At 38.3% G+C, this 72,089-nt stretch overlaps 3 protein-coding genes, 1 long non-coding RNA gene and 1 other non-coding gene across 5 annotated transcripts in view; 2 read left to right on the top strand and 3 right to left on the bottom strand.

Moving 5' to 3' along the window:
* Positions 1-4,992: 4,992 nt before the first annotated feature.
* Positions 4,993-5,595, bottom strand: LOC147475268 (uncharacterized). Its single transcript, XR_015209533.1, has 2 exons — positions 5,406-5,595; positions 4,993-5,187 (listed from the first exon to the last, which is right to left on the bottom strand). It is a non-coding gene; the product is annotated as an uncharacterized LOC147475268 (long non-coding RNA).
* Positions 5,596-26,645: 21,050 nt separating this feature from the next.
* LOC147475269 (GDSL esterase/lipase At4g26790-like) lies at positions 26,646-28,338 on the top strand. Its single transcript, XM_086582489.1, has 3 exons — positions 26,646-27,117; positions 27,225-27,711; positions 28,114-28,338. The coding sequence occupies exons 1-3, from the start codon at positions 26,749-26,751 to the stop codon at positions 28,305-28,307; spliced, it is 1,050 nt and encodes a 349-aa protein (XP_086438615.1). The 5' UTR covers positions 26,646-26,748; the 3' UTR covers positions 28,308-28,338.
* Positions 28,339-30,682: 2,344 nt separating this feature from the next.
* On the top strand, positions 30,683-32,438 carry LOC147475270 (uncharacterized). Its single transcript, XM_086582490.1, has 2 exons — positions 30,683-31,516; positions 31,599-32,438. Exons 1-2 carry the CDS (start codon positions 31,496-31,498, stop codon positions 32,142-32,144), a joined length of 567 nt encoding a protein of 188 aa, XP_086438616.1. The 5' UTR covers positions 30,683-31,495; the 3' UTR covers positions 32,145-32,438.
* Positions 32,439-39,720: 7,282 nt separating this feature from the next.
* Positions 39,721-39,824, bottom strand: LOC147475271 (small nucleolar RNA R71). Its single transcript, XR_015209941.1, has one exon. It is a non-coding gene; the product is annotated as a small nucleolar RNA R71 (small nucleolar RNA).
* A 31,412-nt stretch (positions 39,825-71,236) lies between these two features.
* The window catches only part of LOC147475272 (uncharacterized), a 2,330-nt gene continuing 1,477 nt past the window's right edge, over positions 71,237-72,089 (bottom strand). The window contains exon 1 of the mRNA XM_086582687.1: positions 71,237-72,089. This exon is cut by the window's right edge and continues 1,477 nt beyond it. Within this exon, the coding sequence (XP_086438813.1) occupies positions 71,370-72,089 (720 nt within the window). The 3' untranslated portion in view covers positions 71,237-71,369.

Raw genomic sequence — 72,089 nt, forward strand, 5'->3', positions numbered from 1 at the left:
TTTGTGCAGGTAAGGGTTTTTGCCTTTTCGGTTTGTGAAAGGTTTTCGTCCCTTCATTCTTCAATCAAAGGAAAGGCGCGAGCTAGAAAGAAAGAAATTTTTCCATCCTTTGCTATCGTGCGTGCTTTTAATAAAAATTGATCTTTCTTCTTCTTTTATTTTGCAATGTCAATGACCAGTGATAGTTTGAGTGGGGAAGTTTATGTTGATCGGATTGAGAGAGAACTTTGAGTGATGAAGATGTTAGGGTTCGTAGTGGAGGTGAGGCTTCATCGCCTTTGCCATTGGTACTAATCGCAAGTCCTCATCCTACGAGGAGGAACCAGGCGAGTATATTCAAATAATTTTAGATCTTCCGAACTCCCTGATTAAATCAAGAATCAAAAATTCCGTAAAATTTCTTCCATTAACCAACGCAGATTTCCCCACAGCCCTCGACATGATAATTTCAGAAAATTTCATTCCCCTCAAATCACTGAAAATTTCACTCCTCTCTCTCTCCACCACCACGCCACCAAACTTAAGTAATATATCATTTTGGAAATCATTTTATTTTGGAGCATTTGTACATCTTTATAGAGCTTTAGTCTGGGCTATTAAATCGTTGAGTACTCCCCGAGTAATCAGTGAGTACTCCCTACTCGCTGCTTAGCCGACCCGACTAACAATTTAATCCCCGATCACAATCGGGCTCAAAAACTCCCCAAGTACTCGGCCGATTAGGCTAATGGCTCGATTAGCCGAGTAATTGTGTTCACTATTTCAATGTTAAACATTGAACTCAACATTTTGCTGATTCGACCAACCCTCGATTCTATAAAGTTCTACACTTTAATCATATTTATTTTAGTTGATTGAGTGTTTTAATTGTTTATTGATTGATTGGGTTCTTAATTGGCTTCATTATGTTGGTATTTCAAAGTTAAATATATTTAATAATTATTTGTAAAGAAATGTAGTGTTATGAAAAATCATCCAATTAATCCCCGACCGATTACACCTACTCACTACTCGCTCTTCAAGCGAGTAGCGATTTAACTGTACAGGCTTTAGCAGAGGTAGGGTGGTTGATTGGTACCTCAGAGAGTTATAAAAACTTTTTATTTCAGGTTTCATATGGCTCAGACAAATCGAAGTGGAAATGGTCTGAACTTTCAAGAAAGAAATCAACGTATCGTGCGTATCATGCGTCGTTCTAGGCAGTCTAGGTACGAGGCGCAGGTTCTTCTTGAATCAATATATCAGATAGAGGCAGCAAGAGCGGCCCGAGCTGAAGCAGGAGGCACTGTGACTCCTCCCCCAAATGCAGCAGTGATCAACTTAGTAGATGAAGAATTAGCTGCTTTGGGCCATGGTAAGGATCAAAATGGTCAGTCCCTTTTCAGTTGTCATTTTGGTTTATGGATTATGAATAGGATAAATGAACTATACAGACTTAGTTGGTAACTTGGTAAACACATGTATTGTTGGCGTCATTTTCTATGTCGTACTACTATCAGGTATTAAGGTTATCAACTGATCGATTAAGTAAATATGTCTTTTATTTATAACGAAGGCAAAAGGTGATGAACAATGTTCAAGTCCCATCAACTAATGCTAAGAGGAATCGATCAACGCGATCAAGCAATCAATCCAATGCTAGGAAACTGCGAAAAATCACTGGAGAGGGTATGGAAGAGGCAATTCATGGCATGGAAACTGTTGCAGTTTCTGAAAAGGGTCGTAATATGAAGAAACAAATTACTGGTTCTAGTGTTGAACATACAGAAGAAGCAAAGATCATTGCTGAATTAGAAAATGTGCCTGACCTAGATAGCATTACTTTCATTAAAGCTTTAGAGCTCCTTTGATGATGACAAAAAGCAAGGGTGTTCATGGTGTTAAAATTTTGAGAGGCGTAGGGAATGGTTGCTATATCATCTAGCCAAAAAATGATTTGGAATGTGGGAACTAAAGTGGTGATCCATTTTGTGTTTGTTGCTGAAACTGCATATCTTTTCAGGGGTCATTCGGTGCTTTAGTTAGTTTTTTGCCTATAAATTTAGAATGTGGATACTGGATGCTAATGTGATTATCCATTGTATATGGTGCTGAAAATGTATATTTTGTTCGGTTCATTAGTTGCTTTGGTTGTTTATGAGTCCCATTTAGATGACTGCCGGACCCCAATTTGTGTTGGGCAGACTCCCACAAAAAAACAATTATTACAAGTGTGCCATTGGTTTCAAAAAATCTAAAAAAAAAACCATTATTACAAGTATGCCATTGGTCCCCAAAAAATTGAATTCGAAACCCCAAACTTAAACGACCCGGATAGGTCGTTTGGGACTTAGTACAAACGACTTGACCACACCGTCTAAGTCCCAAACGACCTAAGAGCCCAAAAAACAGAACTTTATATTTTTTCAAAGTTCAAATCCCAAATGACATGGCCACATCGTTTTGGACTAAGTCCAAATGGTGTGGCCATATCGTTGGAGACTTAGTCCAAACGGTGTGGCCATATCGTTGGGGATTTTTAGGATAGAACTAAAACGCAGGATAGAACTAAAACGCATGGCCCAGCACAAAAAAAACGTCCGAAGTCGATTGTGATTGGTTGGTAGAAATAAAATAACAAGTTAAACTCTCTCTCTATCTCCTCTCTCCTGTTTTCTCTCTCTACACCAGCCAATCACAGCCGACTTCGGATGGTTTTTTTGTGCTGGTCCATGTGGTGTAGTCGCCCCCTTTTTCTAAGTCCAAATCCCAAACAACATGGCCACATCGTTTTGGACTCAGTCCAGACGGTATGGCCATGTCGTTTGGGATTTGAACTTTGAAAAAAATTTAAAGTTCTGTTTTTTGGGTTCTTGACCGGTGTGGCCGGGTCGTTTGGGCTAAGTCCCAAACGGTGTGGCCAAGTCGTTTGTACTAAGTCCCAAACGACCTATCCGGGTCGTTTAAGTTTGGGGTTTTCGGACCAACTTTTTGGGACCAATGGCATACTTGTAATAATTGTTTTTTTTTTGAGATTTTTGAGACCAATGGCACACTTGTAATAATAGTTTTTTTGGGAGTCCGCCCAACACAAATTGGGGTCCGTAAGTAAATAACAAATACTTTAGATTTTAGAATGTGGGGACAAGAGTGATGATCCATTTTGTCCATGTCACGAAAATGTCAATTTTGTTAAGGATAATTTCATGAGGATTTGATTACTCATTAGGTGCTTTGGTTTTATGACTATGTAATTATTGGGTCATGACTTAATGAAGTTAGAATTTATTTTGGATTTGGTACTTCTTGTTGTTATGTTCTCTCTCAAAAACCTCAAAGAAACCATCTAAAAGTTTTCTCTAACTTTCTCACAAAGGAAAGAAAATGTCATATCTAACTCTCTCTCAAAACGAAAAGTCATTTTTTCACTTTTCTCTCTCTCTCTCTCTCTTCTTAAATTAGATGCCATTACATGAGATTTCATTGCTTCTCTTTTTCGATTCCACTCTTTTCTTGAATTTCCTAAGAATCATATGAAACTAAAAATTTGAACCAACTAACAAAATCCATATTCAACCAAATACTATATTTTGGAATTATTTATAGTTATTTATAAGTTCGAAGTTACACACTTATCCTAAAAGCTAGGTGCCTAAGTATCATCCAAAATAGATAATCATATTTATCCATCACTATCCAAAATGCTATTGTGTTAGCTATTGTATTGGACTCCACCCTACTAGAAAATTTTCCTAACTTCGTACCATTCATTGATGCGTGCAACATTCATTCCTCCAAGGCTCCAAGGGAGCCGCAAAATCTCAAAACTCACAAAACATTATACGTAGTAAAGTATGTGATTAAAATTCACTAAAAAAATTAGTATAGACAAATGTATATATATCATTCTCGTTTGACATACATGATAGTATGTCATCCTAATAGTCATCCAAGAAAGTATGTCATAAGTAACACCTTTCAAGGTACTATGTTTCATAACGTTATATGTGATTATAAAGAACATACATAGTATCTACATACCCAACGCCGTGTACTAATGTATTATGTAAAAATAATTAATGGAGCGATAATTAAGAGGATAATTAATTGTTAGATCTTAATTGTCTGCGTAGTTTATATGGGCCTATAAATAAGAGTAATACTTTCACACACTCAACTATGATCAATCACTGTTGATAGTCCAATTGTGATATGAACAAAGAATGTTCATAGCTCATAATATGATTAACTCTTAATATCACTGTTCATAGTCCAATTGTGGTAACTCTTAATATGATTAACTCAAAACCAAAACTGAAAACTCTAATACAGACTACCCTTTTTATATAGGCGAAATACCACGACCACAAAACTTGAAAATTTTCAAAAATGGAAAGTTTTGGGATAACCACATATTAAGAAACTACTAATCAAAATATAACTAACACAGCTGGCCAAATAAAAAACGGACTCTCCTATCAAAAGATATAGCAAAAACAAAACTTTCCTAAAACGGCAAAAACGTGATTTATGAGAATTTCTAAACGATGGATTTAAGGCCGAGAGGGTGGTGCCCACGCAAAACAATGAGGTTATGCTTATTTTGGCGTTTCTTGATCAAATATGGCCGCGTCCATGTCTTTCCGACTTTGTTGCCCGCTTTTCCAGTTCATTGACATATGCCAAGTTCATTGACATATGCATTGGCAACTCATCTTGCATCACATATCGCGAAGTTCAATGACATATGCATTGGCTAATGCATCATCAATGGTTGTTCACATGAACAATGAGTGTTCATAGGTCATGTTAAGATATGAACAATGAGTGTTCATAGCTCATATTAGGGTTTTGATAGCGATGATTGTTCATACCCCAAATAGGTATGAACAACCACAGCATAATCACTTTCATATATCAAGTAGAGGGTCAGAAAAATACCAAAATGCACAAAGTCCCAAACACCCTTCTAACATATCATAGATTATGTATTAACCTACAAACCAAGCAACCTAGCAACCAAAAATACTTACATTATTTCACAAATTACGTCTTATTTTTCTCTGGACAATTTCTCGAGTCTTATTTTCCACAGTTTCTACACATTCTTCCTGGATTGTTTAGGGCTATTTCTCTGGGGGATTTCCATCTCTCTGCTTTCTTCTTCCTCCCTTTTGTTTGAGAAATGTTGGGATTCAAAATCAATATCTGAAATAAAGATTTGGAAGTCAAAATATATATTATATATATATATTTAGGCTGTGAAATCTGGGCCACTCATACCAGGGGGTGCGTGTGTATTGCATGGCAGAAGTACTGATCCAAAGGCTTTGCTCATATTTTTATCAAATTAAACATTATAATAAATCAAATAACATTAAACACTAAACCTATATCAAATTAAACATTAATATCACAATCATAACCTGTGAGGTATCAAAGAAAGACTCTTCAACTTCATTATCTTCGTCTCCTTCGTTCGAAGCTATATTCAACGTTGAGATATGCTTAGCCATTTCATCCATCTTTTCTATAAAATATGAATAAGCCTCAACACTACTCCCCGCATCGTAAGCCACTTGAGAAGCAACCTTGATACAATGAGCCACTCTCAAAAGTTCATGGTTTTCATGGCCGGCCACTAATCCAAAGATGAAACTCCGCTCTATCGTGTGTGCCTTTTGCATCCACCGCTCAAAAGAAAATGCCTTGGAATCTCTTCGATTTCGTAACGCTGAAAAATCTTTAACATGTGACCACAAAGTAACCCCATAAACTGAAAATACTTACATTCACAGTCTCCCTCTAAGGTTCCTCTATTGAAACTCACTTTCCAAACGGACTTCTTCTGCGGGTCTCTGAATTTCACCAAGTAGCTTCCGGTTCCATTGTTGACAATCTCGTCCCCATCAATTTTGTACTCCATCTTTGCCTTCTCTAATTGCTCCTTAAATATATTGAATGCATTAATCGTATAGACCTTCGCAGCATGCATAAGGAGGAAAGCATCTTTAGCCACAATTAAGTGAACTATGCTCGGTCGCGTAATCGGCATCTCTTTCATTCCTAGCAATCAAAGCCAAAGATCTCTCATTACCATGTACAAACTCCATCAAATATAGTGCTCGAATTTACTTAATTGGTCGTAACGAGAATTCATCGATTCACTCCTCCCGGTCATTATGCATACCAAAGAAAAAATGTGTCACCAGAGATAACAAGGAACCCATTTCTCCCACATTATATACATTTCGACAACCAAGGATTTGCGGACACAACTCATTCTTCTCTATTATTGTACACCATCTTCTTTCAAAACCAAAGAATCTTATACGAGGAGAGACCCTAGCAAAAGGCCGAAAGCAATGGTGGGAGAATAGACCCAATTTTGTTTATAGGTTAGAGAATCAACACTCTACTTATTTCAGATTTATTTCTTAAAATTTTAGGAAATGTATGTTGGAGTGGTCTACCCAGGGCCCCTCACAAAATGTATCTTGTTTTTCTTTGCTATCTAATACAATTACCCTTTAGCAAAAAAATACGAGGGAGAGAAATAGTTATTATTCGTGTCGCTTACTAGTGTCTCAATTTTAGTAAAGGATAGCTTCTCTTGAAATTTCTGCATAATATGCCAAAGACAGTAACGATGACGAGTATCAGGGAACACTTTTGCAATGGCTGCAGTCATCGCTCTATCCTGGTAAGTGATGATTGCAGTTGGCGCACGACCACCCATGGCTGCAAGCCAGGCCTTAAACAACCATATGAATGTATCTTCTGTCTCATCAAGTAACAGCGCGCAACCAAATAACTGAATCGACTGCATGCTGATTGACTCCAGTAAAAGGGGCAAAAGGCATAGAGTATGCATTCGTACGTTATGTGGTATCAAAAGAGACAACATCCCCGAAATACTCATACTGCACTCGAGACCTCCCATCAACCCAGAAAAAGTTTACTGCAGTCCCATTTTGATCTAGATCAATAGCGTAGTAAAACTGGGGATTCTCGGCACTCTTCTGCATAAAATATTTAAACGGGCAGTTGCATCACCTTCTTTAGGCATCTTTCTAGTCAAACCATAATGATGGTTCCAGCAATCCTTATTTGTAATGCTAACCCAACTTCTTCCCCACTAAAAACAGCTGCAACTTTACCGACAGGTAAACCGTGTTCACCAAAAATCCTAGCTCATACGTAGTAAAGTATGTCATTAAAAACGCTTCACTAAAAATTAGTATAAACAAATAATTGTCTATATCATTATGTTGATGATAGTATGTCATCCGAATAGTCCATAGCCAAGAAAGTATGTCATAAGTAACACCTTACGAAGGTACTATGTAAAAATAACGATGTATGTGATTATAAATAACATACATAGTATAGTATGTCATGGAAAATATCATAGCATACCGTCATACATAACAAAGTACATACCCAACGCGGTACGAATGTATTATGTAAAAATAATTGTAAATATGCTTTTAATTAACATACATAGTATAGTATGTTATGCAAAATTTCATAGAGTACAGAGTACGTGGTCTACTACCCGGTACATAAGAATTAAGGATAGTTTTATAAACAGAAAGTATATCATACTTTATGCCAAATATATGCAACTAGAAATGGCATTGTGGAAGCATGCGACATATGCAGTGAGATGTCAACGATTGGAGTTTTACCTTGGCGAAAGTATGTCACTTAAAGTAAGTGACATACCGACCATCGCTTTGTAAGAAGTGACATAACATATAAGTATGACAGTTATAGTGTCATATCTACTTACCGCAGAGCTTATATCTGACATTATATGGACGAACTGAATAAGCTATGCACAACACTATATAACAAAGAAAGTTTATATACGACAATGTATAAGTCTGTCCAACAAGAGTATGAACATTAGATTGTTCATAGTCCGACAAGAGTATGAACATTCATTGTTCATAGTCCAACAAGAGTATGAACATTCACTTGTTCATAATTCAATGGTATGAACACTGAATGTTCATAGTCCAACAAAGTATGAACATTCAGTGTTCATAGTCCACTAGAGTATGAACACGAATGTTCATGGGTCAATTTGAGATACCCCCTGTTTGAGCCACTAGGAGTATGAACACTTAAAGTCCACTATGTAATATGGAGGACAATAGAGTAGCATTGAAGATAAGATAAGAGAGTGAAGATAAGATAAGGGTATAAAATATATTTCGACCAGTTATAAAATTTTGGCAGAGAACAACAAATTCTAAGAACATTCAACTAGTATACCGCATGGCGGTGGGGAGTGAGCTGGAGGGGAGAGAGAGAGAGTGAAGGTGAAGGAGAAAGGGTATTGGGGGCTAAGAAAAATGAGAGAGAAGTTGAGACGAGAGACGAAAACCAACCAACTTTGTTTTGTCCGCATAACCCCCTTCTGCCAAGATCGTTAAACCCACCACTCGACAAGCATGAAAAATGTCATAACTAAATCAAAATGAAAGAGAGATGAACTTACTCTAAGCCTCGATGGTTGGCAATGAAATTTCTAGTGGAGGAGTTGTCAACAATGGGAATTGGTGGCACTTCGTTATATTTTTCTTTTCGGTTTGGGTGCTTGATCCTCCTCCTCGTGTTTGTGGAGGCATGTTTAAAATGACGGTTTAGAACATTGATAGTTAGGGTTTAATGATAATTGTAATCTCCATGAAGTCATTGCTACATATGATATCCCAAACTTTATAAAAAATGTTATAAGAGAATGTTTGAAAAACAAAAGTTTGTGCAAAACGTGATTAAGAAACATTTGTCAGAGATTAAGATGTGTATTGGACTCTGGGTTGCTCGTTCCATTGCCAATTCACTAAATTAATGCAAGTTCAAACAAGTGCCAAAATTAGCTATAAAAATAGGATTCAGAGTACACTGCAGAGCATAATAAACATACTCTGACTTATGTTTACAAGAGAAAAAAAAAATCTCTTTGCATTTACTGTATGACAGGAATATCCTTGCTAGTTCGCCAGTCCTGAATTCTTATTACGAATTAAGATTGCTTGTTCTAGAACCCATCAGTCCCTCGTTCACTTTGTGCTATAAAGGCAGCTGGTGTTCTTTTGTCACAACACAAGTGATAAAGCTCACCTGAAGCTCGATACGCCTTGGGTTCCTACCTTAAACCGACAAAGCACTTACCATATTCTTGCATTTTAATGCTATTTACAGAGCACTTAACAAAAACTAGTTAATACCATTTCTGACATATTCTAATACATTCTGCAATTTATGACAGTATATACACATACACAAAATAGATATTAAAGCCAAAAAACCCCGTCAGTACAAGGATAGTTACGAAAGGTCTAAATCCATAACATTTTTTGGAACCCTTTTATACCACTTCACGATCCTTGGTTCCATTATAGTTGCCCAATCCCAAGCTTCTGTCCATGCAAATGACTCCCACCCTGGAGCAAGTGGCGGAATAGGACTATCATCTTCAAAACACGAAGTTTCACAAAATGTGTGCCTCCTCCAATGTGGCCTATTGCCGCTATCCGGACACGAAGTTGGATCGGGGAGCAGATCCACAAAGGAAAGTATGACATACATTCTTTCTCTCCAATGACGACAAGGACACACTGAAAAGTATTAGCGGCTAAAAATCCCATTGAAGGAAGTTCAAACCATTCTTTGGGGTTCATCGTATATGGAACTGTACATCGTAGATTTGTCTTGATCGCTTCTTTTCGTTCTTCTCCACCCATCATTGAAGTATAATCTGCCTCATGGGAAATCAACTCTCAAACATAAGAGCCCTCACAAGTAATCCCCGCATCACCTCCATTAAACCCTAAGCATCGTGGCAATCGCTAAAATCCACAATGTCCATTCGGTTCAACATCTTGCCAATCCACAATGAAGTCTCGTATCAATGGATTTAAGTCACGTAGCCCATCATCCCATTTAGACCCAATTTCAGGTAAATCTACAAACACTTGAATATGAGTTCTTCTTGGTTTTCTTTTGCATGGTACCAACTTCTTGGCTTTACTATTCTTGCTTTCTTGAGTTACAATTTGTTCCTCAACCGTTTGTGCATACTTTCGAAAGTCAAGGCTCTCTTTGTGTCCCTTTTATCTTTACAAGTCTTCACACCAATTTTTATTCCAGGTGGCCTACCCCTCACATTGGTGTTGACCCGAGGCTCTCGCCTGAAAGTTGCCTTTGGATCACCTAGTTCTACACACTTTTTCAGCATCAAAACCTTTTGTTCATCTAAGAGCGACTGAAACTTCTTCTGAATCTGTGCAAGCTTGGGCTGAATATCAAAGGACCCATTAGGAAGATCAATCGGAGTGCTACTAAGCTGTCTCCACCTAGGGTGTATCAAAGATAAGGGGATGCTTCCCCTACCAATTAGAACAATTTCACATAACTCATGCGCACAAGGAAGCCCATACATACTCTTGTAAACACAACGACAACGAATTTCATCTGTCCCAACTCTAATAGACCTTATTAGCTCTTTTGCTATCAAATCCAATGCATCTCTAGAAATGTACCCTCTAAGTTGCACATATGTGTTTTGTTTGTAACGATGATCCCAGAGATTCAAGCTCCTATTAAAAGAACTTTCAATTTCTGTCACTTGGTTTGTCAGGAGATTATTAATCAAATTAAAGTTTCGCAGAAGTTACCATTATTGCTAGAACGCAAATGCCTCTTCAAAGAGGAATGCATACTTTCAATTCGGTTACTGCTCGAAGTACCAAAATGCATATGGAGATCTATCCAAGCCGAGACAAACCTTTCTTTGTACTTCGAAAGCCACTGGTCTTCTATGTATTCCACAACACCATAATGATCTCCGTACTCAAGTTTAAAACAACGTAGGTGTTCCAAGTACTCAACTTCAAGATTTGTTATCATCACTTTCGAACATAAACATAAATTGTTCATACTCAACAAATTTCTCAAATGTTTTTTTGGCCTTTGTCTCGATGTTCCTCCTGATGTGAACTCGACACAAGAAGTGTGCGACAGGAAACACTATAGCTATCGTGATTCATAAGTGCCAACTCACAATCAATCAATAATTATCTTTACGTAAGTAGCTTTGTAGTCCGAATATCACGCAACCTCTTCAAAACCCATAGGTAAAACCTTCTTTCTCACTCTCCAATGCCCAAAAGCAATACAGAATGTCTTCATCGTGGATGTGAACCCAACAACTTCAAACAATGGCATCTTGAACACATTAGCCTCTGTATGCGTGCAATCCATGACAATGACCTCGGGAAAACACTTTGCCAAATGAATTGATTGGGGATGTGCAAACAACAAATCTCTACATTCACCCGCTTCGGATTATCCCTATGAAACTCATTGTACCCAAATTCTTCTAAATTTCTTAGAAATTCTTGCATTTGGTTTCTTCCACTCAACCGAACCAACCCATTCTTGTGACGATAATTGTATAAAGTGCTTTTGTTTGACAAATTATTGTCATCTCTCTATTTCAAGAGGGGTAAAATTTCACGCGGTTTAACACCACTCAAAGACAAATCCTGAACAATCAATTTTTCTTCAGCTTTTAACCTTCCGACGAATGCACGACCTATAAGATGCTCCCCAATAGTATGATTATGAGTTCCACACATAACACTCAGTATCCATCCACCTTCGTTTCGTAATTCCCCTTTCAACACAAATGGACAGCCACATTTCTTCGAACTGGATTGCCTATATTCTTTGGTTTTTTTGTTCAATATTTTCGGCTTTACGGATGGTCTAAATTTTCCACTCCTTTCGCAACTCAAGAAAACTCTAGGTCTTCGCCCAAGTCCCAAATTATCAGACCTTGATATCACAACCACAACTCCAACAAATATACCAACCGTCGAACACCATCGGATCAACGAGTGACGATCTTCGAAGACCTGCGTAAACCCTTGATCTTAGATACTATTGACGAAAATTGTTTTTTGCTAAGTTATTGATAAAATAAATAAAAAAATACAAGCTTTCAAATTACATTATTACCTCAATTGTTGTAAATGATTCGGTCATATCGGGATAGCTAATTTCAACATTGTTGTAAAGTTCATCATCGGAATAATAATTTGATTGCAGTAGTGTTAAAGCTGACTCCATGTCACTTTTAACACTAATCAAAGTTATCATTTTGATTTTGGCGGGAGAATTTATCTTGAACGTTGCTTCCAAACATGAGTCCATTCTTAAAGTGAAAATTTGGTGGGAATAACAACAATTTTGTGGGTGACTCAAGACTAACCTACGAGAACAACAAAGGGGAGGGGGGAGAAATTTCAGAGAGCATGAGTGGTAGGAGTGTTAGTGGAGTAGTAAGTACGGTGAAGAGCTCGTTTGAATTACAATGGGGTGTGGAGAGAGTTTTTAAGGTTATAATGGTCATATTAATAAAAAAAATGGGGTGTGGAGAGATATTTAAGGTTATAATTGTCATATTAACAAAAAATGGGGTGTGGAGAGAGCACCAGTTTTTTTTGGAATAAACGTGCCGTGTGTAGAGAGACAATCGGGGTGTGACGAGTTTTACTCATGTTAAGAGTAACATAGGGTACGTGACCTACTACCCGGTATTGCATTGTAAAAGCATGGATATATGTTATAAAAAATGTCATATAGGATGTAGTATAGCATACTTTATGGTATATCATACTCATGTTCTATAAACAGAAAGTATATCATACTTTATGGGTGGTCCAATTGTTTAATTCAATAAGAGTTTTACGTTTGGTAGTATGTCATAAGCGCTACAATCACTGATATGACTATACTCATAAATGTCATACTCGAATGTTATTTCACTTTTTATTTGATATGTCAATAAGAGTTTTATATGTTGGGTCTAATCACAGATAGATATGACACTATATATGTCATACTCGAATATTATGTTACTAATATATGATATTATAATATATGCTACTAAGAGTTTTATATGATATATATGACACTATATATGTCATACTCAATTTTTATGTCACTATTTATAATATATGCTAATAAGAGTTTTATACTTTTGGTAATATTATTAGCGCAAGAATCGCTGATAGATATGACACTATATATGTCATACTCGAATGTTATGTGAGTTTTTATAATATATTCGTTCGGTAGTATATCATAAGAATCACAGATAGATATAGCACTATATTTGTTGTCATACTAGAATGTTATGTGTTATTAACATATGACATATTCCTCTGCAAGCGCTCCAACCTTCTGTTATGTTCATAGTCCAATTGTGGTATGAACAAAGAATGTTCATAGCTCATGACTATGAACAATCATTGTCATAGTCAATTGTGGTATGAACACTCATTGTTCTTAGCTCAACACTCATTGTTCATAGCATTGAGTGTTCATAGCTACCGAACTATGAACAATCATTGTTCATAGTCGAATTGTGGTATGAACAAAGAATATTCATAGCTCATGACTATGAACATTGATTGTTCGTAGTACGTACAGTATACAGAAACATACCGGAAAGTAGAATTGTTCATAGTTCGGTAGCTATGAATAATGAGATGTTCATAGTCCCTTTCTCCCCACGCATTACAATCAAGAATTGGTTTCTTAATCTCATTACTATAATTAGTACTAATCAGGCAAGTCCTCATCATACGAGGAGGAACCAGCAGGTATATTCACAATAATAATTTTAGATCTTCCGACCTCCTAGGAGTTATGTCATATAATTTTAGATACTCACTGATAGATATGACACTATATATGTCATACTCGAATGTTATGTTACTTTTTATAATATATGTCAATTAGAGTTTTATACGTTCAGTACCAACAATCACAGATAGATATGACACTATATATGTCTTACTCGAATGTTATCTCACTTTTTATATGACTGATAATGTTATCTCATATATGACACTATATATGTCATATTAGCACTCGAATCACTGATAGATATGACTCTATATATATCATACTCGAATGTTATGTACTTTTTGTTACTTTTTGGTTGGATTAACTTGTTGACCCGGAATAGTAGTTTATGTGATTTTTTTGTTGCATTGACTTGTTCACCCGGTTTGTTCCGGTTCTACCCTCGCAAATGTGTGGCTAGAAAACGCGCGCACCATTAGTTTCAGTACATCTCGCGCACGGTAGATTTAGCCAATTTAAAATTAAATTCCACAATTGAACTCTAGTACGAACTACCAAGGTCCAATATGGCTAGCTATAAGCCTATAACAAGCATTTTCCAACATATATATATATATATTTTGGTCAAGATAGTCTTTATTATATTTACTGACGGACTAAACGAACGTTCAGTACAGAATCCTTGTACATCAGATAATAGGATGTTAGATACAAAGTGTGGACATTGGTTCCACCAACAAGAGGCATAAGCAGTTAGTAAATGTTGAATTTCCACAGGTTCAAGAGGTTGGTGAGGTAATGGGTCACCCATCCATACTTCATCACTTCATCAGTAGCTTGGTTGGAGGCATATCTAGCAAATGCATCAGCCGCCCGATTCCCTTCTCTATAATTCCATGTCATCTTAACTTCAGGAATTGCATTCATCAAATGCTTAATATCATCTAATAACACCACAACCTCCATTGGTAATTTGGTATGTCTTCCAGCTCATTCAATACGGCAGAACAAAGATAGGAGGAGTCTACTTCCACAATTAAACGTTCAAATTTTAGACTCTTGGCCGCCCTGAGACCCAATCTCAATGCGTAAAAAACTCCATAAATATGGCACTTGCGCGCTTAAAAGGAACAGATAAACCACATACAAAACCACCATAATCATTTCTAACAAAAACACCAACACCACTTGGTCCAGGACATCCTAAAGCAGAGCCATCTGTATTCAACTTATACCAACCGATTGGTGGCAGAGACCAACCAACCCAGATAGGTACCTTATCTTGTGCACTGTTGTTTATATTATTCTCATTTGCATTCAAAGAGAGGGTAAAGAGATTCTTAGCTTTAAAGAGAAAATTGACATGATTGATAGAAGTAGATTCAAACCTGGCAGTGTTACGACCCAGCAAAATACACCAAAGTGATATTGTCACACCCCGAATTTCGACAGAATTCGGAAAAACATTATTTGTTCCCGACTCTTCGATCTCCGAGGTGTGACGCATTCTCCACGTCCAAAAACCCATAAACAATTTAAATGTGCGGATAATTAAAAACTAATAAAAATTTTAACTTAAACAAAAGTCATCTTCATTGCAAAAATTCACAAATAAGATTAGGTTACAAATCTCTTTTCAATAACTCTTTAATTAAATTACAAATGAAAATACAAAAACATTGTCTGGACAGAAAATCTATATCACCTCAAAGGAAAACAAAACGTATCCTGAAATGCAATGCTAATGCAAACCACAAGCAGTAACCAACCTTCTTCAACACTAAACCTGTCAAGATTTATCAACTATGTTCATTTAATGAACACACCCGATAAGCAAACATGCAAATCGGGTCAGCATTATAAAAATGCTGGTGTGAGTAGCTCTAAAATACAACATATAATTATACATATATATACACAATCCATACGGTAGTTAGTTCCTCCATCGAGGCGCCTTAACTTTCAACGACTAATACAACATCCTTAAGTACAATAATTAAGGCAGGTAGTTCTTCTACTGAGGCACCTTAATTTCTCACTAACCACACAACAAACTATACACATCATAAATAAGGCATGTAGTTCCTCCATCGAGACGCCTTAGGTTCTAACTAAACAAATAACCAACCAAACATATTATATCCGTACCGCATTTCATGCTCAATAACAGAGTGGGTTGTCTCTGCCCAAGTAATTAGTTTGACCCACCCTTCTACAAAACCATATACAAACATCTATCTAAAGATACCTCATTAACCAACATATTACCATAATTAGATTATTTCAGGCTTTTTTTGAGTGTCTCTAAAATCACGTCGTATCTATGTCTTACCTAGTTTTCCTGGCTACCACAATCGCTTCCCAACGCCGAACATGTACATCCACATGCCTCCCCTTACATAATGAACCACTCGTGGCGAAACTACCCCCCCGAAATGATGTCGCACACCAGGTAACCCTCACACGAAAGCCATTATGTAAGTACTGCCATTATTCGGCATAAAAATATCGCGCGTCTCGTTCTATTTTGCGAACGGAATAATCAAGCCACCATTCGGCTACGCCAGAAGGGTCATTTAGCTTTACTGAAACGCCAGAAGGACCAATCACATTACTTACGCCAGAAGGGCCATTCAAATTCACTGAAACGCCAGAAGGGCCAATCACATTACTTACGCCAGAAGGGCCATTCAGATTCACTGAAACGCCAGAAGGGCCAATCACATGAGTTGTGGTAGCTAGGTTCTAGGATTTTTGTTACGTAATTTATTCAAGTGTCATACATTAATGACTCATAATAATTCCACTATATCCCGTGCAGGTCAAATACCTTATTGCACTAAGCCACAATATTTAGAAATATCTCAATTATATCTCATAACCACTTTCATTCTTTCACGTGTCAATATATTATTGCACTACGCCACACTCCCGTGGGAAATATCCACAAATACTCTACTACCTCCTAGTAACATCTCACAGATAAAATAATAGAGCGTTTATACATTTATTTCTCCAAAACTATTGCATTTAATATATATATCCCAACATATTATATAATGTCACAGTGGCTTCAAACGTATCGCATATATTTTTATAGCGTTTTAGGAATATTATATCTCCTAAAGTTTCTATCTCGTCACTTGTCAAAATATACATAATATCAACGTCAAATCTTTCCTAGCTAGGTACTGACAACCAAATTTATACAAGCTTCGACAACCTTTTAACATTTGATTTGTCCATACAATTAATATATAAAAATGTAACACAATTAAACAGTCAACAGTCCACAATCAAAGTCCATGAATCTAAGTCCGTATATAATTTAATTATCATATAAACGTATATATCTAAGTCTTCTAAAAATTCCCCGCTTGTTATGTGCCAATATATTATAGGTTTTACACACTACTCACGTCAAATCTTAATTAGATAAAGACAAACAAAATTATACAATTTCTGACCATATTTTATTACTACATTTGTCCATATTCTTAAATATGTGAAAAACTGGAAAAGTCAACATTCCACAGTCAACGGTCAAAGTCAACAGTCAATGGTCAACGGTCAAAGTCAACAGTCAATGGTCAACGATCAAAGTCAACACATCATTGTCAAAGTCAAACTGTCGTTTCCATGTTCAACAGGTTCAGGGTTATAGCCATGGTTCATGGCTAAGGTCAATGTGCATGGCTCATGGGCTCGTGACTAAGGTAATGGTTCGGACCCAACTGGCCAAGCCCAAACCTTAGAACCCGCCCCCAAAAGTTTAAATATTGAAAGACCCAATTTGGATCTCTATTTTAAATCCTATGGACTGGCCCCAAACAATATTAGAAACTGGCCCAAAATAGTTAAGTGGTTCGGTCCAAAAATTGAACTGAAACCGGCCCAAAAACTTTAAATTAAACTGGCCCAAACTAAACAAATAGAACTGGCCCAAAACAAAACATATAGAAAAATGGCCCAACCACTTAAAACAAAATCGGGCCCAACAACTTAAAATTTGATTTCGGCAAAAGAAAAACCAATAGGCTTTGGCCCAGGCCCAAGCCCAATTCGTCATCTCCCTCATCAGTTCTCTTCCACCACCAGCACCAAATCGACCACCACTTTAACAAAAGCTAAAACCCTAACTCTTAAATCCACCATCTTCTCCAAAACTAGATCTGGAAATATTACCGCCGCCATTAACAGCTTGTTTCCAAGCTTTTCCCAAGCTTTAATAGCACCCCTTAACAGCCCTCACACCCTACACTAGCTACCCCCTCAACTAGCTACCCCCTCAACAACAACCCATTCAAGCCGACAAATTTAACAACAATCAAAACGACAGTCGACGCCATTAGTGTCGGATGCAACGCTCGACAGCCCCATCCAACAGCATTTCCATCATACCTCAACAACCAACCATACCACAACAAGTAAAGAAAGTTCAAACAAGCCAATAGGATTTCGTTCAACTGTTCTGGGCGACGCCATTAACGCCCATAAAGCTTGGACAGTTCAATGTGGATTTCCTAGCCTCAACAGAGTTTCGACAGTTTACCCAATTTTAACAAAGTTTCGACAGTTTAACTAATTTTAACAATGACAGGACGAATGATAATAATAGAATAATGAACCGAAAACAGGAGCAGAAACTTTTAACAGTATACACCGGTACACGGAAAACTATAAATTCGGTGAAATAGCAAAATAGCTACTCACCTGTATTAAAACCCGACGAATCCCTCATCGTCCGAATCGTCGCGCTCCAACGCTCTAAAAATCCAGCTTCTATCTCTACCTCCATTTTTATTATTTTTTTATTCTCCCAAAACCCTATTCTCTAGAACAATGTGATTATATACTTGGGTTTGAAACCCAAGCCCAACACAGACTCGGGCCCAGAAACCAGGCCCACGTATCCCAAATCCAATCCAGCGAATTTTAAATAAATAAATAATTACGTATTTTAAATACAGGCGCTACAGATATCGCCAATTTTTGTAGAAGTTCTTGTCCTTCTTGATGTCTACTACATCTGCGAAGGACATTTTCCATCTACTCCTTGAAGGATAAGGATGATACACTATAAACAATATAATAGAGATCCATACCAAACCAAAGGACCCTTGCAAAAGGACAATCGACAAAGATGTGCAATAACGATTCCTGTGCCTCACCACACACATAACATAGTTGGTCTACCGCAAAGTGGTGCCTTACAAGAAAATCTGCAGTAGGAATCACCTCCTGCAAACTTTTCCAACATAAATGGAATTTCAATAAATGACAAATATATTTTAAGTTTTTAACAATCCAAGGGTCCTTGCCACACAGTAATAATGTAATATGTTATGGTCTGTGTTAAATTCCATATTAGTGGTGATGCTAAGAGAGTTGTGACATTGATATATTGAGAGAAACCAAGAAGAAGAATAATGGAGAAGAATAGAGATTGATTAATTGAGAAAGAGATTGATTAGGGTTAGAGAGTTCTTGATTCTTGGCTCTCAACCCAGAGTTACATATTTATACTAACCTAAAACATGATAATATAAACTACTAGATATGGATGTCCACACTTATAGAAACGTGAGACTTTACATATAGGACATATTCTAATACTCCCCCTCAAGCTGTAATGCTACAAACTTGCAAATTACAGCTTGAATGGCAGAAATAAAAGATAAGAATATAGCTTCCCCTTTCGCATAGAACTGCATTTAGTTGAATAACTCAAACAACTGTTGAGACGAGACGTTCTGGAAAATAAAAATGTCGATGTAGACAATGGCTTAACCTGAATACTGAAGTTGTACCACAGGCGCAAATTGGAAACATAACACCTATGAGATGACTGCAACCTGATAGATGAATCTGAATAGTGCAGTGACAACCTGAGAGATGTATCTGAATAGTGCAGTGATAATGTGACTGCAACCTGAGAGATTAATATTGAATAGTGTAGTGATAATGTGACTGCAACCTGAGAGATGAATAGAATTGAAAGCTCGTGCTTTTCAGCCAAAGAGCTCAACAAGAGATAGTAAAAGTCAATGAAACACCTGAGTACTAGGCACCACTGTAGCATAAAATGAATCAAAACCTAAAAAGCTGAACCATCAACGACAGTAGCATATGAGAATCTCCTTAATAAGAAGGCAAAACCAGAAAGTCGATGAAACACCATAGAACTCAGAACCATAACATGAAAGGGAGTCAAACCCTTATAAAGGAAAGAACTTATCAACCAACCAATAATAAGGAATTCTACGAAATCATATTAGTTGAGACGAGGAGACACTGCTAAAGAATACGGAAAACTAGACCTGAGATATAGAGACGAACAGCCCAGAGCGCGTGCGCGCCTAGCAAAAGGCTTAGACTGAGCGAGCGTGTGCTCCTTCTACTAGAAACTGCGAGATTTAGCGAGATTGCAATAACTATGAGATAAAGAGATATAGAGATGAGCGCGTGCGTGCCTTGACGAAGGCACTTGATAAGAGCCCAAAACTGTAGTTTTAACCCCTTAATAATCATACTGTTAGACCAATTATGTGAATAATAAGTAAGAGTTAATACTGATTACGTATTTTTATGCATTTCAGGCTTCAAAGTCCATTATGTGCAGAAATGTGCCACTTTAGCGAGATAAAGGAGCAAAAGTCAGCAGAACTTCCGAATGCCATATCTTTGGACTCGCACCTCGGATTGAGGCCTACCTTATGTCAAAACGACCGGCTCGGAAAGAGCTTTGCAATGGTCCAATCCTTGACCTAATCAGAGGAGCAAAAGTGGACGAAAAGTCTGTGGAAGCCAACTGCAGCTGAAGAGGCCTTTTTGGACTGAAAGAATTGGGTTTTGGGCCTGATTCTCTGGCCCAAAACATGGCTCCAAGCCCATGCACGATTTTTGGATCTGAATGTATAAGAACAAAAGCTTAACTCATTGTTAATGGCAGTTAGGTTAGGTAGATAGCTTAGAATAGAAAGTAGCCATTAAAATAGCTTCTAGATCTAGATTTAATTGTTTTATTTAATTAGTTTCAAATCCTTTATTAGATTAAACCTTTGGATCTTGTTCTTCATTTGATTAGATCAATAAAGTAGTATTTTTTTTCAATTTCGATTTTGTCATTTCCATTTCTAGATCTAATTTCAATTCTTGTTCTTATTTCATTTTAGTCATTAATTTAGATTTCATTATTGTTTAAATTAGTAAATTTTAATGCTTATTATTATGTGTAGTTTTAATTTAAATGGAAATGATTATGAATGATTCAAGGCTAAACCTCCATTAGAGGGGTTGAGAAGCCTTGATGAAAGCTTGATTCCGTTTATCGTAGAAGTCGTCGTAATTTCTATTCCACCGTAAATAATTAGTTCACCATGAGAATGGGTTTAATTGTTCACATGCTAGTTATTAATTGGTAGAAATGCCATGTGTAATTAGGGATTAGGAAGAACCGATTGTTCTGCATAGCAGTTCAATTCGGATTACGACGACTCGTCGCTAGTGGATTAAGTTGAGTTAAGGTGGAATCAATCCCCCTCTAACTCCTTAACATCGAATCAACGTAGCATTCCCATAGTTGTCTGATAATCGACTAGTTGCATCTTGTGGGTAGTTGCACCATAGTTTAGTTGCCCCTTCGTAAAGCTCTCATTGACTTTAAGTATAGTATTGAGACTAGAAAACAAGCATACGGAAGGACTAAGAGTGGAACGAATCACTCTACTCCACTATATCTCATAGGATTGAGAGTAGAAGAAGAAAACTTTGATAAACGCTCTAACAAAAGATAGTTTAGTTTACTTACGTTGTGAATTCATCGTTCATTTCGTAGGTAAACTATTCATTTCACTCTTATCAGCACTCTAGAGGGCGTGCGCGCCCTATATACTGATTTTGAAACAGAGAGATTACGGAGACAGAGAGATTGCAGAACTTGAATGCTGATTTCGAACATGGAGAATATAATGAGACAGAGAGATTGCGGAACCTTGAATACTTACTTTGAACCATAGAGAATAATGAGACGAGAGATTATGGAACTTTGAATACTTGAACATTAATCTTAGCACTATTGCGGGCTTTAGAATCGGTTGGTTTCTATATCCATTTTCGTACCAAAATTCAAGTTCCTTACTCACTTTATCTTCGTGCGTTTAGTTCGAGTAAGGATTCGTTCCACCAAAGTCTAGGACAACATACAACTTGATTATGCTCTTTAGGAAACTAGTGAGTAAGTTCTTTTTATGATTTAGTTATACTAAAACTACTTAGCTTATTTTTAGATTCTTAAGGTTACGTAAACATGCACACTAAAACAAAGTAGAAATCGATATATGGAAAGGTGTGGAGGGAGTAAATCCACTCATGTTAAGAAAAACCTCTATTGCTTGACTCTAGTTTATTGCATCTTAATCTTTCTTAAAATTTCTACACAAATTTTAATAAAGATTATATTTTTAATCCCTAACAATATAACTCATCTCTAAGATCATATTGCTAGCATGAGAAACCAAAGCAATGACCTATCTCTAAGTCATCACCTTAATTCCTAACTACCATTTTGGGGTAGGATATAAAGCCTAGCTTATGGTCCTAAACAACTAACTAGAATCAATTACAAAAATTATTCCTCACATGAGCATCATTAACCCTCCACAAATTGAGGGTTTAGCTCATGATCATAGGATTACAATGACTATATAATATGTTCTACGATATTATAAAAGTGAAAGAAGAAGAATGAAAGAAGAAACTAACTTTGCCTTAAGGAAAATGTTGATTTATTTGGAAGAACACAAGTGTTTCACCATTACAAGAAAACTACTAAGCTTAGAAAAGAAAAGAAAATATAAGTTCAAAAGTGAAAAGTGAGTGAATCATGAAATGTGGTATAAGGAGTTAATTCCAAAATTAGCTCACACTTAAGCTTTCTCTCCTTACCTCCCACGTGAAATCACCTCCCCCTTTTTATTACATTTATTACAAACCTATCTTAAAAATCAAATCATGCAAAAAATTTCACTATTTTGGATAACCATGTATATAACCACATGCAAGGTGTCCATTTGTGCCAATAATTTGGCACTTTTGTCTTGACATGCTCCATGATTGATGACTTATCTCTTCTTGTGGGCCTGGAAGGTGGGTCCATTTCCTATGTCCATTGGTGGGCCCGGATGTCGATTTCTACAAATTATGGCCTGAGATAGAGCTAGTGGTACTGATCATCTGGGCAACTTACTTGCCGAGACCAGAGTTCAGGTTCAAGAGATATGAGCTCCAAAAGTTGATGCTTTTCTTCCCCGTCTTGATTGAGCTTCCCACAGTTGATTTGGAGGACTTCAGATATGCATCGTTTCTGTACTTTAAGGTAGGTTTAACCAATATTTTCATGTCTACTGCGAAAACCTGCAAAAGTATGAAAATATAATTATTTCATGATTATTAAATACATAATTAACCAAATTGATGTCTCAATGGGATTTAATATTACAGTTTTGGGTGCTTATCAAACATGACGATGAACAGTATTGTGAACAGTATCGGTTAATAGTAACAATGAACAGTACCGTGAACAAGAACAATGAACAGTACCTGTGAACAGTAAATCTATCCAGAGAAAGATTGAAACTTGAATTGAATTGATTACTGAAAATTGAAAAAGAATTGATTTTGATTTTGAGTTTGATTTTTTTGGATATTGATTTTGAGAGATTCCTCTCGTAACATACCACTAAACTTTGATTTGAACCTAACGCTCTGATACCATGTTAAATTCCATGTTAGTGGTGATGCTAGGAGAGTTGTGACATTGATATATTGAGAGAAACCAAAAAGAAGAACAATGGAGAAGAATAGAGATTGATTAATTGAGAGAGAGATTGATTAGGGTTAGAGAGTTCTTGGTTCTCTACCCAGAGTTACATATTTATACTAACCTAAAACATGATAATAGAAACTACTAAATATGGATGCCCACACTTATAGAAATGTGAGACTTCACATATAGGACATATTCTAATAGTGACATATTATAATAGTCTGAGCTTTGGTTCAGTTCATGGGAATAAGTTTTTAGATTGAAGTGGACATAACAGATCAGAACTATTATCAGATTGTACGCGCAACCAAGGCCCAAAATATCACCAATATATCCGATATATTGCCGATATATATCATTTTTTTGGTACACCGACATGGATATATTTGATATATATCCACCGAATATTGAATCATTTTTTTCCGATATATATCAGAATTTATGATATAAAACTTTATATCGCTGATATAATCGATATATGCGATATTTATGATATATATCGTTTGACTTTTTGACCAATTTTTAATATAAATATTTTCGATATATCTGATATATATCGGCGATATATCCAATATATAGTCGATATTTGAATAATGCAATTGAAATTTAATTAGGTGCAAAGTGTGGTGCAAAGATGGCGATGCGCCTAGTTTCAGTTTGGGCCCCGAATTTGACACACACCTCTCCAAACACAAGACACCTCTGGTGATGACGAGACACAAGAACCTGATACTGATGATGATAATAATGGTGGTGGTGATGGTGACAACAATGGTGGTGGTGGTGGAGGTAATTTTAATGTTCAATTGCATGACTCAACTGATGAGGAAACTCCATTGGACCTACAAGTATATGAGGTTAGTTGCACCCAGAAACAATAGTGGTAGAAGAGTTCTTAATGACAATTCCCAAAGAATGTATGAGCCAGGGCGTGGAAGTGTTGGTCAAAGAAGACAACGATGACACATTATACGAAATGATGTTGATATGGATTTAGTTTAATTTTTCTAATTTTTGAAGCAATGAGTATGAGTTCAGGGACACACGACCATGCAATGAGAGGGTATATGGTAGTGGTTGGGGATACAACCAATCAAGAGATAACGATTCTTCTAGTGGCATGATCAATCACCCTGCGAGTAGTGCGTCATATGGTTCTTCATATGGATATTGGATGCGGGTTGATCAACAACCTTATGGCACACCACAACCTGAACCAACATATGGACAACTCTATCCAAGTTATGAATCTGTTGGAACTGCACCTGGATTTGTTGCATTGCGCCCAATGTATACTTAAACCAACACTCCTCGAATTGGAATCATGTTAGAATTTCCAATACAAAAATATGAGTGGCATGTTCGATAATTTCTCGACGGTGGGTATAACTCTATATATACTTGGGTAGGGTATTGTGAAGTAGTTAGGATTCAAGAAGCGGGTATGCAAGTTGACCAGCCACGTCACTCGTTTATGTATTGATGTAACTTATTTATCCTATTTTGTAATTTGAAACTTTGAGTACATTAGATTATGACATTGTGGTTAATTATTTGTCAGTATTTTTTTATGGTTTTCTTGATAAATAAAGGTTGCTATTATGTCTTCCGATATATCCGATATTTTCGGTAGTTTGGATTGGTCACCAAAAAAATGGATATATCCGATATTTCTGATATATCCAATATATATATCGGTTTTTGGGTACACTAAAATATTCACCGAATTCGATATTTTGGGCCTTGCGCGCAACCACACATACCAAGCACATCACCACACATCAGCAGACCAAGAAATGAGGCTCAGCCCCTTGGTTCTAACTCGGTTGAGTATAAACTCCCTCCCATCGACCCATATCACATAACCTCCCTATTATTTAGTTCTCGTTAAATAATCTCTCTGCTTTCCAAAAAAAGATAAAATCTAGTCTGTTTTTATTTCCCATTTTATCTTATTTCCCATTTTACCCTTTTGGGATTGAAAATTTCCCGACTATATGTAAATGTATTTTTACATAGTCATATATATATATGTAAAACTATATTTGCATAGTCATTGGAGCTATAAAAACTTAAATTTACATAATAACTTTTGGGATTGAAAATTTTCCGACACGTGACAGAATATATGTAAATGTATTTTTACATAGTCATATATATGTAAAACTATATTTATATAGTCATTGGAGCTATGAAAACTTAAATTTACATAGTAACTTTTGGGATTGAAATTTTCCGACGACACCAGACAAAATATAAATTTAAATTTTCCTATGAAAAAAAATTTCATATGAAAATTTAAATTTAAATAGGTTAAGAAGATTGTGTAATTTTATATTGTCATATGTAAATACAAATTTACATAGGATGACGTCAGCCTGGTTTGTCCTTAAGCCAAAATTATAAGTAAAGATTGATAACTTCAGCCCGGTTTTTTCACGAGTATTTTGATATGTTTTGGCTTTGATATTATATTTTAAATAATATGGAGGCTTTATACATTTGTTTGCTTACAGGGATTTTTTGTGCAACCATTTAATTACCAGGGAGATTAAACCTATTGTCTGTCAGCAGACGCACACTAGCTTACACACATACACATGCAGTATTGCATGAAGACGAACAAGCGCACATGCCACATGGGCACACCTCTCGAACTTAAGTAACACATATGGCGCATACTAGAATTCTCACGTGTAGTGGGAAATCGGAAACTATAGTCCAACCAAACTGCGAACCTAGGTTTAGGCAACCCGGCCAAAGAGATTTAAGGGTAGTTTTCTACTAAAGTTAGGCATATGCTAAATAGTGTTCTCAAGCTTCCTCGGGGAAAAAATTTCTTGGTGGGTGTAACTTCTTGGAATGCCTCAAATGTTCGTTCAGGGTGGTAGTTGAAGAATCCAGTACAAGTGAAGCCTTAAGTCCTTACTTAATCTATTGACAGTTTCACACAAGTTCCAATACATCGTTTGGTCGTCCAACACAAGAAAGCCAATTCACCACTATGCACAGAGGGATGCATAAAATTTTAATTTTAATAAAAACAAAAACAGATCTACTATGAAGTTGTTGACCAAATATTTCTCACTGAAACACGTATAACTGAAGGGCTGATCTGGACTAGCTGCCCAACTCCAAGACTTGAGGATCATACTAAACCATGTAAAAGAGAGTGGAACAGTCATTAATTACTAAGCAAGCCGCATATATACTTCTTTTTTAGTCTTAAACATAAGCTACCACTTTCTTAATTTTGCTATCAGAACATTAAAATGACTCTGAAGTCCTTTCAGTGGCTTCTTCTTTTAGTTCAAATACTACTCGTTGTAGGAAAAATAAGAGCAAAAGTTCCAGCAGTCATAGTCTTTGGAGACTCCACTGTCGATGCTGGAAACAACAATCAGATATCAACGATACTAAAAAGTAATTTCAGGCCTTATGGTAAAGATTTCTTTGGAGGTGTGCCTACCGGCCGGTTTTCAAATGGCAGGCTTCCTACTGACTTCATTTCTGAGTCTTTTGGATGCAAGCCAACTATTCCTGCTTATTTGGACCCTCAATATAGTATAAAGGATTTTGCCACTGGAGTTTGTTTTGCTTCTGCTGGAACTGGTTATGACAATGCTACCTCCGATGTATTGGTAAGTCCACAAACACCTGGAAAATCAACAAGGATGTATTGAGCTAAAGTAGTCTCTTAAGTACATAGTACATGATTTCAATGATTTTTCTTATATTGGATTCGCAGTCAGTCATACCTCTGTGGAAGGAACTGGAGTACTACAAAGATTACCAGGGTAAATTGAGCAACTATCTTGGTGATGCACAGGCCAAAGTGATACTAAGCGAGGCATTGTATTTGATCAGCATAGGAACAAATGACTTCTTGGAGAATTATTTTGTCTTCCCCAACCGGTCATCAGTGTTCACCGTTGGTGAGTATGAAGACTTTTTGCTTGGGATCGCAGTGAAATTTATGAAGGACATCTATGGATTGGGAGCTCGAAAAATATCCATTACCGGGCTTCCTCCCATGGGGTGCGTGCCATTGGTGAGAACCATAAGTCGTCCTTCAGCTAACTGTTTGGAGAAATATAACGATGTTGCAAAGGATTTTAACAAGAAGCTAGATAACTTGATTGTGAAAATGAACAAAGAACTCAATGGGGTCAAAGTGGTGACTGCAAACACTTATGGTATAGTCCTTGATATGATTCAGAACCCACTTAAATATGGTAAGAATTTTCTATATAAACCTCTTTTCAAGAATGTTTAACGTACGTATAGAATTTTCTATATAAACCTCTTTTCAAGAATGTTTAACGTACGTATACAAGAATTATTCCGTCAGATATGCTATTTGGTGTCGCATAACCACATGTCCACATCTCATGTTTCTGCACAATGTTCCTAGTTATACTGTTAATCACACAGAAAATCGTACAGTCCTAACAAAAGCATAAAAAAACTTTCTTCTGTGCCAATTTAAATGAATATATCTGCAACTTTAACTTCTAAGCCAGTTTCGTACTTTGTGTTTTTCCCTGAATTTGTATGTTTTTAAGGTAAAGAACTTTCATATGATTAAAACTTAAAAGTCTAAACATGGTTCTAATAAATTCTTGTGGCTTTAATAGGATTTGAGAAGGTGTCCACAGCGTGCTGTGCAACTGGACTGATCGAGATGAGTTACCTATGCAATCAATTAAACCCTTTAACATGCAAGGATGCAAGTAAATATGTATTTTGGGATTCTTTCCACCCAACAGAGAAAACAAATTTTATTATTGCAGATTATGTAATGAAGACTAGTTTGGCTCAATTTTTATGATCGAGTTTGGAATGAGAAAATTTTATAGGAAGTGTTTTTTTAGCATGAATTGGAAAGTAGGTGATCAGGAGGTTTCGCTGTTTCAAAGTTTCACTAATGCTTCTAGGACATCGGATCCAACCGTCATTACATTGTTGTCGATTATTTTTCTGAAATATCCGAAGGAATATAACTGGATGTCAATTAAAACTACTTTGATTGGGCATCGAGGGTCTATAATAAGCCAGCCTAAGACCTACTCTTCTAGATGCTCTCAAAAGAAAAACAATATTAAAGACCTTGTCATCTCTAGTAGGAGTGTAATCACCACTTCTACTAGTCTTTTACAGTGACGTGCTGAATTCCTCACCCTAGTGTCTAGAAATTCGGCCATCTCAAGCATTACCTGTATTCAGGATTCAAGAAATGAGGCTCAGCAGAATTCAAGAAATGAGGCTCAGCACCTTGGTTCTAACTCAGTTGAGTATAAACTCCCTCCTATCGGCCCATATCATATAACCTCGCTATTATTTAGGTCTTGTTAAATAACTTCCCTCCTTTCCAAAAAACGAGATAAAATCTAGTCTTTTTTATTTTACCATTTTATTTTATTTCATTTTTTACTCTTTTGGGATTGAAATTTTCCCGACTATATGTATATGTATTTTTACATAGTCATATATATATATATATATGTAAAACTATATTTGCATAGTCATTGGAGTTATAAAAACTTAAATTTACATAGTAACTTTTGGGTTTGAAAATTTCCCCCACAGAATATATGTAAATTTAAATCTAAATAGGTTAAGAAGACTCTGTAATTTTATATTGTCATATGTAAATGTACATTTTCATATGAAAACTTAAATTTACATATGTAAATTTAAATTTTAATATGTAAAAATACTATGTATGTAAATTTAAATTTTCCTATGAAAAAAAAAATCATATGAAAATTTAAATTTTAATAGGTTAAGAAGACTGTGTAATTTTATATTGTCATATGTAAATACATATTTAAATTGGATGATGTCAGCCCGATTTGTCCTTAAGCCAAAATTATAACTAAAGATTGATGACGTCAGCCCGGTTTTCACAGAGGTATTTTGGTCTGTTTTGGCTTTGATGTTATGTTTTAAATAATAGGGAGGTTTTATGCATTTGTTCGCTCCTGGGGGGGTTTTGTGTAACAATTTTTTGGTGAGGGAGATTAAACCCAAAGTCCGATTCAGGATTTATGACACTACTAACTTGGTTTAATCTCCCTCACCAAAAAATTGTTACACAAAACCCCCCAGGAGCGAACAAATGCATAAAACCTCCCTATTATTTTAAACATAACATCAAAACCAAAACAGACCAAAATACCCCTGTGAAAAATTGGGATGACGTCATCAATCTTTAGTTATAATTTCGGCTTAAGGACAAACCGGGCTTACGTCATCCTATGTAAATTTGTATTTACATATGACAATATAAAATTACACAGTCTTCTTAACCTATTTAAATTTAAATTTTCATATGAAATTTTTTTTCATAGGAAAATTTAAATTTACATCCATAGTATTTTTACATATTAAAATTTAAATTTACATATGTAAATTTAAGTTTTCATATGAAAATGTAAATTTACATATGACAATATGAAATTACAGAATCTTCTTAACCTATTTAGATTAAATTTACATATATTCTGTGGGGGAAATTTTCAAACCCAAAAGTTACTATGTAAATTTAAGTTTTTATAACGCCAATGACTATGCAAATATAGTTTTACATATATATATGACTATGTAAAAATACATTTACATATAGTCGGGAAAATTTCAATCCCAAAAGGGTAAAAAAGGAAATAAAATAAAATGGTAAATAAAAACAGACTAGATTTTATCTCTTTTTTGGAAAGCAGGGAGGTTATTTAACAAGACCTAAATAATAGGGAGGTTATATGATATTGGCCGATGGGAGGGAGTTTATACTCAACTGAGTTAGAACCAAGGGGTTGAGCCTTATTTCTTGGTTTGACCTGTTGGATGAGAGTGGTGATTACCGCATTGAGGTCGCTGACATTATGGAACATTTTGTTGTGAAGCGTTCTAGGGCCAATAACTTTAGTTCACAGACCTTGACTAGGAAGTCTAGCGTTCTAGATGGGGTCAGTAACGAACCCTGGGAGAAGAGGCTGTTGCTGGTAATTGGGAACTACTGTGCTTCTGAGTTTAGTGTCCACACTATGGTCTGTAATTTTGTTGGTATGTTTCTGTGTTCTTTGTTGTATATTGAGAAACATGTGTTGTGTTGTACTGACTTATGAATTGGTTGTTTTGCAGAGGTCGCTATTACCAGGCGAACTAAGTGTGGTGTGATTTAGAAGTTTGCCAAACTAAGTCGAGCTCAAAAACAGGCGAGGCTTCCCGAAGTAGCGAACTACTTTGTGGAGAGGGGAGGTCGGGAAATACGGTTGAAGAGAAGGAACCAAAAGAAGCGAGCTCGTTGTCAAGCTAATAGTGAGTCATCAACTGAGTGCATAATGGATAGGGGAAACAGCGGCGTTGTTACCAGAAAGGAAAGGAACAAGAACCGTGGCGGGTGTGGGCGATCTGAGGGTGGAATTGGAAACTCAAAATCTGGGGGTGGGTCTGCAAGGTGTCCTGTATACAGAGGTGGAGGTGACGGTGTGGGCATTGGTCTGGTGGAGAGAACAAGGGAGGGTTCTCCCCTGGACTTGGAAGAAATAGGTTTCGTGCCCCGTGGCCCGAGAAGCTTGGTGAAGCGGAAAGCGGATGCGCCTGATACTAGGGTCGCCAAGCTAGCTAAGGTTGTAGATCGTTCTGTTGGGGGTGGTTATGGTGTCACGCCTGAGCGAACTAGTGGTAAGGGGGGGTAGAAGCTCGAGGTTGATGCGTGGGGTCGATCTGATCATACCCGACCTTGACAATTTTGACAAGGGGATGGCTCTGACTGTTGATGTGTGGGGTAAAGGGAAGGGGAAGGTCGCTGCCACTGAAGCAGACAAGGCGACCTCATAGAAAGGCGACGATCTGGATCAGAACCTTGTTTATGTGAACCCGAGGTCTGGGAAAAAACACTTGGCGAAGAGGTCAGATTGTAGTTATAAATATGCGCCTATTGATGCATGTCTATTGGATGTGGACAGTGACAGAAAAGATATTGATGCCAAGGAACTGGATGAGAACCTGAGAGCGATGGATCTAGCTTATTGCTTGGTACGTCTTTTCTTGTAGTGACTTAGCCATGTAAGTGGTTGTTAGAAACTGAAACTGTTCTTTTTGTATTGTATTTGTGTAGCTTCTAGCTGGTTACCAGAAGCTGAAGCAAATGGCTCAGATAAGCGAGTCTGAGAAAGGATGGCTGGAAAAAGTAAAAGAGGGACTGGCAAATGTGTATGACATTCAGGTGGCAGAGAAAAGAGAACTTGAGGAGGTGAAGAAGATGTACAATAATGCCGTACTAGAGAGATCGGTGATGGGCAACTCTGTGGAAGAGCTGAAAGAGAAGCTGGCTACTGTAACAGAGTATGCCAAGACATGCAGAGGAGTTGCCCAGAAAGCTCAGCAAGCGTACAACACCTTGTGCGCAAAATATGACGAACTGGAATTGACGTACCTTCAACTGAAGGAAGAGCACGAACGTGGGGCTCTAGGTGCAACTGAGTTCGATGTACCTGGAGATGCAAGTATTGCTCCATCTACCATTGTTATCTTTGTTGAGCGAACTGAAGAGCCTACCGGCGTTCTAGAACCTCCAATTGCCGACTTACCTGCCGATGCTGAGGGTGTTGTTCATGAGAACTTAGAAGTGTTGCAGACTGAAGCTTTGAACCATGTTGTCTGATTTGTTCTTCTTCTGTGAGAGTTGTGAGGTTTTTGAATGTTTCCCTTGATGCTTCTGTTTTTAAGTGGTTGTGATACAATATAACTGGTTTCCTGGGTTTGCCTGGGCAGTTCGCCTTATTGTTTTTGCGTGGCATGGGCTAGATACATTAAGAGCTGATAACCTGGGGTGACCTAGGCAGTTCACCTTTATTATCTGCTTTAATTTTTGTAATTGGACGAACTGGTTTTCCGGAATGTTCTGGGCAGTTCAGTATGATTTTGCTATCGTGCTAACCGAGTTGGTTTTCTGGGATGTCCCAATAGCTCGGTTAGTATATGAACTGGGTTCCTAATTTTGTTTAGGCAGTTCATTTTTTACATTTATAAGATGCATGTGTATTCGCCTTATTCCTTTCCCTTATGTCCTGAATGCAATTGCCTGATGTTGTGATATCTGCTGCATTTGATTTGAACTTAGAAGTGTATGTTTTGCAAGATCAATAAGATTGTGATTCTAGAGAGCTTTGGGCTCGAGTGATCGAGTTGTTGTATAGTTCTTAGAGCTGGAGTGAGTGTTTTACTGCAGTGATCGTTTCAGCCTGTGTAAGCGTGCTGTTTTAGTGGACGTTCTACACAGAGTTGATCCTAGAAATGTAGGTTTCCACCTAATGAGAAGTGTTTGAGCTATACAGCCTGTGAGCTCAAGTGAGCGTTTGACTGTAGAGAACGTTTTAGCTCTGGAGAGCGTTTTAGTTCAAGTAAGCGTTCTGGATGCTCTGGAGAGCGTTCTGGACTAAGTTGATCCTAGAATTGTAGGTCTTCAACTAGTGAGAAGTGTCGAAGCTATGAAGCCCTCGAGCTCGAGTGAGCGTTTTAGCTTGAGTAAGCGTGTTGCTCTTAGAGAGCGTTCTGCACTGAGTTGACCCTAGAAGTATAGGTGATAAGAGCTCAAAACTGTAGTTTAAACTCTTTAATATTATTTCTATTTAGCCAATTATGTTACTAATAATATAGGTTTATGACTAATTACGTGCTTTTGAATATTTCAAGCTTTGGAGTTGAATAAATATCAATTCGTTACTAAGTAGGCGCTAAAAGGAGTTAAAGTGATTGCTAGGGAGGTTCTATGAAGAAAGCCCAAGTTTTATGGAGAAAAAGCCCTTAAAAAGCCCAAGTCAAAACTATTAAGTGAAAGTCAAACCGGATTAGAGAGTTGAAGAAAAGTCAATAGAACTTTAAAAGGCCATATCTTTGGACTCAGGCCTCGGATTTGGGTCCATTTTATATCAAAATGACCGTCTCAGAAAGCCCTTTCTAATGGTCTAGACTTTGACTCGATCATATTAGTATAAGTTGGTGAAAATATGCACTACAGCAGCACGACCAGAATTGGAAGTCTTGGATTCAACTAATTGGGTTATGGACTTGATTTATAGGTCCATAACCTAGCCTAAAAACTCATACACGATTTTGTATCATTATATAGGAGAATAAAAGCCCTAAACCCCATATCTCTCCTCCCATTAGCTAGAATAATATATCTGCTTTCTTTCCCAATTAGTTTAGAGTAATTAGGGTTTAATGTTCTTGCCTCCAACTCCATTACACCATTAGTTTTATTAATATAAGTTTAGTTTAATTAATTATGTCTTCTTATTATTGTTTATTGTTAATGAACCCAATGAAACTAGGCTAAAACTCCATTAGATGAGTTTTATGAATTCTATGTGAGGGTTATAATTGTTCTTATTTAGTTTTCTTATTATCTTATATGCTTCAAGTTCAAGTTCTATAGTTGTCTAGAGATAGAGATTATAGAAGTTGAACTAGAGAAAGGAAACTCCACAAAGAGATTTGTGGAGGAGAATTTCTCTTATGCTAATCATATCTTAGTACAGAGATTGCTAGGATTGGTTAGGGATCAATAAAAATTGTGACTTTTGTTGTTTACCTTGTGTAGATTAATAAAGGTTAAGATTAAAACATGATAAACTAGTTAGAATAATCATAGCTTCACATAGATGGATTAATCATTCCTCTATGTTCTTCATATTCATTAAATTCACCTGTTAATTGCTTAGTTCAAATTAGTTTAATTTATAATTAGTTTATTGCATTGTTAGTTTAATTAATTTATAATTAGTTTTAGTTTAAATAAATCATAACACTACTCTCATTGTTCTCACTTTGATTTCTAGTAGAATTCTAAGCTCTTAACGATTAAGAGTAGAACGAATCCTGACTCTCCATATTGCATAATGAATTGAGAGTATGAATAATATTGATAAGGTAGTTGATCATTAGTTGTTTGTGTTCTTCTATAGATAATTAAGTATCAATTTTAACTATTATCAGTAGGTCTCCAACTAGTGAGAAATGTCGGAGCTATGAAGCTCTCGAGCTCAAGTGAGCATTTTAGCTTGAGTAAGCGTGTTGATCTTAGAGAGCGTTCTGCACTGAGTTGACCCTAGAAGTGTAGGTCTCCAACTAGTGAGAAATATTAAGTCTATGTTGCTTGTGAGCTCGAGTGAGCGTTTTATCATAGAGAATGTTTGAGCTCTGGAGAGCATTTTAGTTCAAGTAAGCGTTTTGCTCTTAGAGAGCGAGTTGTGTGTTTGTTTGTTAACATTGAGAGACTGCTATGTTTTGATGCAAACAAAAACTATGTGTATAGTGTTAAGAGTAAGAACTCATGCAAATAGAGTCTTTTATTGATAAAATTTCTTTAATAAGAAAGTATTCCAAAGGCATGGTAATGCCTGTCCGTCTTGAGTTTTTATCCAGTACGCTCCGTTGCCCACAACTCGTTCCACGATGTAGGGGCCTTCCCATGTTGGAGCCAATTTTGAGTCATCCTTAGTCTTTTTCAGGACTAGGTCGCCTGGTTGAAAGCTTCGAGGATTTACTCGCTTGTTGTATGACTTCCTTAGAGTTTGGTGATAGGAGGCCACTCGAATGGCTTCTAAGTCACGTCGTTCTTCAAGTAGGTCGACTGCTCGAGCGAGAATGGAATCATTTTGACCAGATTCAACGATCTCAGAGCGAGTCGTTGTGATTGTCAGCTCGGAATGAATGACGGCCTCAGTACCGTAGCATAGTGAGAACGGTGATTCACCTATACTAGAGCGAGCTATCGTTCTATAAGCCCATAGAATGTTTTATAGCTGCATTGGCCACTAGCTTTTGTTCTTTTCAATCTTCTTTTTCAAAATCTCCAGAATTACCTTATTACTAGCTTATGCTTGACCATTGCTTTGAGCGTACTGGGGGGTGGAGAACGCGTGGACGATCTTCCACTTGGCTAAAAACTCCTTCACTATTTTTTCCTTGAACTGGGAGCCATTGTCCATTACCAATGTGGGGGGGAGGCCAAATCTGGTAATGATATTGGTCCAGATGAAGCTTTTGACATGAGATTCTTTGACATGAGCTAGGGGGATCGCTTCCACCCATTTGGTGAAGTAATCCGTTGCAGCAAGGACGAACCGGAAGCCAGTGCTTTTCTGTGGGACGAATGAACCCATGATGTCCAAATCCCACATGTGAAATGGCCAAGGGTTGGCAATGTTGATGAGTTCTCAAGCTGGCTGGATGATATTGTGGCCAAATGTTTGGCATTTAATGCATTTCAACACATACTTCTTGGCATCGATCTGCATTCTTGGCCAGAAGTATTCTTGTGAGATCGCTTTGTGAGCCAAAGAGCAACCTCCTGCGTGATTCCCGCATTCTCCCTCACGGATCTCTGCGAAAATCATCTGACCCTGCTATGGGCTTATGCATCTTAGATGGGGGTCCTCCGACAGACTTTCTGAAAAGTTTGCCATTTACTAGGCAGTAACGACCTGATTAGTACCGAACTTGTCTGGCTTTGGTGCGATCTGCTGGTGTTTTGCCTAGCTGGATATAATCTATGATAGGTTGCATCCATGTTTGACTCATCTGAGTGTCAGAGAGTGGGCATATAGATCGCTGATTTCTAGGATGTGCTCATGTTGGTAAGCAGGTCTATCGATTACTTCAATAGGAAGTTTCCTAGGGTCACAGTTCGGTGTTTAGGTCGCGAGGTACGCCAAGCTATCAGCATGGCGATTCTCTTCCCGTAGGAAATGGTGTATGGTAACTTTCTTGAAAGAAGGCAGTATTTGATTTACAACTTGAAGGTATTTAGAAAGGTTACCTTCATTGGTGGTATACTCGTTGGCAACCTGATGAACGACCAGTTGTGAATCGTTGAAAACCTTGAGCTCCTAAATTTTGAGTTCTAACGTCATACGAAGCCCCATGATCAGGGCTTCGTACTCAGCTTCATTGTTGGAGGTTGCAAAATCATTGCGAACTAACTTTTCCACCATGGCGCCATATGGTGACACTAGGACTACTCCGACTCCGCTGCCCCCTGGATTGCTAGCACCATCCACGAAGAGGGACCATACTGAAGCGTCATGTTGTTTAGAGGTCGGGATGTCGACCTCTGGTTCCCAGTTCAGGTCATCAACTGGGAAATCTGCTAAGAAATTGGCGACAACCTGACCCTTCTGAGATGTTCTCGGGGGTGAACTCAATGTGGTGTTCACCGAATTCTTCTGCACATATTGCCATGCGAGTTGTTTTGTTGGCTTTAAGAAAGATCCTTTTTAGTGGGAGGTCGGTGAGCACTTTGATTGGATGCGCTTGGAAGTATGGCCTGAACTTTCTTGCTGAATAAAGTATTGCCAGTACTGCCTTTTCAATGTGGGAGTAGTTCTTCTCAGTTGGCAATAATGTCCTGCTTGTGAAGTAGGTCGGTTTTTCTACGTTATGTTCCTTTTTGAAGAGAACTGAACTGATAGCGAAGTCAGACACAACTAAGTATAGCCCCAGTGTTTCGCCATCAATTAGTTTTGTCAGCACTGGTGGTGTTGACAAGTAGTCCTTGAGAGTAGAGAACGCTTGGTGGCATTGTTCGTTCCATGAGAACTGTTCACCCTTCTTGAGAATCTGTAGGAAAGGTCGACATTTGTCTAACGCTCTCAATATATATCGGTTTAGAGCTGCCACCATTCTTGACAGTTTTTACATCTGCTTCTTTGTTTTTGGATCGGGCATGTCCAAGAACGCTCGAATTTGATCTGGGTTAGTGATAAGAGCCCAAAACTGTAGTTTTAACCCTGTAACAGTCATACTTTTAGACCAATTATGTGAGTAATAATTATGAGTTAATACTGATTACGTGTTTTTATGCGTTTCAGGCTTCAAAGTCAATTATGTGCAGAAATGTGCCACTTTGATGAGATAAAGGAGCAATGGTTGGTTGCTAAGGAGTTCTGTGATTAAAGGCCAAGATTCAAGAAGACAAAACCTTTCTAAAGCCCGGTCAAAGCTGAAAAGTCAAAGTCAACGCGGCGTAAAACAAAGACACAAAGTCGACCAAAAACTTTCAAAGGCCGTATCTTTGGACTCAGACCTCGGAATTGGGTCTACCTTATGTCAAAACGACCGGCTCGGAAAGAGCTTTCCAATGGTCCAAGCTTTGGCCCAATCAGAGGAGCAAAAGTGGGTGAAAAGTCTATCGAAGCCAACTGCAGCTGAAGAGGCCTTTTTGGACTGAAAGAATTGGGTTTTGGGCCTGATTCTCTGGCCCAAAACATGGCTCCAAGCCCATGCACGATTTTTGGATCTGAAACATATAAAAACAAAAGCTTAGCTCTTTGTTAATGGTAGCTAGTTAGACCTAAAACTATAGATAATTCTAGATCTAGTTTTCATTAAATAAAATTAAGTTTAGTTCATTTCAATTCTTGTTTTAGATTAATCTTTAGAATCATTGTTCTTCATTAGTTTGATAAATAAAATAGCTAGTTTGTCAATTTCGGTTTTGTCATTTCAATTTATAGATCTAATTTTAATTCTTGTTGAGTATCATTTCTGAGTTGTTAAATTAGATTGAAGTATTGTTAGTTAAATTAGTCAAGTTAGAATTTTGGTATGATGTTTAGTTATAATTCAATGAGAAATAATGGTTTGATGAATCAAGGCTAAAACCTCCATTAGAGGGGTTGATGAAACCTTGATGAAAACTTAGTTATATAGTGTAGAGTCGTTGTAGAGTCTATTCCATTCTAGAAGGTCGTGTTTCGCCATGAGAATGGGTAGACGACCTCACATGCTAGTTATAATTGGCAGAAATGTCATGCTAATTAGGGATTAGAACGAGCAACTCTTACCGTAAAAACGTAAGAATTGGATTACAACAGTCTATGCTAGGTGATTAAGTTGGATTCACTTCCCCTCTAATTCTTTATCTAGATTCACATTTCAGTATTCCGTAGCATTCCGTTATTCGTAACTTGTCAATTGAATCCACCCCGTAGTATAGAATTCCTCTCGTAAATCTCTCACTAGACATAAGACCGATTAGTTAACTACGAAATCATTCCATGCTAAAGAACTAGGAGTGGAACGAATTTGTTACTCCACTCTATTTCGATAGAATTGAGAGTAGAAAACTTGATAGCAACTAGTAAAATAAGTTTTAGTTTACTTACGTTTTGAGTTTCATCGTTCATTTCGTAGGTAAACTTTATTTTTTTACCTTTATCAAATGGCGTCGCTGCCATCTTAGTTACCTTTAGCATTGTTTTCTTACTATAATTAGTCATTTTTAAGTCCCATTAAACCCACCCACCCTTGTTCGATTCTAACGTGGTTTGTCTTTTTTCAGCATTAAACTTCCTCGAAAAAAATTGCCGCGGAGCGCTTTGCGCTAAAGTTCTTGGAAGCCGAAATACCCGTGCCCAAACCGAAGCGCGACCAGCCAAACAACATCGTAAACTCAAAGTTTACAGCACTCCTGCTTCAAAGTGAGCTTACCCGCCACTTTAAGCTGAATTTTGCCGGATTTCCACAGGTTTGTTTCGAACTTCTATTTTTTAAGTTTTTCAGTGTTCTAACTTGTTATATACACTGAACACGCGTAAACAAGACGCTATTCATAAGCGAAGCAAGGACGCAATCAGGTATTCCTTTCTTCCATATCTCGCATCTCCAGTTAGAGGTTTATACTAATATATGAAGATTGTTTGGAGTGTTGTCGTGTTTAGACTTAGACTTGCATGAGATTAAGGTCTGGTCGGAGAAAAACACCGAACGTAATTAACCGTCAACGTCAACAAACAAGTCTATCGAGTATACCAATCACTACACCTCTAGCTACTATCCCACCCACCACACCTAACATAATGGCTGAAGAAAGAGAGACTCCTCTCTCCGACTTTTACAAAGCCTTGAGCGATAGCCCTAAATCTTGCATCGTTCTAGCATACCCAGTGGGGGATTTTCGAATCCCCGCAAACATATTTAATTTGTTACCCGTTTTTCATGGTTTAGACCATGAAAAACCTTATCAGCACATGCGTAGGATTGAACAAGTCCTTACAACATTCCATCATCCTACGGTTGGTGCAGAATAAATTAAACTGAGGGTATTTCCCTTCACCTTAGCCGATAAGGCGTCTTGGTTAAGCGCCCAAAGCGCTAACTCTCAATGGACTCGTGGGCTAAACTTGTTCAAATTGTTTATGAAACATTTTTACCCACCCCTAAAGACGGATGAGATGCTTTCCAAGATTCATTTTTTTCAACAGAATCCTCATGAATCATTTTCTGAGGCTTGGAATCGTTTCACAGATTTGCTTATAGAGTGTCCACACCATAACCTAGCAAAAGACACATTAGTTCGTGCCTTTTTCAAAGGACTTCTACATCACCATAAAGAAGTCCTTGACATAATGAATAAGGGTAGTTTCCTAAGTAAAGGAGCCTCAAAGGCTTACAAATTTTTAGAAGATCAAACTAAACGCAATAATAATTGGGGTAGTGATGATATCCCCCGCCTCGCTAGTTCTTCTTCAACAGCTTAAGGCCACGGTATGTTTGAGATGAAACCCGATCCAGAACTTAAAAATTTAATCGAATCTCTAACTAAAAAGGTTGAGGCTATTTCTGTTCAACAAAAGCCTATCCCCGTCATGAATGTAAACTCCAACCCATGTAATTTCTATTTGAGTCCTGAGCACCCTGACTCCTATTGTCCTCTCGCCTATGAACAACAACAATCAGAGCAAGATAATGCTTGCTCCATTAATAGCTATCCTATTCCTAATGCCCCATGGAGACAAAATCCCAACTTCAGTTGGCGAAACAATCAACAAGTTACACCTCCAGGGTTTAATAACCAAAATGTTAGGCAAGCAAACAATTATAACCAAGCTCCACCTAGGCAAGGACAAGGACAAGGTTAGGGGAATTATAATAATTATAACAACCAAGTGCAACCACGACAAGGTCAAGCACAAGGTCGGGGTAATTATAATAGTTATAATACCAATAGAGGTATCGTTCCGGTTAACAATAGTAACTATCACAACCCACCCATAAATAATCAACGTGAGATAGTTCCAGTCGCACCACCTGTGACTACTACACCTACACAACCGGATCGTATCGACGCCTTTATACAGGTTATCCAACAACTTTTCCAAACAATGACTCAATCAAACCAACAGATCTTACAATCCATAAATTAGGGCATACAACAGTTAGCCCAAGAGAAAGCCCAACCAAAAGGCGTGTTTCCAAGACAAGCGATACCAAACCCTAAAACAGCAAACACAGCCTTTAAGGTAAACGGTAATACTAGTACAGAAACTACAATCGTAGGTGAGCTAAATGCCATCACCACTCTCCGTTCTGGAAGAGTGGTTGATAACAAAGTAACTATGCCTATAGTTACCCCATCAAGATACTCTACACCGGATATCGAACTAGATACGAAATAGAAACCTGAAAAGCCTACCACTATAGAGGTACCCGGTTAAACCACAACCTAAGAAACGAAAAGCCAAGGTTACACATCAAGTCGAGCCATACGCTAAATATAGAGCCCGAAACCACCGTTCCTCGAAATTAGCCATGCTAACCCGGGGATACAAACTTTGAGGAGATTATGAACGTTTTCAAAAATCTAACGATAAACCTTCCTTTTCTCGAAGCTATTAAAAGCTACCTAACCACGCTAAGTTTCTTAAGGAGTTGTGCACTACTAGGCGTAAAGACCAACATACCTAAAGACGCCTTTCTAACCGAAGCGGTTCCCAACTTTATCCGAAAATAATGGAATTGTTAAGTACAAGGACCACAGTCGCCCCATCAAAATGCACCTTAAGAGATTCCCACACACGACAACCGCTTTATTAGACACGGGGAAGTGTTAACTTACTCCCATATTATTTGTATAAACAAATAGGTCTACAGAAATGCAACCTACAAAAATAACGTTGCGGTTAGCGGACAGTCAATTAAGTATCCTAAGGGTGTAGTGGAAAATGTGTTTGTTAAGGTTCAAGATTTCTACTATCCCGCTGATTTTGTTATCCTCGATCTGTAAGTCGCTAACGACTCTGTACCGATCATCTTAGAGGCGTCCCTTCTTGGCAACCGCCAACGCTCTTATAAATTGCCGCGATGGTAAGATGTCCTTATCTTTTGGCCATCTTTCTGTTGAGGTAAATGTTTTTAAAATGATGAAACAGTTACCAGAATCGTCTATGGATGGGGAGGTTAACATGATCGAGAGCTTAGCTCAAGATTATTTTAACAACACTTTTCCCGAAAACAATATGTAGAAATTCCTTTCTTTTGGAACTTCAGATTTTGTAAATGACTCCTACTTAGAGGAAGTCAACACCATCCTTGAGTCCACACCAATTGTAAACCCGCCGGTTGCTCCATATACTGAGTATGAAGACTTGCTACCTAAGCAAGTATTCATTATTGATAAAACATAAAAAGATAGTTTACCTACGAAATGAACGATAAAACTCAAAACGTAAGTAAACTAAAACTTAATACGTGCCTACATTTATCAAAGATTCTACTCTCAATCCTATGAGATATAGTGGAGTAGAGTGATTCGTTCCACTCCTAGTCCTTCCGCATGCTGTGTTCTCACGTGTAAGTATTCTTCTTAAAGTCTAATGAGAGATTTACTTAAAAAGGCAATTTGACTCTACGATGCAACTACCCACCTAAAATGCAACTAGTCGGTTATCGTAATAACTAAAGGGAATGTTACGTTGATTCTATGATAAAAAGAGTTAGAGGGGATGATTCCACCTTAACTCAACTTAATCCACTAGCGGCGAAGTCGTTAAGTAATCGAATTGAATCGCTACGCGAAACAATCGGTTCTTCCTAATCCCTAATTACACATGGCATTTCTACCAATTCATAATTAGCATGTGAACGATTAAACCCATTCTCATGGTGAACTAAACGCGTTTCTAGAGTGGAAAGGAAATTACGACGATTCTAATGATAGTCGAATCAAGCTTTCATCAAGGCTTCTCAACCCCTCTAATAGAGGTTTAGCCTTGAATCATTCCATAATCATTTCCATTTAGATTAAAACTAAACATAATATAAAGCATTGAAATTTACTTAATTAAACAATAATGGAATCTAATTAATAACTAAGAATTGAATGATAACAAGAATTGAAATTATATCTAATAAATTGTAAATGACAAAAATCGAAATTGATAAAGAATACTACTTTATTGATCTAATCAAATTGAAGAGCAAGATTCAAAGGTTTAATCTAATACAATAATTTAAATGGAACTAAACTTAATTAAAACAATTAAATCTAGATCTAGAAGCTATTCTAATGGCTACTTTCTATTCTAAGCTATCTACCCTAATTCTCTACTAAATAATCTACCATTAACAAAGAGCTAAGCATTTGTTTTATACATTCAGATCCAAAATCGTGCATGGGCTTGGAGCCATGTTTTGGGCGAGAATCGGGCCCAAAACCCAATTCTTTTCGATCCAAAAAGGCCTCTTCACTAGATTCGGCTTCAACAGACTTTTCGTCCACTTCTGCTCCTCTTATTGGGTCAAGGCTTAGACCATTGCAAAGCTCTTTCCGAGCCGGTCGTTTTGACATAAGATAGGCCCAATTCAAAGGTCTGAGTCCAAATATATGGCATTCGAAGTTCTCACGACTTTTGCTCCTCTATCTCGCTAAAGTGGCACATTTACGCACATAATGGACTTTGAAGCCTGAAAATGCATAAAACACGTAATCAGTATTAACTCTTACTTATTATTCACATAATTGGTCTAACAACGTATGATTATTAAGGGGTTAAAACTACAGTTTTGGGCTCTTATCAAACCACCCCCAAAACAAAGATTTTGCTTGTCCTCAAGCAAAGATGAGAAATTAGAATAAGTGACCAAAAATGGAGTTCTAACTACTCTCTCGTTTATTGAGAATGCGATTGCATTGACCATATGCAACAAGGCCTTAAACCACTAGGAATTCCCTAGTGGACGAGTTATAGCCTCGTGAGAGTTTTCCAATGAAGGTACTCACAAACTTCATCTATACTACAACGACTAAGAAAATAAAACTATTGTTTCCTTATTCATGCTCAACTATCTATACATCTCTCTAGCAATTGAATAAGAATAACCAAGTCAGAAACCTAAGTTAATATATGCATAATAATCTATCATCTACAATAAACATATACACAATGAGTAGTACTATAAAATGTTTAGCAGGTTTGTTTCGAGAACTTCGGAATAAAGCGTCTTTAAGTAGGTTCTCACAATAATAGTCAAGAAACAACACTCTGATTTTTCCACTCAAGTTTAAGCTACTCCAGGTGTACAGTGGGCACACTTTTACCTTACAATCTCAATGACACACAGGGAAGTTCGAGTCGATCAAACACATCCGCCACTTACTATCACACTAACATATTCCTAATTGAGCTAGAGGTCTTTATTAGGTGTTACAGGATTAGGAGATGGTTTAAGAAGGAAGGAAATGGATATTCTAAAGGACAAGTCTGAGATAATAGAGTCTTCATATTATGTAACTAGAGAAAACCTTGTTATTTACTTTTGCTTCTACACACTTTGTTTCCATCCTTAGCCATATTTTTCTTTTTCTTTTCTTGACTTTTGACTCCTTTTATTCTATTTTTGGAGTTTTTATTTTATTTCTATTTCTATTTTTCTTTTCTTTGGATGGAAACTTCTTTTCTTTATTTTTCTCAAGAACTAACTAATTTTTGTTTACATAGGTTTTCTCTTCTTCTTTCTTCATTCATTCTATTCTCAGACTTATTCTAAATTGGGTAGGTTGATTTTTTTTTTATTATTATTATTTTTTTTTTTTTTTTTTTTTTTTGTAACAGGGTAAAGGAATTGTGGTTTATGGAAGGGCTAATGAAAGGCTCGATTAGGCTTACTAGCGAAAAATATACTTAGGTCAGAATTTCTAGCTATATCGATCCAAAAAGGGCCTAAATTCTCGCTTAGGATATGGTTTAGTGATCAAGCAAGTGGACGTGTGATTTCTCTATCCGGATTTTACTTCTCCCTTGTGTCATTTCTCAAATGTTTTGGCTCATATAAGGCTTTAGGCTATATTCTCACAGGATTTGTAGAATAAGTACTCTAGCCTAGATTTCGAAACTTCATCAAGTAACAATCATAGATACTCATGTAATATATTTATAGATAGATGTAAAGATTATTACCTATATATTAACCTAAGTTTCTAACAATTATTCTGATGCAACAGCTACGTGAGACTTCTAGATTATTAAGAGCATGGAGAAAGAAACAATACCAATATTCCTAAGTGTATAGCATAACTTATTTATTTATATTTTTTGAATTTTTGAAATTTTAACTAGAAAACAAATGCATATTATACATATTTATATCCTAGCGGATGTCTTAATTACACGTGTTTCTATGCCCCCAAACAAGAAGCATGCTTTGTCCTCAAAGCATTTAAATAAAGAGGGTAGGAAAAATACCATTAAAACGCGTGAAATTCAGAAACATCTGCAAAACAAGGTTAGAACGTACTAATATAGGAAATAAAAACTGACGCAACTCTATAAGAGTTCCACCCATTATGGGGTTAACAATTAAATTGCTTGGGACATAAGCGGACACTAACGAAACTAAAACTTACCTCCACTCCATTTGTTATTAGTCATCTTCGCCATCCTCTACTTCTATAAAGAAGTGAGGCTCCTTCAGCGATCTGCCATGCTATGATAATTTGCCGGCTTCACGCCATTTATCATCTATGGTTGCTAACCTATTAAGTGCCACTTGGTCTGATGGGGTGTAGGGTGCAACCTGGTGAGGTTGTATCCGCCACCCTTGCCAAGTCATTGCACGGAAAGATCGAATAATACTATTGGTGGGTCACACCGTGTCTACCCTAATCCAATCCATGAAATGTGTACAAAAAACAGGAAAGAAATATAGCATAATACGTGAAATTAGAACAGGCATAAGAAGGTACTTATGCCTCATGGTATGGGCTCGTGCTAAACTAGACATCAAAGTTCTGGGAAGGTCATAGAACCGGCGTCCCGTGGCTAAAGCAAGGAAAACGCTGCAAGTGGCGTCATTCACGAAAGAAAAAACGCCATTCCCCTAAATGTTTAGCATAATCCAAAACATAACAGTTCCTATGTTCATGGACAAAGGCTACCAAGAACAACGTTATAGTCCCCTTTGGTCCTCAATACGGAAAATGCCTGCCCCATAAGCCTCGTGCAAAAACTCATAAGTGTAGACATGCATATTATCGACCCAATAGCACCATGGGTCTTGTATCTCAGCGGGCATAGCAAGTCCAAGAACAAATGCTAGCAAGAACCTGGTAATTTCCATTGGTTCATCGTCAATGTTGTTCTCCATCCGGTCTCTCAAAGAAAATGCAGTTATTATAAAAATAAGATGCAAGTGCTGGAGAATAAAGTTCAGCCGGTCTTACCATAAGAGGTTCCCAGCCAACGTATGTGATCACCTCGCAAAACCAAGCACCGTAAGTAGTGCTTTGGAACAAATCTTCGAAAGACTGTTCCGGTATTATTATAGGAGATGTCATCTCAAAACTACGTTCGGAACAAACTGCAAAACAACCGGGCACAACTCGCGGAAAACCGAATTTTTCTGGTCCACGGAAGTCGTCGGCGCCGAACTAACTAGAGCTTAGTCGCTGCTTGACTTGAAGCGTGGCGCGCTCGAGCAAAATTTTCTCGTCGGAAGTGTAGGAAGCGGCGGCTCCTCTGTAAGCCGCGCTAGAAGCTCCATTTGAATTTCGAAAATGGAGACGAAACGTGGGAATCGCGGGTGTGAAGGGTGTGTGATGGAAGTTAGATGTAGTGTGAGTTGTGAGTGTAGAATGTATTAAGTTTATATAGGTTTTAAGTTGCTAAAACGGATCGGGAAGTTGCCAAAAAGTATTTACGGCAGTTTCCGGAAATCCTAAAATTTCCAAACCCGAAAACGGAAACAACTCATTTTCTTGATTCTAATTCAAACCCAGTATCTTTTAGGTTGATTTTATGATTGAATGTACCTATTTAATCTAGATTTCATCCTACAATGATTCTCAATCATAGATATGCCTAAACGGCCATATTTTCACCTTACTCCGCAAATAAATTCTAACACTAGGGTTATATAAAAATAAAGCTTGAATTGATAAAACCACCCCCAAACAAGTTGGGAAGGTGGGATCAATATGAAACAACCACACATACTGAAAATAACCCTTATATTAAAATTTTCATTCGAGTACCTTTCGCTACAAAATTCAAATTACGAAAATAAAAGTTACATTACAATAAAACAACAAAAATAAATAAAACAACAACCACTATCAATCCTCACACTCTCTAATCACCTCGCCATTTGGTGGTGGCGAGGGCACACTCTCTAGTGGTGGCTCACGGGCTCGAAGGTCCAGCAGCGAGTCGTCCTTGTCGACGACGCTCATGCCTCGTAGGTGTGTCCTCGGCGAGTCGTATGAGGTGGGGAAGCGTCTGAGCATATCCACTCTAAACCGGGGCTGGGCTTCCATCTCAGCCCTCGCTTGTTCCCATCTCTCATCCTCTCTCTGGGTGCGGAGCTCGAAGTTGTGATGAATAGTCGCCTGTCGAGTCCGGAGGTCTGCACAGATAGTGTTTAGTGAACGCATGCCCCTATGAAGCACGGCCACGTTACGCATCGACCAACACCTCTGGAAGGCATCCGTATCAAAGCAAGTCACGTCCTCCTCATCCTCCTCCGAATCATCCTCATCCTCCTCCTCTACCTCATCCTGTTCCCTATCCTCGGGCAATTTCCAGACTTGTTGGACACACTCCCTATAGATACGCCGAAGTTACGGTGCGGGGGTAATGTAAATCCTATCGGGCGGGAGTCGCTTTCATCTTCTTGACATGATCTTGGTAATTAACACGGGAAGAGGTGCCAAAGACTTTCCGACCCCTAATCATGCTTCAGCAAAACTCCAAGATACAGAAATCGTGCTTCGCGCTCTGGAGTACCCATAAGATCTTGAGGCAGGTCGGACCGATGTCACCGACCTTGTCCTTCCCTAGGACATTCCGACCCGATCCACCGAAATAGAGCTTTGGTTGGTCCCGAGGATGCCCGGCGAACACAATGGGAGTTTGTATTGTAGCTCCCATTGATGCGCGATCCACGCCCATCAAAGGCTCTACCCGTCAAACTGGGGCTCTGTAAAGTGGCATCGGATGGATTCTAAAGCGGAATGCCTAGAATCTCGACCAACGATCCGATGATCAACTCCTTCCTCTTCTTCTTTACCAACACAAAATCCTACTCCCTCCAACTCCCCGGTGTTGTAGAACCGTCGGACCAAGTCTTCGTGGTAGAAGGCTTCGGTTCGAAAGTACCACAAACTACTCCAATCTCTACTAGCCATTTCGTCACCGTAAAAACGGTAGCGAAGTGGTCGGCGATGAAAACTTGCTCCGTAAAATTCGGCGTTGTTGAGCCATCTAGTGTTTGGAATGGAGTGAGGGTTGAAATGTGATGTGGTGGTGGGATTTTAATAGGCGGTTGAAGCAACAAAGTGGTGGTGGAGTGGTGGCGGCGCAAAGAAAAAATTATGAATTTTCGGTGGGTTTTAGTGATGGAAATCGGTGGTGGTTGTGGTGGTATTGTTTTTTTAGGAGATTTGAATTGAATTTTTATTGTTGGCGTGGGTTATTTTGGTTTTCTTTTTAATTTTTATTTTGTTAGGGTTTTGAAGCTTTGTTAATGGCGGTGTAGAAGAAAACGATGAACTGTAGGTGAAGGTAAGGCTGCGGCGTCTTGTATTGTCCGTCCGGGTTGTCAAGGGTTGGGCCCAAGCCCAATGCGAATTTGTCGAATTTTACGATTTTTTTGCGATTTCAAACTAAAATTGCCGCCGCTATCGGGTCCGATTTTGGTGAATGAGATATGGACATGATCGGGAGAGAATTTCCTATCCAATGATCCATAAGACACTCTATTCTGACTTCAGATGACATACGAGATAGTGGAAAACGCCTCGAAGTGCGTGCATGACGTAAGTTATGCGAACGAATGAACTCTAAATTAATAGATTATGTCAATCCGAATCGTAATACAATAAAACGGCCTAAAAGCAACTCTAATGGGACATAAAACATTTTAGTATGCGGAACACGAACACCCTTGACCCCAAAACAAATTTTTACAACGAAGCTTAGAAAATTTGTTTTAGCGATGGGTCTTTTAAAGTCGATTCGAGACTTCCTAGATTACTATGTTTATTTTTATTTTTTATTTTTTTATTTTTTTATTTTTATTTTATTTTTAGAAGGAAAAACAATAAGCAATAAAGACATAATTCACACCATAGAAACATGACTCAAAAAAATCCTAGAAAAACATGCAAGAGTGGAAAACGTGAACTATGTGAACCGTGGACTTAGGATCCGGTACTTACAGCCACACACTCCATAGGGAGGGCCCGGTTACCTTAATGGTGCACTCACCAATATATTAAAGTGAAAGGAAGTGCACCAAACACAAAAATTGAGTCGTTTATAGTCAGATACTCGAGACTTTATCTAAAACATATGTATGAACATGTAGTTGATCATATATCAACAACCGAAATAGTTGTGGATCATTCCATAAATAAATATCACAGAAAACATATCCAAACACAATCAAGCACCAAGATTTCCTACGACGCAGCCTAGTGGAATGAAAACGAAGTCGGATAACCCTATTGTGTAACCTATCATGCACCTTCTTTTTAATTTTTGAATGAGTGGGTGTTCTAATAAATAAGTGTGGAAAAGTGAATGGTTGTGGAGAATATGGTGGATATGGATAAGTTGTAGAAAGATAGCCTGTACACAATGAGGATGTGGTTTTAGCACCGAACTCATTCATTGTGTGTGTGGGGACTGTCTCAACTCTGAAAATGAAGGTGTCAACTAGTTTGTCCTTCTGAAGTATCTGTTTGCTAGGAGGATTTAAAAAATTATGAAGCACAGGAGAAACAAAAGGATCGAGTGCAAACTCGAGATTCCTTTGAAAGGGTGGAAGGAGGGGAGTCGAGGTGGATGTTGTGCAAGTTAGTTCTTGATAGGGTGAATTGTCACCTACTCGAAGAAACTCATCGAATTCCTCATCTAGATTGGTCATATCCACATTACTATGGTAGTCCTCTACATCTTTGAGAAAGTCATCTATCCCGTCCTCATCAATAATATGTGTATCGACTAGTGTAGGAATGAAAATGTTGGAGTCTGACTTTCCAAAGGAAAGAATTTTGGGCATATGATTATCAGGGAACGTGTTGTTGAAATAATCTCAAAACAACGCTTTTCGATCATGCTAACCTCTCCATCCATAGGCGAATCGGGTAATCGCGTGTCCTTGTTTTAAAAACATTGACTTCAACAGACAAGATGGCCAAAAGACATGGACATTGAACCATCACGGCAATTAATGAGCGCATTGGCGGTTGCCGGAAAGGGCGCCCTAAAATGATCGACACAGAGTCGTTAGCGACTTTCGTATCGAGGACTACAAAATCAGCCGGATAGTAGAAATCTCGAACTTTTACCGGCATTTTTCGACTACACCCTTAGGATACTTAATAGACCGATCAGCTAATTGCAACGTCATTTTAGTGGGTTGCATCTTGTCTAGACCTATTTGTCTATACAAATAAAATGGGAGTAAGTTAACACTAGCCCCCGTGTCTAATAACGCGATGCGTCGTATAGGAATCTCCTAAGGTGCATTGTCTGATAGGGACGACCGGGGGTCCTTGTACTTAACAATTCCATTATGTTCGGTAAGGTTGGGAATTGTTCCGTTAAAAAAGCGTCTTTTGGTATATTTGTCTTACGCCTAGTAGTACACAATTCCTTAAGAAACTTAGCATGGTGTGGTAGCTTTTTAATAGCTTCGAGGAAGGGAAGGTTTATAGTTAGATTCTTGAAAATGTCCCTAATCTCCTCGTAATTTGTATCCCTAGTTAACATGGCTAATTTTTGTGGAAACGGTGGTTTCTGTCTATATTTAGCAATGGTATCACCTGGATGTTTAACCGTGGCTTTCTATTTCTTAGGTTGTATTGTAACCGGGTACCTCTACGGTGGTAGGCTCTTGGTTTCTATTTCGGTATCTAGTAAAATAGCGGTGTAGGGTTATCTTGGTGGGGTAACTATAGGCATAGTTACCTTGTTATCAACCACTCTGCCAGAACGGAGAGTGGTGATGGCATTTATCTCACCTACATTTGCATATTCATTACTAGTATTATCGGTTACCTCAAAGGCTGTGTTTGTTGTTTTAGGATTAGGTATTACGTGACCTGGCAACACACCTTTGGTTTGGGCTTTATCTTGAGCCAACTGTTGGGTTAAATTATTAACGGATTGTAGAAGCTGTTGGTTAGATTGAGCCATGGTTTGGAAAAGTTTTTGGCTCGCTTGTATGAAAGTGTCAAGGCGATCCGGTTGTGTGGGTGTAGTAGTCACGGGTGGTGTGACTGGAACTATTTCACGTGAATTATTTATGGGTGGATTTTGATAATTATTATTGACCGGAACGATACCTCTATTAGCATTATAATTATTATAATTACCTTGACCTTGTGCTTGACCTTGTCGAGGTTGCACTTGGTTGTTATAATTATTAAAATTACCCTGACCCTGTCTTTGTCGTGGTGGAGCTTGGTTAAAGCTGTGCGTGGGCCTAACATATTGATTATTGTACCCTTGAGGTGTGACTTGTTGGTTATTTCTCCAACCGGAGTTGGGATTTTGTCTCCAAGGGGCGTTAGGTTCACTATTAATGGAACAAGCCTGTTCATAGGCTATAGGACAGTGGGAGTCGGGATGCTCAGGATCCAACAGAAACTACCTGGGTTTGAATTTACAATCATGACGGGGGATAGGCTTTTGTTGTACAGAAATGGCCTCTACCTTTTTAGTGAGTGATTCGATTAGAGTTTAAGCTTGGAATCGTGTTTAATTTCAAACATACTTGGGGCCTTAATTGTATTAGTAGAACTAGCGGAGCGGAGTAATCGTCACTACCCCCAATTATTATTTCGCTTTAGTTTGGTCCTCTAAAATTTATAAGCCTCCGGGCTCCTTTACTTAAGAAACTACCCCCATTCATTATGTCAAGGACTTCTTTATGGTGATGTTGAAGTCCTTTGAAAAAGGCAATTTAACTAACGTGTCTTTTGCTAGGTTATGGTGTGGACACTCTATAAGCGAGATCGGTGAAACGATTCCAAGCCTCTGAAAATGATTCATGAGGATTTTGTCGAAAAGAAATGAATCTTGGAAAGCATCTCATCCGTCTTTAGGGGTGGGTAAAATGTTCCATAAACAAATGAACAAGTTTAGCCCACGAGTCCACGTAATTAGGCCAGGCGGCTTAACCAAGACGCCTTTATCGGGCTAAGGTGAAAGGGAATACCCTTAATTTAATTTGTTCCGCACTCAACCGTAGGATGGTGGAATGTTGTTAGGACTTGTTCAATCCTACGCATGTGCTGATAAGGTTTTTCATGGTCTAAACCATGAAAAACGGGTAACAAATTAAAAATATTTGGAGGGATTCTGAAATCCCCCGCTGGGTCTGCTAGAACAATGCAAGATTTGGGGCTATCGCTCAAGGCTTTGTAGAAGTCCGAGAGAGGAGTCTCTCTTTCTTCCCCCATTATATCAGGTGGTGTGTGTGAAATAGTAGCTAGAGGTGTAGTGTGTGGTATACTAGATAGACTTGTTTGTTGTTGTTGTTGTGTATTTACGTTAGGTGTTTTTGTTCGACCAGACCTTAATCTCATGCAAGACTAAGTCGAGCTTAACTAAACATGCAACACTCCAAACAATTCTGATATACTAGTATAAACCTCTAACAGGAGATGCGAGGTGTGGAAGAAAGGAATACCTGATTGCGTCCTTGCTTCGCTTATGAATAGCGTCTTGTTTACGCTTGTTCAGTGTATAGAGCAGGTTAGAACACTGAAAAATAATGAAAGATCAAGTTCGAATCAAAACTGTCGAATTCCGGAAAAATCAGCTAAGAGCTGGGCGCTTCCTCTCCTTGGCCGGTCGCTCCAATGTAAATTCATTACAGTGTTTGAGCGCTGGTCGAATTCAGCGCTTTTGTATGAAGCGGGGCGCTATCGATGGTAGATGAAATTCTAGTAACTTAGCGCGGGTCGCGCTCTCCTTGGGCGCGGGCGCGCTCCGTGTATTTTATCGCGGAATTTTTCCAAAGCTGAAACGGGCAACCACAGTATGAATCAAACAAGGGTGGGTGGGTGAAATGGGACTTTAAGAACAGTACTAACACTACGAAAACAATACGAAAGTGAAACTAAGATGGCAGCGGCACCATTTGATAAAACATAAAAAGATAGTTTACCTACGAAATGAACGATAAAACTCAAAACGTAAGTAAACTAAAACTTTATACGTGCCTACATTTATCAAAGATTCTACTCTCAATCCTATGAGATATAGTGGAGTAGAGTGATTCGTTCCACTCCTAGTCCTCCCGCATGCTTGTTTACGCGTGTAATTACTCTCTACTTAAAGTCGAATGAGAGATTTACGAAAAAGGCAACTAGACTACGATGCAACTACCCACGAAATGCAACTAGTCGACGATAGGAATAACTAAGGGAATGTTACGTTGATTCTATGATAAAGAGTTAGAGGGGGATTGATTCCACCTTAACTCAACTTAATCCACTAGCGACGAGTCGTCGTAATCCGAATTGAACTGCTACGCAGAACAATCGGTTCTTCCTAATCCCTAATTACACATGGCATTTCTACCAATTCATAATTAGCATGTGAACGATTAAACCCATTCTCATGGTGAACTAAACGTTTCTAGAGTGGAAAGGAAATTACGACGATTCTACGATAGTCGGAATCAAGCTTTCATCAAGGCTTCTCAACCCCCTCTAATAGAGGTTTAGCCTTGAATCATTCCGCAATCATTTCCATTTAGATTAAAACTAAACATAATATAAAGCATTGAAATTTACTTAATTAAACAATAATGGAATCTAATTAATAACTAAGAATTGAATGATAACAAGAATTGAAATTAGATCTAATAAATTGTAAATGACAAAAATCGAAATTGATAAAGAATACTACTTTATTGATCTAATCAAATTAAATAGCAAGATTCAAAGGTTTAATCTAATACAATAATTTAAATGGAACTAAACTTAATTAAAACAATTAAATCTAGATCTAGAAGCTATTATAATGGCTACTTTCTATTCTAAGCTATCTACCCTAATTCTCTACTAAATAATCTACCATTAACAAAGAGCTAAGCTTTTGTTTTTATACATTCAGATCCAAAAATCGTGCATGGCCTTGGAGCCATGTTTTGGGCCGAGAATCGGGCCCAAAACCCAATTCTTTCGATCAAAAGGCCTCTTCAGCTAGATTCGGCTTCAACAGACTTTTCGTCCACTTCTGCTCCTCTGATTGGGTCAAGGCTTAGACCATTGCAAAGCTCTTTCCGAGCCGGTCGTTTTGACATAAGGTAGGCCCAATTCCGAGGTCTGAGTCCAAAGATATGGCATTCGAAGTTCTGGCGACTTTTGCTCCTTTATCTCGCTAAAGTGGCACATTTACGCACATAATGGACTTTGAAGCCTGAAATGCATAAAAACACGTAATCAGTATTAACTCTTACTTATTATTCACATAATTGGTCTAACAGTATGATTATTAAGGGGTTAAAACTACAGTTTTGGGCTCTTATCAATTATGCAAAATGGGGACCCTGATGAAACATCTATTGACATTCCTTCAGCCCCAGTGCTTAAACCTCTTCCCCCAGAGTTAAAATATATTCAACTTGATCCGGATGGTAGTCATCCGGTAATTATATCTTCTCAGTTAACTAAGGATGAAGAGACACGTTTAATCAGGGTGATTAGGGAACATCGGTCTGCGATTGGTTGGTCCCTAGCCGACATTAAGGGAATTGACCCTAATGTTTGCACTCATCGCATCCATTTGGAGGATAACGCGAAGACTTCTCGCGAACCTCAGCGTCATTTTAACCCTTCCATGAAAGAGGTGGTTAGGGAAGAAGTCTTAGGATTACTCGATGCGGGTATCATATACCCAATCTCTGATAGCGAATGGGTAAGCCCCATTCATGTAGTTCCTAAGAAATCGGGAGTTACCATGGTACGTAACGGAAAGGGTGACTATGTTGTCACACAAGGTCCTATGAAATGGAGAATCTGTATTGATTACAGACTTTTAAATGCTATGACATGAAAGGATCACTTTCCTTTACCTTTTATAGATCGGATGCTTTCGAGCGCCTAGCCGGGTCATGCTTTTATTGTTTTCCGGATAGCGACTCGGCTATTTTCAGATTATTATTGATATTGATGACCAAGAAAAGACTACCTTCACATGTCCCTTTGGAACGTATGCCTATAAACGAATGCCTTTTGGCCTTTGTAATGCTCCCCGGTACCTTCCAAATGTGTATGCTTCATATATTTAGTGACATGGTAGAAGCTTTATGGAAGTTTTCATGGATGATTTTTCTATCTATGGAGACTCCTTCACAGATCGCTTGTCTAACTTGTCTAAGGTTTTGACACGGTGTGAAGAAAAGAGCCTCGTTTTAAAGCTGGGAAAAGTGTCATTTCATGGTGAAAAGGGCATAGTACTAGGTCACATTGTATCTAGTGATGGCATCGAAGTAGATAAGGCCAAACTAGATAAGATAGCGACTCTACCTAAACCCACGACCGTCCGTGATATTAGAGCCTTTCTAGGCCATGCGAGGTTTTATAGGCGTTTTATTAAAGATTTCTCGAAAATAGCTAGGCCTTTAACTAATATGCTTTTGAAGGATGCAATCTTTGATTTTAATTTTAACCGTAAAGCAGGCTTTTGAAACTTTAAAAGCCGCCTGCAACCTCTCTGCACCAATTATCTGACCTCCGATTGGTCTAAACCTTTCGAACTCATGTGAGATGCTAGTGATTATGCAGGTTGGTGTCTTTGTCTTGGGACAAAAACTAGATAATAAGTCCACTTTTTATTTATTATGCTAGTAAAACCTTAAATGATGCTCAACGGAATTATACAACTACTGAAAAAGAATTCTTAGTCATCATTTATGCTTTAGATAAGTTTAGTCCTTATTTGGTTGGTTCTAAAACTTTAGTTTACACGGACCATGCAGCCCTTAGGTACCTTCTTGCAAAGAAGGATGCTAAGCAGAGATTAATCCGATGGATTCTTCTCCTGCAAGAGTTCACATTAGAAATAAAGGACAAAAGAGGGGTCGAAAACGTAGTTGCCGACCACTTATCTAGACTTACAAACGATGATAATAGTGATTCTGAGTCCATACCGGACTCTTTTTCTGATGAGGATCTATATGCTATTTTTTCAGCACCATGGTATGCTGACATTGTAAATTATTTAGCGGCTGATGTTATGCCTTATAATTGGTCAAGAAATGAACGTAAGAAGTTCTTGGCCAGAGTTAAGTTATACTACTGGGATGAGCCCTACCTTTTTAAGTATTGTGCGGATCGATTATTCGTGCGTTGCATTCCCGGTGGGAATATAATGAAGTTCTATCGTTCTGCCATGACAAAGAGTGTGGTGGCCATTTTAGTGGAATGAAAACAGCCGCTAAAGTTCTTCAATGTGGATTTTATTGGCCTACCCTTTTTAAGGATGCCCAAGTGCATTGCAAGACATGTATTCGTTGCCAACAACTTGGGCGAATCACGAAGCGTAATATGATGCCATTAAATCCAATCTTGATAGTAAAAATTTTTGACGTTTGGGGCATTGATTTCATGGGTCCCTTCCCTGTTTCCCACGGTTTCATATATATTCTAGTTGTCGTGGACTACGTGTCTAAATGGATAGAGGCCATGGCTTGCCGTAGCTTGATGACCATAAGGCGGTGGTATTTTTATTAAGGAGTATATTTTAAATCGTTTTGGCATTCCTAAAGTCATCATTAGTGATGGTAGAACACATTTTTTTGCAAATGAGTTGTTGCATCCCTAGTGAAAAAGTATGGAGTTACACACAAAGTAGCAACTCCTTATCATCCACAAACTAGCGGACAAGTAGAAGTTTCTAATAGGGAAATCAAAAAGATTTTAGAAACAACTGTAAATCCTAATAGGAAAGACTGGTCGAAGCGTCTATCGGATGCCTTATGGGCGTATAGAACTGCTTTCAAAACTCCTATAGGTATGTCTCCCTTTAGACTTGTATTTGGGAAACCTTGTCATTTGCCCGTTGAAATAAAGCACCGTGCTCTGTGGGCTATAAAAAGTCTTAACTTCAATATTGATGAGGCGGGTGTCAAACGCAAATTGCAATTGAATGAGATTGAAGAAATCCGTAGCGATTCTTACGATCTCGCGAAGGATTATAAAGCTAATATGAAACGTGTTCATGATAAGCAAATCTTGCTCAAAAAGTTTGTGGTTGGTCAAAAGGTTTTGCTTTATAACTCCCGTCTACATATTTTCCCAGGGAAACTAAAAACCCGTTGGTCTGGTCCTTTTCTGGTTACTGAAGTCACCCCTTACGGGGCAATCACCTTGGTAAATCCCAAGGATAACAGTACCTTTCAAGTCAATGGCCAACGGTTAAAACATTTTCATGAGCTTCTGTCCCCTGATGTAGAGGAAGTCCTTTTACAGGACCCTGTAAATGAGGACTGACCTTTGTCATTTGGTGTACTTCCTTTCACTTCCATATAGTGGTAAGTGCACCATTCAAGTAACCGGGCCCTCCCTATGGAGTGTGTGGATGTAAGTACCAGATCCTAAGTCCACGTTTCACATAATTCACGTCTTCCACTTTTGCATGTTTTCTCGGTTTTTGAGTCATGTTCCTCTATGGGGTGAATTATGTATTTATTGTTTTTCGTTTTTCTTATAATAAACTAATAAAAATAAATAAAAAATAATAATAAAAAATAATAATAATAATAATAATAATAATAAAATCTAAAATCATAGAAATAGCAATCCAACAAGTCTTGGGAATTTGACTTTAAACGACCCACGTTTAAAACAAATTTTGTGTTTAAAAATTTGTTTGGGGGTGGGCAGTCGATCTTTCCATCCGGATTGCTCAAACTTTCCATTGTGTTGCTTAGGCCCGTTAGTCATAGTTCATTCGGGTTGACGTTATCTATAACTTAGATTCCCTTCGTTCGCATAACTTACGTCACTCACACACTTTGAGGTATTTTCCACCTTCTTATACGTCACCCATGGTTGGAATTGAGTGTTTTATGGATAATTGGATTGGAAATTCTCTACTGATCATTTCCATAACTCATTCGCCAAAATCGGACCAGTAACGAAGCGGCAAATTGAATTTGAAATTGCGCGAAATATCGGAAAAGTTTGGAATTCGAATTGGGCTTGGGCCCAAACCGCACGCACGTCTATGCGTCTCCTTCCTTCCCAAAAATGCATAGTTTGTTTCATTTTCCAATCTCGCCGGTTACCAAAGTTTAAAACAAAACTTAAACACCAAAATAAAAAAAAATAAAAAATAAAAAAAAAAAACAAAACAAAACAAAAACACACCTATCTACACCACGCCCATTGTAACCAATAGCCCGAGTCCTCTCAAACAAAATTTCCACACCACCGAAAACAGCCACCAATTCAAGCTTCCAACCTGCCACCGTACCCACCATCGCCACCACCAGTGTTTTAGGTTGTTTTACATCAAACTCGCCTCCTCCACCGTCTACAAAACCATTGGTTGTTTCAAAAACTTCAATGGCGCTACGACGAAGAATTTTGCCATAACAAGCATTTAGGCCCGACCGTTTCGCGCCATTCTACGTGGCGGAGATGATTAGGAGGGATTGGAATGGACTCTGGTACTCGACTGAGGAGTGCTACCACTTTGATTTGGTAGAACAATTTTATAAGAAGCGATAATTGGAGGGGGATAGAATTTTCATTAAGGTAGTAGGAACGAGAAAGGAAGTAACGCGACAGTTACTGGCTAAGCTGTTAGGCGTTACGCCTGAAAGCAACCTAGAAACCACCATTCAGGAATCCCAGTATACTGGAGTTCCTGCTTTGATGAAAGATACTGTCGTGGAGGGTGAATACAATACGAGTTCTCATTGCGTCCGCCCGCCAGTAACCACGAGAACCAATCAACCAACCCGTAGCTCAGTGGATTGGTAAGAACGTCCTCGGGAAAGAAAAAGTCAGCGACATCGGTCTGCAATGTCTGCACGTTCTCTGGATTTTGCAAACGAATAAGTATAATTTCTGCATCCTCGATTTAATTTTTAAGGTGATTAGAGGAGTGGGAAAGAGCATTGTGCCTCTTCCCGTATTGATCACTAAGATCATGCTCTCATTTAGAGTTGTCACAAAATCTGCCCCTATTATGATCAAGTTGCATTCAAATTCAACTATTTATGCTGAGTGCATCCAAAAGACTTGGCAGTTATCGGAAGATGATGTGGTTGAGTCGGAGGATGAAAGGGAGGATATGACATGTCTGGATGAAGATGCATTAGATAGTTGTAGTTCTAATTTAGAACGCATGCAAGTGCTGCAAACTGGCTTGTGTTGCATTTATGGTATTTGTGAAGATATCTGAGATAGACAGATTGTACTTCGAAATAAACAAACGAACCTTCAGACGAGAGTTGAAATGCTCGAAAGGGGTCAGGAAGATATCTTGTCTAACATGGAGACTATGCACCAGCGCCAAGAGGACCACTATATAGTACTAAAGGTTGAGATGGAAGCACAGCGCTTGCTTCAAATAGAGATGCTACGTCGCATGCCAACCTTGGAGGATTCTGGCTCAGACAAGTCTGAGAGGCATGAGCGTCGTCGTCGCCGAAGGACGGATGGCTCAAGCCATTCTTCATCCCAGACCAATCTCCATCTCGTGGTCCGCCTTCATCATCTTGCTAGGTGTTTGAAGAATGTTGTGTTCGATATTACTTTGTCGTTATTTATTTTATGGTTTTGTTAGTTGGATTTTATTTCAGTAGTTAAATTTAAATATTAATTTGGTTGTTTTAGATTGGTTGGATTTAATATTATTTTAATAAAATTGGTTATTTTCGAATTGTGCGTGTTTTATCATTAATTCCACCTTCCTGAATTGTTTGGGGGTGGTAATATTTATACCAAGCATAATTCGTTATATGGTCATCTTCTGTAAAGTTGTCTTGGAGTAAAGGTTGAGAATCTGGTCGATATCGGCATATCTATGAATATGTGATATCGGCATATCTATGAATATGGGTGGTGGTAGCATGAAACCTAGGAGAGTTTAGAAGTTACTATCTAAATCCAGTATAAAAGATACCAGGGTTGTTAGAAAATCAAGAATATGGTTTGTTTCCGTTTTCGGGTTTGGAATTTTTCTATTTCCGGAAATTGCCTTAAACAATTTGGCAACTTGCCGATTCATTTTGGAAGCTCAGAACCTATTTAAACTACCTTCATTCTACACTCACAAACCACACTACACCCCACCATCATCCCTCACTTTTCACTCCAAGCTTTTCCTTCTTTTTCCTCTTAAACTTCGCCCAAGATTTACGAAGCACATTCGCCTCGATTAGAAGCGCACTAAGCCCTATACACTGCCGAATTTTACTCAGGCGCACCTGCGCCAAAGTTGAAGCGACTTCGCCCACAACCTGTAACTCCAAAACACCCGAAGCATCTGCTTCAAGTGGAAGCGCGACTGGCTACGACCTCAAACAACAAAGAAATTTCCAATTTTAGAGGGTTTTTCCAGGATTTTCTAAGCTGCTCCCAGAGTAGTTTTGAGATGACATCTCCTATAGTCATTCCCCGAACAGTCGTTCAAGACTTGATGGGAACCGATACCTATGGAGCTTCGTTCCGCGAAATGGATCGTGCGATTAGGATGGCGCATCTTCCGGTGAGTGATGACGATTCTTTTTCACCTCGGCTAAACTGAATTTTTCTATAATCATATTACATTCTATTGTAACCAAGAAGGAGAACAGAAATTCTCCCTTGCAATTAATGACAGACTAGGGAATTCAATAAGAATTTGGTAGCTTTGGTTTCGGATTGCCATTGCGACCACATGCACACGTGGGGGTATATGACTGATAACTCATACCTCTATGAATATGCATATTTCCATGAGTATTATGGGGGAGGGGTATTTCGTGTCATGGACCAAGAGCAATATAACATAGCCTTGGGTAGCCTATCGCTGAATGTTGGCACAACCATGTTATTCATCATGATGAATATTTTAGGGGAATGGCAGTTTACTTCTGCCAATAGTACCGCTGGTGATGTTTTCCTTGCTTTAGCTGAGGGATGTCGCCGATATAACATTCCCCGAGTTTTAGTGGCTACTCTTAAAAGAGCCCATACCATGAGGCATAAGTATCTTCTTATGCCTATCTTGGTTGGCCGCATTATGCGCGGTTGCTTACCGGAATTCTGTACCCAGTTCACGGATTGGAAAAAGGTTGAAATCATGAGACCCACCAATCCCGTGGTCAGATCATTCCGAGCCATGACTTGGCCGGGATGGCAGGTGCAACCACATTTGGTTGCCCCTTACACCCCATCAGACCAAGTAACACTTTCGAGGTTTAGCAATGGTTGATGATACACACACGGAAGGCGTGGCAAGTTGTTATGGCATGGCAAGATGCGAAGGAACCTCACTTCTTTAAAGAAAAGGAGGATGACGAAAAAACGCGTTGGAGTGGAGGTAAGTTTTTAGTTTCAGGTTAGTGTCCGCTTATGTCCCAAGCAATTTAATTCATTAACCCCATAATTGGTGGAACTCTTACAGAGTTCGCGTCGGGCTTTTTTATTTTCTATATTATTAGTATGTTCTAACCTTGTTTTGCAGATGTTCCAGAATTTCACGCGTTTCCATGGTATTTTTCTACCCTCTTTATTTAAATGCTTTGAGGACAAAGCATGCTTCTTGTTTGAGGGGGGGGCATAGAAACACGTGTAATTAAGGCATCTGTTAGGATATAGATATGTATAATATGCATTTGTTTTCAAGTTAAAATTTTCAAAAATATAAATAAATAAGTTTATGCTATATACTTAGGAATATTGGTATTGTTTTCTTTCTATATGCTCTTAACAATCTAGAAGTCTCACGTAGCTTTTGCATCATAATAATTGTTAGAAACTTAGGTTAATATGTAGGTAATAACCTTTGCATCTATCTATAAATATATTACATGAGTATCTATGATTGTTAGCAGTAAGTTTCTGAAATCTAGGCTAGAGTACTTATTCTACAAATCCTGTGAGAATATAGCCTAAAGCTTTATATGAGCGAAACATTTGAGAAATGACACAAGGGAGAAGTAAAATCCGGATAGAGAAATCACACCTCCACTTGCTTGATCACTATGTCATATCCTAAGTGAGAATTAGACCATCTTTGGATCGATATAGCCAGAAATTCAAACCTATAAATTATTTTCCGCTAGTCGCCCCTCTGAGCCTTTCTTTAGCCTTCCATAAACCACAATTCCTTTACCCTGTTACAAAAACAAAACAAAATAAAAAATTCAACTTACCCAATCTAGAATAAGTCTGAGAATAGAATGAGTGAAGAAAGAAGAAGAGAAAAACATGTGTAAACAAAAATTAGTTAGTTGCTTCAGAAAAAGAAAAGAAGTTTCCATCCAAAGAAAAAAAAATAGAAATAAATAAAAACTCCAAAAATATAATAAAAGGGAGTCAAAAGCCAAAGAAAAGAAAAATAAAAATATGGCTAAGGATGGAAACAAAGTATAGAAGCAAAAGAAAATAACAAGGTTTTCTCTAATTTACATAATAGGAATACTCTATTATCTCAGACTTGTCCTTTTGAATATCCATTTCCTTCCTTCTTAAACCATCTCCTAATCCCCGCAACACCTAATAAAGACCTCTAGCTTAATTAGGAATAGGTTAGTGTGATAGTAAGTGGCAGATGTATTTGATCGACTCCGGCTTCCTTGTTTGTCATTGAGATTGTAAGGTAAAGTGTGCCCACTGCACACTGGAGCAGCAAAACTTGAGCCGAAAAATCAGAGTGGTTTTTGTCTTGACATTTATGTGAGGACCTACTTAAGGACGCTATTCCGAGTTTTCATAAACGAACCTGCTAGGCATTTCATAGTATTACTCATAGTATATATATTTGTATCATAGATGATTAATTATTATGCATATATTAGTTTAGGTTTTTGACTTGGTTATTCTTATTTATTTGCTAGTGAGATGTATAGATAGTTGAGACATGAATGAGGAAACAATAGTTTTATTTCTTAGTCGTTGTAGTATAGATGAAGTTTGTGAGTACCTTCACTGGAAAACTCTCACGAGGTTATAACTCGTCCACTAGGGAATTCCTAGTGGTTTAAGGCCTTGTTGCATATGGTCAATGCAATCGCACTCACCGAAACGAGAGTAGTTAGAACTCCATTTTTGGTCACTTATTCTAATTTCTCATATTTGCTTGAGGACAAGCAAAATGCTATTTGGGGGTGGTTTGATAAGAGCCCAAAACTGTAGTTTTAACCCCGTGAATCATACTTTTAGACCAATTATGTGAGTAATAATTAAGAGTTAATACTGATTACGTGTTTTTATGCATTTCAGGCTTCAAAGTCAATTATGTGCAGAAATGTGCCACTTTGATGAGATAAAGGAGCAATGGTTGGTTGCTAAGGAGTTCTGTGATTAAAGGCCAAGATTCAAGAAGACAAAGCCTTTCTAAAGCCCGGTCAAAGCTGAAAAGTCAAAGTCAATGCGGGCAGAAACAGCAAAGACACAAAGTCAGCAGAACTTTCGAAGGCCGTATCTTTGGACTTAGACCTCGGAATTGGGTCTACTTTATGTCAAAACGACCAGCTCGGAAAGCGCTTTTCAATGGTCCAAGCCTTGGCCCAATCAGAGGAGCAGAAGTGGATGAAAAGTCTGTCGAAGCCAACAGCAGCTGAAGAGGCCTTTTTGGACTGAAAGAATTGGGTTTTGGGCCTGATTCTCTGGCCCAAAATATGGCTCCAAGCCCATGCACGATTTTTGGATCTTAAACATATAAAAACAAAAGCTTAGCTCTTTGTTAATGGTAGCTAGTTAGACCTAAAACTATAGATAATTCTAGATCTAGTTTTCATTAAATAAAATTAAATTTAGTTCATTTTAATTCTTGTTTTAGATTAATCTTTAGAATCATTGTTCTTCATTAGTTTGATAAATAAAATAGCTAGTTTGTCAATTTCGATTTTGTCATTTCAATTTATAGATCTAATTTTAATTCTTATTGAGTATCATTTCTGAGTTGTTAAATTAGATTGAAGTATTGTTAGTTAAATTAGTCAAGTTAGAATTTTGGTATGATGTTTAGTTATAATTCAATGAGAAATAATGGTTTGATGAATTAAAGCTAAAACCTCCATTAGAGGGGTTGATGAAGCCTTGATGAAAACTTAGTTGTATAGTGTAGAGTCGTTGTAGAGTCTATTCTATTCTAGAAGGTCGTGTTTCGCCATGAGAATGGGTGGACGTCCTCACATGCTAGTTATAATTGGCAGAAATGTCATACTAATTAGGGATTAGAACGAGCAATTCTTACCGTAAGAACGTAAGAATTGGATCACAACAGTCTATGCTAGGTGATTAAGTTGGATTCGAGGTGGATTCACTTCCCCTCTAATTCTTTATCTAGATTCACATTTCAGTATTCCGTAGCATTCCGTTATTCGTAACTTGTCAATTGAATCCACCCCGTAGTATAGAATTCCCCTCGTAAATCTCTCACTAGATATAAGACCGATTAGTTAACTACGAAATCATTCCATGCTAAAGAACTAGGAGTGGAACGAATTTGTTACTCCACTCTATTTCGATAGAATTGAGAGTAGAAAACTTGATAGCAACTAGTAAAATAAGTATTAGTTTACTTACATTTTGAGTTTCAACGTTCATTTCGTAGGTAAACTTTATCTTTTTACCTTTATCAGTTAGCTTCTATCCCACATTGTAAGACCTGATACCCCAGAAATTTCCCATAGGACACTCCAAAGAGGCATTTCTCGGGGTTAAACTTCATTTGAGTTTGTCGCAGTCTGGAGAACACTTGCGAGAGATGATATAAGTATCTCTAGCTTTCTTGATTTTGATGGCCATATCATCTATATAGACTTCCATGGTGTCTCCTAACATGTCTTGAAACATATCGGTGACAAGTCGTCGATAGGTCGCTCCAGCGTTCTTGAGACCAAACAGGAGGATGTTGTAATAGTAAATCCCTTGTTCTGTGATGAATGAGGTTTTCTCCTCGTCTTCTTCTTCCAAGGGAATTTGGTTGTAGCCACTGTAGGCATCCATATGAAGGATAAAAGTTCGTGGCCGCAGGTCTGGTCGACAAGTCGGTCTATTCTGGGCAGTGGGAAACTATCTTTGGGAGTTTCTTGATTTAGGTTGAAGTCCACGCAAAGGCAAACTGTACCATTCTTTTTTGGGACTGCTACAATGTTAGCGACCCATTCGGGATAATCGACCTTCCTAATGAAGCCAACTTTTTTTAGGTTTTCAACCTTTTCATTAATTGTTTTTTGAAATCTAAGGGATAGTTTTCGAGGTCATTGGCAAACTGGTTTAGCATTTGGGTTAACATTTAGCTTATGGCATGCAATATTGGGATCAATTCCTGAGACATCTATATACGACCAAGCAAAAACATCTTTATTCAATGATAAAAAGCTTACAAGTTGTGCCTTGAGAGTGGGATCAAGGTTAGCTCCTACATAAAAGAACTTAGGATCATCTTCGGTCCTAGGTTGACCTTTTCCTTCAGTTCGGGATGAGTAGCTGCCTCAGTGGGCTGAGCGGCCTTTGGGGTCTTGGTCTCTTGTGCTGCCTCCTTGTCCTGAGGAGGTGGGGCGACCTCTGTGGTCTTGGCTTCTGGAGGAACATTTTTTACCGAGCCCCCAGTGTTTTCCTTTGGCAGATCGCTTCGAGGGGTCTTGGTCAGGGTCTTGACCTCAGAGATGAAGTCTTCTGCCAGCTTGGTTTTGGTGATCTTTCCCTTGTTTTTAAGTGAAGCCCCAGTGAACTTGTGAACTAAGAGGATCTGATTGTAATTGTGAGCATCGAGTTGGTTGCTTCTGAGCTCCATCATGCCTCTAGGCTAAGGAAGTGTAACACCTGATGAAGTGTTGATGGAACTGCTTGCATCTTGTGGATCCAACGACGTCCTAAAATAGTAGTATAGAATAAGTTGACATCCAGAACGCTGAAGTGCGTGTTTATGCTGACTTTGTCCTCACGTGACCCAACTGAGATAGGTAGGATGATGTCACCAATTGGGTCAGCTCAAGATCTATTGAAGCCATAGAGGGGGGCTATTGGATCTATCATTACCGACTTGGGCAGGTTCATCTCCTTGATAGTCTAATAGAACAGGATATCACATGAGCTGCTTGGGTCGATCAAGACGCGCTTTATTATCCAGTCGTTGATTTTGACATAGACAACCAGAGCGTCATTATGCAGGAGGCACACCTTGTTGAGGTCGGCCTCAATGAAGGTAATGTCTTATGAGCTGCAGCCAGTTGTACGTGGGGTATGGGCCACTTGCGAGGACAACTGATAAACTTCTTGTAGAGTGCCTACTCGTCTCCTTTTCTCCCTAGTGGACGTGACAGAGTCGTCATGGAAGTTGATCATGTTGATCGTTCTGTTATTATCTCTATCAGATGAGTGCTAGCGGCGATCATGGCGAGATCATTCCTTTGAGCGTCCTCGAGCTTGGGAGCAATCTCTGTTGTTGTTACGTTGTGGAGTTCAACTTCGTTCTCTGTGAGCCATGAGCTTGTGGTGCAGATTGCCATCGGCAATATCAGTATAGTGTTTGATATGCCCTGCCTCAATGAGGTCTTCGAGGCAGTGTTTAAGCCCCCGGCACTCGTTGGTCTCATGGCACTTTGCTTTATGGAAAGTGCAGTACGAGTTTCTTGGTGTATCTTCTGGCCATTTTACCCCAGGTCGGTAATAGGCCACTATTTTTATTTTCTCCATTATATAGCTTGGAGATCTTGTCAGCACAGCAAACTCGCATTTTGTGTGCGTCCTGGCACCAGACTTCTGTCCTTATGGTCTAGGTCGCTTCTTTGAGGATGGGGCAGCGTCTGAGATTGTTGCGACTTCGACCTGCTCGCCTTCATGGTCTAGTGCTTCCTGTAACTTGATATACTTGTACATGCGAGTGTACATGTATTCCAATTTTTCACGACGCTCCTTTATTAGCGACCTGTATAGCCAGGTGTGTTTCGGGATGGCCTTGGTGAATGCCAAGGTTGCGAAGGACTCCTTGAGGTCGCTATCCATGGACAACAACTCGATCTTGAATCATCCTAAGAAGGAGCGGATTGACTCGTCGATCTTTTGGGACAGCAGGAATAGTGAGTTGAGGTCGGCTTTCTTACGTCTGTTGTGGACGTAATGGCTAGCAAACTGATTAGTTAGCTTCTCGAAGCTATCAATAGAGTTCAGTTCCAGTGAGTAGAACCAGTTGAGAGCTCCGTCTTTCAGGCTTGCAGGAAACAAGCGGCATTGCAAGTGGTTGAATTCCTGTGCACTATGGAGTGTGAGGCTTTGAATGTAGCGAGCTACTTGCTTCCATCGTACATTGCGAATCGTGGTTGGATGAAATCTTGGGGGAAGGTTTGCTGAGTACATCTATTGTGAAGGGAGACGCTCGATACGTCTTCAGCATCTTCTAGACGATCTAAGTGGCGTCCTTCTTCACAGTACTTTGGTCAATCCTCTGGGAGAGGTTGTTGATCTGTTGATTGACCTCGTTGATGTCGTCTTCTGCAGTGGCACCATAAGGGTTATGTGTAGCGATCTAATCTTTTAACGCAATGTTTTCCTGCCGGAGCAGAGTGATGCTGTCATTCATCGTGCCCATCTGGGTAACTAGGTTCTTTACTTGATCTTGGAGGCTTTCCATGCTTCGTGGGCTTGAGATTTGGTTTGAAGGTTTTGTGAACTCAAGAAATCGAGCCACAGACGGCGCCAATGTAAATGTTATGTTTAGATTAACCTTACAATCGTAGGCTATCAATGGGAGATGTAAATCTTGGGTTAGATTTGACCGAGTTCGTATGGACGAACTGCCTACATATCAAGCTCTCTTTGGGGGGGGGGGACTTGAATCAGGTCAGACGTAGTTCCTCATCCTCTTTATATAGGCAAGGTGCCCGCGCCTGTTGCTCTCTCATGTCAGGTCAGATCTAGGTCTTCAGGTCACTCGCGAGTCATGATGGCGAGTTAAGGACATTTATTGTGAAGCGTGCCTGAAGCTTCGGTCTTGATGGCTGTAATAAAGACTCTCTCGGGGGGCTTTGAATCAGGTCAGACATAGTTCCTTATCCTCTTTATATAGGCAAGGTGCCCGTGTCTCTTGCTCTCTCGTGTCAGGTCAGATCCAGGTCTTCAGGTCACTCGCGAGTCATGATGGTGAGTTAAGGACATTTATTGTGAAGCATTCCTGAAGCTTTGGTCTTGATAGTTGTAATAAAGATATACGTTACGAGCCGTTGTGGAACTAGAGGATTGAGCGCTATGGAGGTCGCTTCTGGGTGAGATCGTTTACTCGACTCGAGTCACTTCGAAGCGAGCTCGCAGGACGAGTACGTGAGATCGGTTGGTGGTTACATCGCTCTGGGTGCAAGTTGAATAGGTTGCTTGCCTGAGTCGAGTCACTATGAAGCGAGCTCTAAGGATGAGGATACGAGGTCGATTGGTAGTTCTGTCTATGTTGGACACGTGTGTAATATTCATTGGATATGAATATTACTCCCTCACAATACCCAAATTGGTTTGAAACCTAGGAGGCTTGCAAAAGTCGAGGTGCTATTCTTCTATTATTTTTCTATCCATCGTCGCTTACGTTGTGGACCTTCTTTTCTTTAATCTCTTTACAATGTTCTGTTAGTGATCCATTATTACTTCCTCATCATGCTGTGTTTTTCTTCCCAGATACAAGTTTCTCACATTTTTTATTGAATTCAAGCACTGGGTATGTTTCCATTTTCATGATTAAGCATGGTATATACGTCTTTTGTTGATTTTAAGCAATCGGTATTGTTTAATATTGATAAGAAATGATTTTGCTTGATGGGTCGAGCTGATTAACTGTTTCTTGGTTACCTTAAAGTTTGTTGAATTGAGTCAATGGGTGCCTTTGAGTTCATGATCCGTCATCAATTCACTATCTTCTTCTTCACAAGCTTGATAAACAGGTAATTCCTTTACCCCATTTTGCACTTGAATGATTTTAAATCTAAGTATATGCATTTTGATACTAATGAGCTTTTTATTAATCACCAAAGTCGTATTTTTTTTTTATTTACAGGAATGACTGTCGCTTTTCTTATTCAGTTCTTCTAGCTTGCTCTCATTGGGTAAGCTCAATTTTTCATGAAAACAAAATGCTATCCAAAAAAATAAGATTTTATTATATTTAAGTGATTGAATTGAGTTGTTTAATTCTAGAATAACTGCAAATCATGTATATCTAGAGATTGAAAAAATAATTGTTTATGATGGTAGAAAGTCATGTTTTTGGTCGTGGTTAGTTGATTTTTGAATTGGTCCAAACTATTATAATATATCATCAGACACATATATTCGCTTTTCCATACTGATTTCTTTGAATGCCATAAGGATCAACATCTTGAAGTATTTGTTTGTTTTTCTTATGAAACATCATTTGGATGAATTGTGTAAGCTTGAGTGCCCTTCATTTTGCTTATTGCTGATATGTAATTCGTTTCTGTTTGAAATATTGTGTTTTATGTTTATATTACGTGTTCCTTTCTATTTTAATTAATAATTGTATTTTATGTGTATATCTCAGGTTACTATCACTTTGGTTCTTATATCATTATGGTGTTTTCTTATTTTTAAAGTTATTTAGCCTCTCTATCCATTTTTCGTTATTATTCAGGTTTTGAGCCAGGGACAAAAGATTAAGACACCAATTTTTGGAATAGCATTGTTAAATCTTGCATAATATGCATTAAAAGTTGGGAAAGATGAATTTAAAGTTAGCGTGCCTCTGACTTGCGAGTGGTGATGCTCAACCTCATCCTTTTATATGCGTATGTGACTCCTCCTGGTATATTTATTGTGTTTCTTGAGTTTTCTGTTACGACATTGTGCTTTATTTTTTGGCAGTTATTTTTCAGGTTAGAGCACAATGTCGAGAAGTGACAATAACCTATTTTTCATGTTAAGCCTCACAAGTGGTTCCTCAACCCCCAACAGTTGAGAAGTCGAGAAGTGACAATGAAGAGTTTGGTTTAGTAGTTCTTAAACGTGTCAGGCTTTTGGAAAAAACTCTCGAGTTCAAAGATATGAAAGATCTAGATAGCTTCACCATTGGAGTGAACGGTTTGACCATAGATTCTGAGTTCTCTAAGAATGATCGAGAAAAGTAATATGAGCACTGTTGCAGGCAAGACACTTTCCTTCACGACAATCTTCGAGAAGGCATCAATATCAAGTTAGCTGTAGGAGCAATTTCTGAAACTGTAGATTTTTCTGATGCTATAAAGCCAGCAATCTTAGTACCCCTCAAGAGGACTTTGCAGCATGGGAGAAGACTTTGGGAGTGCTTGAGAAGCTTGGCATGAATGTATATTTTTTACGTGCAAGAAGAGGCAGCAAACTCAATGCGCTATAGAATAGCGATAGAGCAACATCTTGAAGAATAATAACCTATTTTCTATATGTGTTTAGGACTCCAATCGCAAAGTGTTCGTGCACTCAAGCTTAATGCTACAAGTCACATTTCATTTGCTTTGTTTATTTCTAAATTGTTAGGTTTTTCCATTTCTAGTAAAGAAAAATATCAGTATGTAGGTATCTTAGAGATGCTACTTTCTCTTTGTATTTTACTGTGGAACTTTGCCAATTTATACTTATGTGTTCAATGTTTTTTATTAGCTTTGATGGAAGTGTATAGTCACCATAGAAGAACAAATGGTAACAAAAATGCAAATCGTTAGGTCTTTCCCTTTCTATTTTTAGTAAAGAAAAATATCAGTATGGAGGTATCTTAGAAATGCTACTTTCTCTTTGTATTTTATTGTGGAACTTTGCCAATTTATACTTATGTGTTCGATGTTGTTTATTAGCTTTTGATGGAAGTGTATAGTCACTATAGAAGAACAAACGGTAACAGAAATGCAAAAGAAAGGGTGCAGGAGAAGTGGACTTGAACTTGAACCAAGTGTTTTTACATGTATTCTGTTCAAATGTTTGGTTGAGGGAACAATAGGAATGTATGAAAAAGTAAAAAAAACAGTGGCTTAAACCAATGGAATTTACACTAAATTGTTCAAATGCATAGGTGTCGTTACTTATATACGCTATTAGAGTTGTATCAGCTTCATAATTGACTCCAGGTAACACTACGACGCTCGAACAAGGAAAGAAAGAAGAACCTCCACTCAAGGCCATACATTAACACATATCTGACCTTAGGTAGCACTTACTATACGAACAGAGAAAGCCATCAATACCATAGTGAATCAAACCAGCATAGTGAAGAAAAAATATAGAAAAGCACACAACAGCCGTGTTATAAGAGTAGGAAAAGTTGTAAAGACCTCTTTGATTCTCAAGAAACAGAGAAAAAAGAACCCTGTATTTACAATCCATTTGATGAAGAAACTAAACCAATAATACAAAAATAAAAAGATTTGAATGTAATTTAATTGTTCAAAATAATCAACAATATCCCCTCGAGCCTCTAGACTGATAAAGCTCCAACCTACCTTTGGCCTCAGGCAACAATGTTTCAATAGAAGGATCTTGCACCATGAAGGTTTGCTTCGACGCCCATTCGAGTACTGAGAGTACCTCAGCCTGTGCCATTGCCTCATTGTCAGGGACATGAAGTGCAGTGTAGCATAGAAGAACCAATGCTGATATTTGAACAATTTGCTCTCCAAAATAAACGAGTTGTATCAAGTGCTTTGCTCCACCTGCACTGATAATGGCCTTGGAATGATCAAGGTGGAGGTAATTATCGGTACAAGCAAACTTCGTAAGAGCAATAGCCGACTCTCTAGAAACTTCCGGTTCCCTATCCTCAAGTAATTTCACCAATGGCCCGATGATCCTTGTTTCTGTTTGTTTGAATGTTCTTGCTAAATGCCCCACAGACTTGATGCACGGAATCAAAAGGTCCGAGTCAGCCTTGTCAATGATATTCAACAACTGATCAACTACAGCCTTAGCAGCATGTGAAGTAGGCTTGAACGCAGCACGTCTCAAATCAGCATCTTGTTCGGCAACAGCAGCGATTTCCATCAATGCCATTGCAGAATTGTATTGGACTTCATAACTACCTTTCTCGAGAAGAACAGCAAAACATAAAAGCGCCCTCGACTCCGTAATGCTTTTGCAAATTGTCGAATTCCCTTTAGCTAAATGCCATAAGGCTCT

The sequence above is a fragment of the Coptis chinensis genome, chromosome 9 (genome assembly GCF_015680905.1).
Source record: "Coptis chinensis isolate HL-2020 chromosome 9, ASM1568090v1, whole genome shotgun sequence".
NCBI lineage: Eukaryota > Viridiplantae > Streptophyta > Magnoliopsida > Ranunculales > Ranunculaceae > Coptis > Coptis chinensis.

Excerpts from the sequence above, each read along its gene's own strand:
- LOC147475269 (XM_086582489.1), top strand. The coding sequence starts at position 26,749 with ATGACTCTGAAGTCCTTTCAGTGGCTTCTTCTTTTAGTTCAAATACTA. Across the intron at positions 27,118-27,224 it reads ATGCTACCTCCGATGTATTG|TCAGTCATACCTCTGTGGAA; the intron begins GTAAGTCCACAA and ends TTGGATTCGCAG. Across the intron at positions 27,712-28,113 it reads TCAGAACCCACTTAAATATG|GATTTGAGAAGGTGTCCACA; the intron begins GTAAGAATTTTC and ends TGGCTTTAATAG.
- LOC147475270 (XM_086582490.1), top strand. The coding sequence starts at position 31,496 with ATGGATCTAGCTTATTGCTTG. Across the intron at positions 31,517-31,598 it reads TGGATCTAGCTTATTGCTTG|CTTCTAGCTGGTTACCAGAA; the intron begins GTACGTCTTTTC and ends GTATTTGTGTAG.